We start from the raw sequence: 71942 nt of genomic DNA on the forward strand, positions 1-71942 counted from the left end.
TTGCTCAACAAGTGTCAGCAAGGGTCTCTGGCCCTGGAGGGGCTCTCACTGAGCTCCTGTGGGAGTGGGACATGTAGGAGCCCCAGTTCCTACACCTTCTCCTAAGGGGCTCCAGCTTGGCTTGGACCTCTTTCCTGGTGCACAGTATGACTGCTGATCGACACTCACTGAACACTTAGCAAGTTCCAGGCACTGTGCTATGCCAAGCCCTTCCCACACATCATCTTATTTAATCCTCACAACAACCCTTTCTATGAGTGACATGCTTGCATCGCATGGTAAGTGACAAAGCTCCAACTTGTTGCAGATCTTGTCTGGCTCTGAGGCCCAGATATGCTTCCAACAAAGGACTTGTGAGTTATCTTCACATTTTTAGAAATAAAGTTGGGGTCCAGGAAGCAGAGCCCCTGAAAGTCTCTCTTTTTTCTGCCAGCCTGTCGCAGCAAAGTACTTCCAACTAGATCTTTAGGTAGACAGGTCTGCAGGTTCTGCTTGTAGGAAAAACAGCAAGCAATTAGCACAACCCGCCTGGATGTGGGGCTCAGGGAACATGTCCTCCGTTGGCGTGCACGTACGCTGCCCTCTAGCGTTGAAATGCCAGCAGGCTGCTACCTCTGCTCAGCTTGCACAAGAGGTCAGCCCCTCGCCTTCCCATGGGGAGGAGAACAGAGTCCGGCATTTCCCACTCTGAAGAACGGGCTACTTCCCACTGAGTGGCTTCTCCTACACAAAGGGCAAGGGACCCCACATGAAAATGTCCCGAGAATTTTTGTGCTGCCTGGGGCAGCCGGCCACTTTCAGCAGGCTTCACTCTACAAGGAGCTTTTTCCTCTGAAAGTGACTTCTGTACACCAATTATTATGATCTGTCATCTCTGAAGCCATTTATTTCAATGGCTAGTGATAAGTATTGATACTTGACAGGATTTTCAACTTGGATTTCACAAACCTCAAGTATATTTTCTATTCTCTCCCATGTCACTATTCCTTTAGAAACCAAAACTACATCAAAAGAGATTCACCTGATTGCAGAGCTCAGTCTGTGAAGTGGGTGCCTCCCTGCCGCCCCGAGATTCCTAGATCTGCCATGAGGAAGGCATATCAAAGAGACCTGCCCTTTGATAACCACGTTTTGTTTTCACCAGAAGGCATCTTCTCTCCATTGTATAATATATGATTCCAGGGTCTATGCAATGGTTCTGTAACTTGAAACTTCTCGGGATGAATAGAAAAATGAAACCCTTTGTAGGCATCATTCATTGGAAGCACTCAAACTTAATAAAGATGATCTATTGTAAATGTAATACATTTTCTGCCGGGTTTAGCTTATTTTTCTTCATGGTACAGCCTTATATATGTGGGATGGATTTGAACCAGATATAATATGGGTACATTTATAACTCTGCAGGAAATCTCCTAAAAGTAACAGATCTTACCTTTATAATAAAGATAGTCATTTAAAATTTTTGGTATAAATCATGCAGCACAAGACTGGCATAATTCAAGCATAGTGTGCTGTCTAAGTTCACGCATGTGGCGTTTCCCACAGGCAGAAATAACTCTTCCGATGGCTTCTACTTGTCCTTCCATAGTTGAAGACAAAGAAGACAGGCTCTATGGCAAAATTATGTGGCCATCAAAATCAATGCTCCAAGCCCCACTCTTCATATTTCTTCTTTTCTCCATAGCAATTACAAGTTTTTCTTTTGTTTCCTAACCTTCTCAGGTTCAAGGTCAAACCTCCTAATAAGTTTTCTATTTCTGCAAAACAAATTGCTTCTACACACAGCAGGTTTTCTTTTGGGTTTTTCTTTCTCTTTTTTTTTTTTTTTTTTTTGAGACAGAGCCTGGCTCTGTCACCTAGGCTGGAGTGCAGTGTAGTGGCACCATCTCAGCTTCCCAAGTAGCTGGGATTACAGGCGCATACCACCATACCTGGCTAATGTTTATGTTTTTAGTAGACACAGGGTTTTGCAATGTTGCCCAGGCTGGTCTTGAAGTCCTGAGCTCAAGTGATTGCCCCCCTCAGCCTCCCAAAATGCTGCGTTACAGGTGTGAGCCACAGCACCCAGCCCACACTCAGCAGTTTAAAAGAATAATAAACAATTACTCTCTCACATTGTTTCCATGGGCTAGCACGGAGGAGTAGCTGAACTTGAGGGTTTGGAGGTCTCTCAGGAGGTTGCATTCAAAATGTCAGTGGCTGTCATTTGGAGGCTCCACTTGGGCTTGAAGATCCATGTCCATGGGTGATCATTCACAGGGCTGGCAAACTGGTGTTGGCTGTTGGCTGGAGGCCTCAATTCCTCACGAGGTGGGTCTCCCCACGGGAGTGCTGGAATTCCTTTACAACATGGCAGTTGGCTTCCCTAAGAGCACAGGTTGGAAGTGATAGTGTATTTTAAGATCTAGATTCAGAATTGGCACACCATAATTTTTGCAATATGCTAGGTGATTATAAAGTTCAGCCTTATTTATATATTTTTTTACTGTAAAATTTTTTTAACTTTTTAACTTTTTGAGTACATAGTAGTTATGTATACTTATGGAGTATATGAGACATTTTGATACAGGCATACAATGTGTAATAATCACATCAGGATAAAGGAAGTATCCATCACCTCAGCATTTATCTTTTTTTTTTTTTGAGATGGAGTCCTGCTCTGTTGCCCAGGCTGGAGTGCAGCGGTGTGATCTCACTGCAATCTCCACCTCCCAGGTTCAAGAGATTCTTGTGCCTCCGCCTCCCAAGTAGCTGGGACTACATGCATGAGCCACCATGCCTGGCTATTTTTTTGTTGTTGTATTTTTAGTAGAGAGGCGGTTTCACCGTGTTGGCCAGGCTGGTCACAAACTCCTGACCTCAACTGAACTACCCACTGTGGCCTCCCAAAGTGCTTGGATTACAGATATGAGCCACCTCGCCTGGCCCACATTTATCCTTTGTGTTATAAACAATCCAATTATACTCTTTTAGTTATTTTTAATTGCACAATTAAATTATTGTTGAATATAGTCACCTGGTTGTGCCATCAAATTCTAGCTCTTATTCATGCTTCCTATTTTTTGTACCCATTAACCATCCTCACTCCCCCCTCCCTTCTATCATCCCCAGCCTGTTAACCATCCTTCTACTCTCCATCTCCATGAGTTCAATCTTTATTTTTAGCTCCCAGAAATATGTGAGAACATGCCAAGTTTCTCTTTCTGTGCCTGGCTTATTTCACTTGACATAATGACCTCCAGTTCCATCCATGTTATTGCAAATGAAAAGATCTCTTTATTTTTTATGGCTGAATAGTATTCCATTGTGTATATGTACCATGTTTTCTTTATCCATTTGTCTACTGATGAATACTTAGATTGTTTCCAAATCTTGGCTAGTGTGAATAGTGCTGCAATAAACATGGGAGTGCAGATATCTCTTTGATACACTGATTTCCTTTCTTTTGGGTATATATCCAGTAGTGGGATTGCTGGATCAAATGGTAGCTCTATTTTTAGTTTTTTGAGGAACCCCCAAACTGTTCTCCGTAATGGTTGTACTAATTTACATTCCCACCAACAGTGTATGAGGATTCTCTTTCTCCACATCCTTGCCAGCATTTGTTACTGCCTATCTTTTGGATAAAAGCTGTTTTAACTGAGATGAGAATATCTCACTGTAGTTTTGATTTGCATTTCTCTAATGGTCAGTGACATTGAGCACCTTTTTATATACTTGTTTGCCATTCGTATGCCTTCTTTTGAGAAATGTCTGATCAGATCTTTTGCCCATTTTGAAATCAGCTCATTAGATTTTTTCCTATAGAGTTGTTTGAGCTCCTTATATAATCTGGTTATTAATCCCTTGTCAGATGGTTAGTTTGCAAATATTTTCTCCCATTCTGTGGGTTGCCTCCACTTTGTTGATTGTTTCCTTTGTTGTGCAGAGGCTTTTTAACTTGCTGTGATCCCACGTGTCCAATTTTTTTCATGCAATACTTTTTTTATAGTAAATACAGATAAGTAATCCATTCATACCTATATACCCATAACCCCAATTCCAGAAGTCATTATTGTTAACATTTTGGTGAAAACATATCCAGGTTTGTTCTAAACTTTTGTTGTACTATGGTGTGGACTTCCTGCTCTACCAAAATAAAATAGCGGACCTGGTGTACTCTGCCTCTCTGTTTTGTCTAATACCTGGACACAAATTTGCTTCAAAACAAATATTTATTGATAAGTCACGTTATTGATGTGTCCAGGAATTTTGTTAGCCCCTGTGGATTTGCGAGTCAGACACAGTCCAAACCCTCATGACACTGTTGCCTAGGAGGAGGGGACAGTGACATTTGATACTTTCAGCACTCTCCATTACAGTCTTTACAGTAGTATGAAGGGGAAGCCTAAACCAGAACCGCCTAACCTCACCTGGCCAGGTCAGGGGAGCTGCTGCCAAACGTGAGGCTGAAACAGACATGGCAGATGAATGGAAATTGACAGAAGAGAAGGCAAAGGCCAACCAGCACAAATGACTGGCACACACAGGCGCCAAGATAAAGGACCCAGAGAAGAGCTGGTGGATCGGTCTATTGTACTGTGTCTGAAGACACCTCAATTGGCTATGGGACCGCTAGCATTAAAATCATGTATGTACTAGTTAAAAATGAAGTGTTCTGGCCCGCATGCCGGATGCACTAAATCAGCATCTTTTTTCTCTTTTAATGCGTTCCAGGCACTGGGATACACGTTGAAGTTTGATAGCCAAAGCCCTAGAGTCTCCACTGCTTGTGTGTGATGGCCGGGGAGCTCTTGCAGTGCAAGTCTTACAGGGTCTTCCAGAACCAGCTCAGCAAGGGACTCCACGGGAGGCATGGGGGACAGGCATATTTGCCGAACCACAAAAAGCAAATGAATGAAGGTTAGTTACCATATTTCATCAACTGCATGGGCACTTTTTTTTTTCTCTCACATTTTAACTTCTCTGAAATTGGGATGCACTTATAATCAATGGCAAGTAGTAATTTCATCAATAGCCTTGTCTTCCTTTTTTGGAATGAAGCAAATAAAATGGCGTGTCTTCTGTATGTGATGAAATACAGCAGTTGTCTTCCCCCACAGTCTCCCAGGCTCTCCTTCCTTATCTAGAAGACCCACCGAGGGGATAGTCTACATCCTTCAGAATATTTGCTGCCATGTTAATTTGTATTGCATGAACTTTCTCCTTGGACACAATTTTGCCCCTGATATCTTTCATCACTTTCTTCTGGCACCTGTTTCATTTTTGCCTTTAGTCACAGAGTCTGATTTAAAAAAAAAATTGAAATCTGTTCCTGGGGTGCATCTTCTGGATTTACAGAGGTGTCTCTATAAATAAAAATCTCAATAGCCAGGAAAGTGAGTTCAGAATGCTTCCTCCGCAACTGAGACCAGCTGAAAGAATGAAACAGAAAGGCAGAGCATTCAGCAGTGAAACTTGATATCTGAACAGAGAGGTCTGTTCTGGAATTTCCAAGGCTGTGGGCTCCATCTCAGGCAGGAAGGCAGTGAAAAGGCCCTTCCTGGGGACTTTCTAGTAGGATGCAGGGGTCTGTGTGGTTCCATCCCTCTCTGTGTCATCTAGTCCTAACCCTTCCTCTTCCCCGGCCCCAGTCTCACCCACCAGCTGCCCCCGCCCCAGTTGCCCTGATGGTTTTCTCCTGAAGATGTTAGGACCCTCATGTACAGCCTCTGCCTCTGCAGAAAATGGGAAGAGCCTCCTCTGCAGAGCACACAATGATGGATGAGGTCTGCTATTCCTAGAACCCAGAAACTTGGCATCTAGACCCCTGTGTTTGCCATTCACCTCTTCTCAAGTATCCCTGTTATGAACAGCAAGGGCCACTGTCTGGGCAAAGTCATTTCCTCTATGGAAGGGGCATTTCCCAGGAATGTGAGAGTTTGCACTTGACAGACCCTGGAACTAAATTACACAGGCAACTGCTTACAGATAACCCTCTTGGCCTTGTGGTTGCTCCCTTGTTAAACTGAAGGCACTACTAACCCGCCCCCAATCTTTTTTTTTTTTTTTTTTTGAGACAAAGTCTCCCCGTTGCCCAGGCTGGAGTGCAGTGGCACGATATTGGCTCACTGCAGCCTCAAACTCTCGGCCTCAAGTGATCCTCCTTCCTGAGTCTCCCAAAGTGGGGGGATTAAAGATGTGAATCCCCCTTTTCTTTGGGGCAGCATGTTTCATTTTTTGGTGAGACAAAATCATCCGTGCTGCCTTTGAGGTTCCAGTCACATCAGTTAGTCACAGAGACACGGGACACACACAAGCTGCTTGGTATTGCAGTCTAGTGAGCTTCCATCTGCCCTGGGGCTAATGCTCAGCTCATTGGTGGTTTAACTGTGTCAGGGCTTGCCAGTTGCCAATCAATAACTACTGTAACTCTTTTTTAGCAACAGAACTTTGATTTTGTTTAGAACCACAGAGGCGCCTAGTTAAGTGGACTACATTTCCAAGACTCCCTTGAAGCTTGACTATGCGACTGAACTCTTGCAAATGGAATACAGTCCTCCTGGGATATGCAGGCAATTGGTTCCAGGTCCCTGAAGGACACCAAAATCCATGGATGCTTAAGTCCCTTATATAAAATGATGTAGTATTTGCATATAACATTTATATGTCCTTCTGTAAACTTTAAGTCATCTCTAGATTACTTATGATAGTTAATACAATGTAAATGCTATGTAGTTATTATACTGTAATAGTTGTATTCTTAAGTTGTTGTATTGTTATTTTGTTTCTTTTTCTTGATATTTTTGATCTGCAGTTGGTTGAATTTGTGGATGCAGAACCTGTGAATATAGAGGGCTGACTGTATATGCAGAAGTGTGTAGGACTTCCTGGAAGTCTCTTTAAAGGAAGCTAACTCATCTGAGAGGATAATTCTTCCTCTTGTCAGCTGCCTAGAAAGTGTCCAAGATAGCCGGCACTATAGCAGCCATCTTGGACCACGAGGTTACTTGCCTTCAGGATGGAAGCCATTGCAAGGATGCTGGAAAAGAAAGATACAAGGAGTCCGGATCCCTGATTGCCAAGGAGTTTCTGTGCTAGCCCTGGACTGCCTGTCTCTGGGCTCCTTTGAAGTGTGAGAGAGATAAGCTTCCACTTCACTTAAACCACTGCTATTTTCAATTTTCCAGCATAGGCAGCTTAACCCAATCCTAACAAATGCATTTAGTATTGTAAGAATGTTACCTTTGAATTTCATGACTAAATAGAGGATCATTCTGTCATCCTCCTAGGATATAACAAGCTAAAAGGAGCAGCATGGATGTTGGGGTTAACGTGAATAGGTCTGAATCCCTGCTTGGCTGCTAGCTGTGTGCTGCAGGCAATAATTCAGCCTCTCTGTACCTGTTTTGTCTCCCACAAAATGGTGTGCACTAAATTAATTAAGCATATAGTATGCAATGCCCACAGTAAGGAACCAACAATGTTAGTTTCATTGTCTTCCCCTCTTCCTCATGTTGTGCATTTTATTTTAAATACTTAAAAAATTCTAGGTATAGGTTGAGTATCCCTTATCCAAAATGTTTGGGACCAGAAAAGTTTTGGATTTTGGAGTTTTTTGGACTTTGGGATATCTGCATACACATAATGAGATATTTTGGAACACAAGTCTGAACAAAAAAAATTTTTTTTTTTTTTTTGAGATAGAGTCTCACTCCGTCATGCAGACTGGAGTGCAGTGGCCTAATCTTGGCTCACTGCAACCTCCACCTCCCATGTTCAAGCAGTTCTCCTGCCTCAGGCTCCTGAGTAGCTGGAATTACAGGTGTGCACCACCACACCCAGCTAATTGTTGTATTTTTAGTAGAGATGGGGGTTTCACCATGTTGGCCAGGCTGGTCTTGAACTCCTGATCTCAAGTGATCCGCCCACCTTGGCCTCCCAAGGTGTTGGGATTATAGGCATGAGCCACTGCAACCGGCCAAAATGTGAAATTCATCTATGTTTAATACACACCTTAGGTACGTAGCCTAAAGGGAATTTTATATAACATCTTAAATAATTTTGTGCACTCATCACATGTGGTCAGGTGTGAAATTTTCCACTTGTGGCATCATGGCATTCAAAAAGTTTTGGATTGGCCGGGCAAGGTGGCTCACGTCTGTAATCCCAGCACTTTGGGAGGCCAAGGCAGGCAGATCATGAGGTCAGGAGATCGAGGCCATCCTGGCTAACATGGCGAAACCCCATCTCTACTAAATATACAAAAAATTAGCCGGGTGAGGTGGTGGGCACCTGTAGTCCCAGATACTCGGGAGGCTGAGGCAGGAGAATGGCATGAACCTGGGAGGCGGAGCTTGCAGTGAGCCGAGATCACGCCACTGCACTCCAGCCTGGGCGACAGAGTGAGACTCTGTCCCAACAAAAAAAAAAAAAAAAAGTTTTGGATTCTGGAGCATATTGGATTGGGGTACTCAACCCATAAATGCAGATATGAGTTTATTTCCACACAAGCTGAGCCTGCTATCATAAGCTTAGAAATATGCCAGTGGGGCTGGGCACGGTGGTCATGCCTCTAATCCCAGCACTTTGGGAGGTTGAGGCAGATGGATCACTTGAGATCAGGAGTTCGAGACCAGCCTGACCAACATGGTGAAACCCTGTTTCTACTAAAAATACAAAATTAGCTGGGTGTGGTGGCGCATGCCTGTAATCCCAGCTACTTGGGAGACTGAGGCAGGAGAATCACTTAAACCTGGGAGGTGGAGATTGCAGTGAGCTGAGATTGTGCCATGGCACTCCAGCCTGGGCAACAGACTGAAGGTTCATCTCAAAAAAAAAAAAAAAAAAAAAAAAATATATATATATATATATATATATATACACACACACACTAGTGGAGTTAGGTTAGGTAGAAATACCCATGGTTGGCCGGTGTGGTGGCTCATGTCTGTAATTTCAGCACTTTGGGAGGCTGAGGCAGGCAGATCCCCTGAGCCCAGGGGTTTGAGACCAGCCTGGGAAACATGGCGAAACCCCATCTCTAAAATTAAAAAAATTAAAACAAACAAACAACCATGGTTAATGTACAGGACAGAGTGGGGAAGTCAAGAGAAGAAACAGTGACCGGGGTCTCCAGAATAAATCTCGTCTAACTCCAAGAAAAGCTGGGCTTTCCAGCAGAAACCAAACCAGAGGCATATGGGCTAGCACTCAGTTTCCCATGGAGTTTTGGTCCCCAAAATCCTTAGCAATGTAGGACTGGCAGCTTTTCCAGCCAGTCAATTGCAAGCTGACCACTTGGGGAAACACTGGTGTGTGGGTTAGAAGCAGAAAGGCGATTTAGCGGTGAGACACAAATATCTCCAAAACTAAGTGCATTTAAAAGGACCCCAGCAGCCAAATAGCGAGAAAAGCAGTCTATGTGGGTGACTGCAGATTAATGCCTTGGGCTGACTGCCCAGTTTATAAACACCCTAGTGCCCTGCCCTAACGTAAGAAAAATATGTCAGGAGAATTCAATATTGTCAGTCCCTTGGCTGGGCCATAGCGACGGTGATGGGGAGATGCATGATAAGTTACTGGAATGGGGGAAGTGGACCACCCTGGTGAGAGAAATAATGGCAGGACGCCCACCCTGGCCATGACCCAGTCCGCAGTCTCGTACAGTCGTAGTTTTCCAATTGTTTTACTCTTGAACCCTTCTGGCAGGACAAAAGACCCTATGGACTTTCAGGTTTGCCAGAAAATAGTTATATAAGCTTAGAGTTGGAAGAAACCAGCTAACTTAGCTCAATCCCCCTCTCCACTTACAGGATGAAGTGTTCCAGGGAAAGGGGGTCAATGTCACAGCTAGTTAATGGCAGAACCAGGCCCAGGATAAGTCCCCCAATTCCTGGGTTGTGTGTTTCATCTTCTAGCATTAATGTGGTCAAGGGATTTTTTTTCAGTTACATTTTAATATGTGGATTAAATTATCAATCAACTAGGGGATAGTCCTTACTTTAAAACCCACATCTTAATGTGATCTGAAATTTCAGACTACTTAGAGGGCCCTGGGATACTCAAGCTTTGGGGCTCTGCACATGTGGAGCCAAGGAAGAAATGAGGAAAACAGCTTACAAAAGCTTACAGGAGAGAGAGGAAGCCTACATTGGAAAGAAGGACCATGTTTTTAAAAACTCAGAAACAACAGCTTAGAGGTTTTTGGTCTGACGATAGAAACGATTGGAGAGTATGATGTTGCACTGAGTCTCCCTCTGCTTCCAGAACTGCCCTACAAGACAGAGGCCTGGATGGTAAAACCTACACTTCCAGGCAAGTATTTTCCCCAGAAGGCACTGCTCTAGCTTCATTCTCCATGCACTCAACACCCACAATGTGCTGGAGGATCTCTCTATATTGGATTCTTATGTTCTTTTGGTAGGAGAGGCTGGGGAGGACACGGAAGCCAGGGATGTGATGTGTACAATGTCACATGGTTATTGATAGAGTCAATATTCACACTCAGTCCCCAAATTAACTCTAGGCCTCTTTCCACAATGTCAGTAAGCCTTGGGGGAGATGTAAACAGGAGCTTTAACTCCCGAGAAATCCCGGTGCAGACCAAAGGTGCTGGAACCCCATAGGCTACCTGTCCCTGCATTACCCACACCATCTGAGCTGCTCCCCGTGCAGCCTGCTGCCCTTCAGGAACCAGCCTCTAGGGCAGCTCTTGCACCCACAGTAAAAGACAATGGACATAGGTACTTTCATGCAAAATCTTTATTTGGAACATGTATGTTACTGAGCAGGCCAGCCGCCATCCTGAAATAGCAAGGATATTTACATTGTGCAGAGAAATACAAGAGCTTCTTGAAGACATTCATCTGTGCTTTGCCGGCATTTTATCTGCTACTTTGTCCTGCTTCTCTCTTCCTTGTGCTCATTATTCTTCATGCACCCTCACCTCTCATCACCTTAAGACATCCTGTACCAGCCCGATCTGGGGGCGATGACTGCAGCCGGCAATCGGCCATTACCAATTGTGTCTTTCTGGGACCCTTTCTACCTGTCTTAGGTATTAATGGTGCCCAGAGAAAAAATGAAGAGATGAAAGTTTCTGTGGTTAGCTGGGCATGGTGGTGTGCACCTGTAGTCCCAGCTACTAAGGAGGCTGAGGTGGGGATAGTGCTTGAGCCCAGGAGCTCGAGGCTGCAGTGAGCCATGACTGCACCACTGCACTCCAGGCTGGGCAACAGAGCGAGACCCTGTTTCAAGGGGGGGGGGGGAAGTTTCTTTGGGGTTGTAAGGCCTTGTCTTCACTAAATTTTAGAAGTCCCCCCGAGATGTTTCTGCTTAACTTCTCTGACAGGCCTGACTGTGAGGGCTCAAATTTCAGCTGACCTAGGTGGAGAGTACTTCATTGATTTTTATAATCTGGAAATGACTGCTTTTCCCCTTGCTGGGACATATGGTTTTCATTTGTTTGCTGCCATATGCTTCTCAACTTGAACTTGCCTTTGTCTCCTTGCTCCGTGACAATGAATGTCTCACATCTCGGCTCTGCTGCGGGGCAGGGGTGAAGGGAGGTGGAAGAAAGAAGAGATGGTCCTTTGGCTTGGTTGTAAGCCCTAGTAGGGCCTGTCTTTCATACAGAAAGGGTTCCTCCTCACCCCTATCAAGGCATGGGGATGAACGGCCAGACAATCCGGGCTTGCCTTTGGATTTAAGTTTCAGTCACTAAACAGAGACCACAGAACAAGGACCTCCCTGTCCTCTGCCGTATTCATACACACAAGTATCGCAGAGGCTTTCCAAGGTTGATGCCAGGAATCTACAGGAGCCTTGGCTGCCTCCCCACACTGCTGATGAACCAAGGACTGTTTCGACAGGCAGGTTGCTAGCCCACATCAACCTTTTCAAGAGGCCTCAATCTGAATTTATGGTCTTAATGACTCCCTTTTTATTTCTTTCCAACAAAACCTGCAGGCTGGAGGCCATTCTTCCTTTAATGTTATTTTATCATCTCCCCCTTCTTAGTGTGCTGGGTCCCAGAGTGGACCAACCCACACTCCTGGAGAAGGACCTCCCACCATGCAGATTCTTAAAGGTCACTGGAATGTATCTCTTAAATCCTGTCCTGAGTAGCAACTCTCCTCCCACAGACAGATGTACAGAATCTTCAGTCAAAAACAAAACAGAAAGAAAATGCAAAAATCCCCCGGCCTGCAACAGCTTTGGCTTAAGAAACACACTCCCACCCCACATCCCGTCTTTTAAGCTTCATCTCCCCTGCACAAATGGGTCTGGTAGAACAATGCTCCCCAACGCTAAAGTAATTGCTTCTAAGAACTTAGGACATGGGAAATGTTTCTCTAAGCTCAAATATGGACAGAGAGACAATTCTGCTGCACTGGTCACTTTGCAAGAGATGCTATCCTGACATTTAATTGTGTATTATTTAATCATTTAAAACAAACAATAATAAAAAAACTCAGCCAGAACACGCAAACATGATCTTTGGGGGTCACAAGATGAAATGGTAGGTGAATGTTATCTTCCATCAGCCCCTTTTGCCTCCGAGTTGGGAAAGTAGTTGTTTCAATAGATCAGCTTCATCCTTTTTCTTCAGAAGCCCTAAACCGAGATGCTGTCAGAATAAGTCATTTTGCTGCTGCAAAAAGTGATCAGGGTCTGGTTTCTGAGTCATCTGAGTTTTAAAACGTAAACTTCCATTAACAACGGCCCTTCACCAACAGTAAAATGGGGCAGCAAAAGTTCTACTTAGAATTTCCACATGAATGAAACCCGCAACCTACAACTCTGCTAAGGAAACCACGATCTCAAAGAACAGATTCATGTTTTAAGGACTTTAAAAGAAGAAATCCAAGCAGTTATGCACATGGACATAATCCTGAAAACCCAGTCAGGGGCTGGGTGCACTGTCAGTGAGGAGTTTTTCTGTAGTTTGCAGAAACATGAGGTTGAAAGTGATAATATAGATATTTGGTTTTCAGTCATTCAGAAATTTTCTTCAAAGAAAGGCAATTTGAGTTAAATTACCATCATTTTCCCTTCTTTTGCAAATCAAGAAATACTAATCCATTGCATATGTAATCTCTCATATAATTTTTAGTCCAAATGGTCAAAATTACAACTTTTAATTTTATGAGCTCCAAATTATTAAACACCAACAGTAAATTGTGTGCATGAGAAGAACAAAGACAAATACAAAATATAGAAACTTTTTCTTCCAGCCACAACAACGAAGTTATGTATGTATGAGAAATGGAAACAATAACTGAACAATTAGTGTTAAATTCAAGACCTCTGGGAAAGCTGTTGTTGGTTATAGGCTATTATTTACCTTAGAATACGAAAGTTTAAAGGTCAAATTTTCAAGTTAAACTTTTCAAGTTACCTTTCCCCCAAAAAAGATTTACATGTAGGCTTAAATTTAGAACAGTTAAAGTATAAATGTTGAAAATTTCAACTTAATTCAGAATGGTTTCAGAAAGATATGATACAACAATTTAAGATAACAAAACAGAAGCGCATCACATTTTGGTTTGAGAATCACAGAAGGTACAACAGTTTTTTTTCCTTGGGGATCCTTCTCTTTCTCTTGAGGAATGAGCTAAAATTATTTTGATTCAAAGAGGTATTTAGACGGTATCAACAAAATTTCAGAGGAAATCAGAACAGAGTTCATATACATGTATGGGTATGTGTGCATACATGTACGTGTATACATGTGCACGTATATAAATGTATATACACCTATACCTTCTTACGTTTGCATTGAAAGAGGGAAGTAAGACCCCACAAAGACCTCCAGGCGCCTCAGCCCTTATTTGGTACTACCAGGTGACTTCAATGATTCACCAGCTACAACAGTGTCTGAACTCTTCCCCACTCAATTTTTCCTGGGAAGAGGAACTTTTTGTTTCCCCCACTTATTGCTGCTGTGAAAACTGGAGTGCACTCTAACTTTTCATAAGAGCTGAATTCTGGACTGCAGATAAGTGTTTTGAAAAGACTTGGAAAGATTTTTTGGGGCGACTTAGATCCTGTTTTGTTTGTTACAGTCCAAATACATAAAGTTATTATGAAATAAAATCATACGGTGCAGATGAGAACAGGCCGGGAGAGCCCAGCCAGCCGTTTTAGGGCCAAAGGACAGATCACCCAACGGTTCACATTTTAGGAATTCGAAATGTCTAAAAATAGATAAGGTGGTTTCTCTAAAAGAAAATAAAATGAAAGAGAAGGGGAAAAAATAAAAGGGAAAAGGAGGACAGGGTGAAGGAAGGAGGGCAAGAGGTAGCAAGGGAGGGAGGGAGGACAGAAGGAAGGAAGAAAGGAAGGAAGGAAGGGAGGGAGGGAGGCGAAATGATTTAGGGAATGTTAGCTATCAAGAATACCTTACTTAGAAAGAAGGAAAAAAATGCATTAAAAAATGCATAAACTTTGTGCAGGTTAATGCAGTATTAAACACAGTAGAATACATAGGCCTCATAATACTTTTGTAATGGCATATATATAACGTCCCCAAGCACTTTCTAAAAATATGCAGAGACTAATTCAAGATCATTCTAGATAAAAATACATATTTCTTTAAAGGGGTGGGGTGGTGGGGTGGGAAGAAAAGCATAGTCTCAGGGCAGATCCCCACACACATACAAAGATAAAACTATGTTTTTTGGTAATTCTAGTTGATATGGCAGCAAAACTTGTCATGACAATGTTGGCTGGTTTTGAGAGGGTTATTTTCAAATATAACCTGATAGCTACACTTGTACAAAAATCTTTGTGAAAAGTTTCTTTTATTAACCCTGTGATATGTCTATATTGACATTTTCTAAGATAAAATAAAAGTAGCAGAGTTGTCAATGGGTAAGGGACAGAGCTTTAAAGCAAAGGTGAACCCTCTTTGGGTTCCTCTCACACAAAGGGATACAGACTCTTAAATAAAATAATACTTCCTTAAAAATCTGCCGCCTAACAATTGTTTACATCATAGAAAAATAGCATTTTCGTAAAAAGAAATATAGACACTTTGTTAAAATGGTCTATTTTAAACCAGCAATTATTTTTCATATAAAGAATTTCTAAATACCCATACAGAAAATAAAAATAGATAATACTGAGTGCAAAGCAGACAATAGCATGTTTGCAAATGATCAAAATATTTCACTGCCAGATAAATAATACTCTTAGTATATTACAGTACAAGTTTTAATTTTTCAGGAACTTAAAAGATATTGCTTTTATTCTCTGATGGCAAGTTACTTATAAGTAAAGTTACTTCCAGCAGCAGAAGGCCAAATTGATTAGAAATGGATCATACCTATTGATTCATATTTCCCCTAAACTGAAAGTGCTGAAACACCGGGCAACAGCCAGTGTCCCAAACTCCTTCACAAGAGCATGGACTGCAGGCCATGGAGACACAGAGGGGAGCACACCATTCACAGGCCTTTCCAAAGCATTTACTAGATCTTCCACATTGAAATCTTCACCCAGAATGAGAGCAACACCAAACTATTTACCAGCTTGGTCAAATCTGTCATGAGGGAGGGTTTCTGTGAAAACTCCTTCCTAATTATAGGCATTAAATCTTCATGCTATAAAAACAGATGGTTTCAACGGACGATCACTTTATCGCCACAAAGCAATTCTGAGAGGATGGCAAGTTTCCTAGTGGCAGTGGTAAAGAATGTTATCAGGATGCTAAAAACTCAGCAGCTTCCAGCTTCTACATGGGGAAGTAAGGCTGATAGACTAAATCTATCAGCTACTTGAGAATACTCAATTCGCAACGGAATGCAAGCTCCACCGGCATTTCATCACACCCTCTCCACTCTGCTAGGGTCATAGGAATCTGTAAAATAAGAAAAGAAAAGAAAATTAGTGGTATATTCAACTGCTCTATCTTCTGTTTAATCCTTAGACCACAAATTTGTCTAGGGAACAAAATCTACAAGTGTATAAAGGTTAATTTTTAGACATTTTAACAATCATGTTTTCACTAAGGAGTAAAAAACTATTTGTCAAAAAGGCTGTTTTCAAGGAATGTGCATAGTCATTACCCAAACACAGATGGGAAAATATGAACTGCTGAATACTTCGGCGGCTCCTTCCTGTTCACCGTGGAATATACTTCACTTTAAACGCAATGTTTCCAAACTGGCAGTGATGTGTTTGGCTGATATTAAGGTAGATGTCTTCTCTTTCTTCTTCTTCCTCTTCTTTTTTTTTTTTTTTTTTTGGTAAATTACAGCTCAAAAGAAAGCTTGCCTTAGAATACACATCTCTGTGATCAAACGCTGTCCCTTGAAGGCGTGAGGATCCTCAAATCCTGATTGCTTGGCTGGCAGAGAGAGGCTTTCTGTGTCTCATCACCACTGACCAGTAGGCAGCCCCAGGGCTGGATGCTCACCTGTCAGCGCAAGGCTTCTAGAGCCTTCTAACACAGGTGTGTAAGAGTCTGGGCCCTCATGCACTGATCCATTCTACTGCCGTCAATGGAAAAATCCCAATCTGTGCCCAGATGACCTGGATTTCTAAAACGGGACACCATACAAAAGAGCAATCATCCTAAACTGCCACTACTGCTGCTGCTGGGTGCTGCCAAGTCCCACAACCTCCAATTCACAGATGTCTGTCTGGAATCCAGACAAACCTAAGGCTCACGCGTGCGCCTCCTGTGGTAAGATTTTCCTGCCATAGCAGCTCAAAGGCTTCTTAATTTTTAAAGAGAAAATGTTTAAGCAATCTGGAAGGAGTACAGCCATTATGGAAACATTATGGAAGTTCCTCAAAAAAATTAAAAATAGAACTACCATATGATCCAGCAATCCCATGACTGGGTATGTATCCAAAGGAAAGGACATCAGTATGGAAGAGACATCTGCACTGCAGCATTATTTACAATGGCCAAGATAGGAAACTACCTAATCATCGAGGTTTTCATCACTGGATGTATGGATAAAGAAATTGTATAGCCTGGCACAGTGGCTCACGCCTCTAATCCCAGCACTTTGGGAGGCCGAGGCAGGCAGATCACCTGAGGTTGGGAGTTCAAGACCAGCCTGACCAACATGCAAAAACCCCATCTATACTAAAAACACAAAAAATTAACCAGGCATGGTAGTACATGCCTGTAATCCCAGCTACTCGGGAGGCTGAGGCAAGAGAATCGCTTGAATCCAGGAGGCAGAGGTTGCTGTGAGCCGAGATGGCGCCATTGCACTCTAGCCTGGGCAACAAGAGCGAAACTCTGTCTCAAAAATAAAAAAAAAAAGGAAGAAAAGAAAAAAAGAAATTGTATATACACACACAATGGGATATTATTCGGCCCTAAAAGATAAGCAAATCCTGCCATTTTACAACAACGTGGATGAAACTTAAGGACATTATGGTAGTCAAAAAAGCCAGACACAGAAAGGCAAATACTGCATGATCTCACCTATATGTGGAATCATTTAAAAAAAAAAACCAAAGTTGAAATCACAGTAACAGAGAGTAGAAGGCTGGTTGCCAGGGCCTGGGGTGAAGGAAAAGGGGAAATACTGGCCAACGGGTACAAACTCTAAGCTATAAGATGAGTAAGTACTGGAGACTGAGTGCATAGGATGGTGACTTTAGTTACCAATGCCATCATGTCCACTTGGAATTTGCTAATAGAGTACATCTCAAATGTTCTCAGCACACACTCAAAAAACTGGCAACTATGAGAGAAGATGACTATGTTAACTGCCTTGACTGGGGTACTCATTTCACAATCTATAGATGAATCAAAACACCGTGTTCTATACCTTAAATATATGCAATTTTTGTCAATCATGCTTCAATAAAGCTGGGAAAAAAAGAAAAAGGAAAAAAAATAGCAAGTCTCAGCATGGTCAAAAAAGGTGATTCCTTTAAAAAAAAAAAAAAGGAAATCTGGAAGTATCTGAAAAGTTAGAAAAACAATCTTTTGGCTAGGCAAGGTGGCTCATGCCTGTAATCCCAACACCTTGGGAGGCCGAGACAGGTGAATCACCTGAGGTTGAGTTGGAGACCAGCCAACATGGTGGTGAAACCCCATCTCTATTAAAAATACAAAAATTAGCCAGGTGTGGTGGTACATGCCTGTAGTTCTAGCTACTCGGGAGGCTGAGGCAAGAGAATCATTTGAACCTGGAAGGTGGAGGTGGCAGTGAGCTGAGATCGCACCACTGCACTCCAGCTTGGGCAACAGAGTGAGACTCGGTCTCAAAAAAAAAAAAAGAAAAGAAAAGAAAAAAAGAAAAGTGAAAAACAATCTTTTCTGAAATCCATCTGGACAATTGTGCATCAAAACAGCCATAGACATTCCAATTTCTCCAGCAGCAAAATGTCTTACACATCCTCCTCACTCCTTTTCAACCTGGCTGAGATAGATGTATGATACAACAGGTATCATGACCGTGATGACTGAGACAGCGTTCAGAGTACTTTAAGCCCTACATTACTAACCAGATGGGACAGTGTCTGCATTTAGGAAAAGAAGTTTGCTCAAACATCATCAGCTGCACGCAGGGATAATCTGGCTAAAAGGAAGGGGAGTTCACATAAGTTCTTTCTGACTGTTGATGCTTAACAACATCCATGAAACAATATAAGACATTAATAGCTGGGTGCTTCATTTCTGTGCTCAATCAGCCTCAGAGTGTTCACATTCTGAGAGGGTCCTCCTGTGAGCAAAGGTGTCTTTTTCTCCATTGAGAATAAGGTGTGCAGTCATGAAATTATGAGATCATGTGGAAGTCACACTTCCGGCTAATGGGAGCACCTGTTATTAAGATGCTTAGTTTCTTCCAGGCTAAGCCTCACATTACATAACACTAGGCACTGAACAGGCCATGCCATGTCTGTCTGTACCACCCCACCCAACACACACACCCTTCAAGACCCTTATTATCTGTGCTGTGTTGTACCTACCATCAAGTGTCTTTAGATTACAGATGGTCATTTCAGCTCACATCTTTTTAGTGGTCTTTTGTGCCAGGCACACTAGAGACACCTCCACAGGACACACCTGCTGCCCACAGTCCCCTGGGCTCTTTCTTCAGCTCATGGACTATCCAGGTCCAGTAAAATTATAATGTGGGCCACAAAACATTACTTTATTTTTTAGAGACAGGGTCTCACTCTGTCACCCAAGCTAGAGTGCAGTGGCACAATCACAGCTCACTGCAGCCTCAAACTCCTGGACTCAAGTGATCCTCCTTCCTCAGCCTCCCAAGTAGTTGGGACTACAGACATGCACTACCAAGCCTAATTTTGTTTTTCAGTTTTTGTAGAGATGGGGGTCTCGCTATGTTGCCCAGGCTGGTTTTGGGCTCAGATGATCCTCCCACCTCTGCCTCCCAAAGTACTGAGATTACAATCATAAGCCGCCATGCCCAACCATCAGTATTTTAAATTTTCTAGTAGCTATGTTGAAACACATAAAAATAAACAGGTGAAATTAATTTTAATACTGTATTTACCAAATATATTCAAAATATCATTTCAATATGTAACCAATATAAAAATTATTGAGACATTTTAGATTCTTTTTTTGTACTAAGTCTTTGGAATCTGGTGTGTGTCTTACACTTACAGCACATCTCAATTTGCATGAGCCATATTTCAAGTGCCCAGTAGCCGTATGTGATGAGCAGCTACAATATTGGACAGCACAGGTCTAGAGGGTAGGGTGGTTACCTGGAGAATTTAGAATCCTGTTTCCTGTGGGCTCCATTTCGGCTGAGGACAACTCACTGAGGACTGCCCTGGTGGGTATTTCACACATTAACGCTCTCAGAGATGTGCTAACATCCAGCCTTCTCATGGCGTGATCTGGTATCACGAAGCCTTCACCAATTTCCCTCATTCTGGGCCTCACACAGATATCTCTTCTCATTCTTCCCCTGGACTCATATTAACAGGGTTTGCAACAGAGGATGATGGAACCAGGAGGTTCTGTGTACGATCAATGCCTGGGATGACACTTCCGAATTGGAGCATCAGTCATCCAGCAAAGATGGGAGTCTGTGACTCGAATTGGTTTTGGGCCGCTGATTTCTTAACCAGAGGCACGAAAGACCACGAAAGACATGTGAGCTGAAATGACCAACTTTAATGTCAAGACACTTGATGATACGACAGGCACGGCACAAGGGTGTGTGTGTAGGGTGGGGTGGTGCGGATAGACATGGCATGGCCTTGTGTTACAGTGCCAGAACAGACGCTTGAATTTAAGTGGGCTACAAATTTAGGAGCAATGAAGCAGTTCTAGCATGCTGGGGTCATGGGGGCAGCAGTGCGGTGGGGAAGAGATGAGGATTCTTATGCTTAAAATGATTAAATACATCAAAAGGAAAGCAAAGTCCAAGCGCTTCTCAGTGACGTAACAACAAGGCTTTACTCTAACTTGTGAAGCAACAGTGAGCAGAAAAGTGGACTTATGTCAAAAGTATTACTACCTCCATCATATGACCTCAGTTGCTCTCAAAACGAGGGGTTTTGAATATTGAGGCCTGGTGACCATCACATGAAAGGCCCATAGGGGGCCACCTGAGCAAAACAAATGTAAGAAATCATCCCTAATAGTGCTCTCCCCTCCAATTATGGTCATGCGCCACAGAACAACATTTTGGTCAATGACAGGCCACATAGATGACAGTGGTCCCATAAGATAATAATGAAGCTGAAACATTCCTGTCATCTAGTGACATCACGTCATAGTGCAAGCAATTTTTAAACAAATGTGGTGTAGCCTAAGTGTACAGGGTTTATGAAGTCTACAGTAGTGTAGAGGAATTTTCTAGGCCTTCACAGTCAGTCACCACTCACTCACTGACTTGCCCAGAGCAACTTCCAGTCCTGCAAGCTCCATTCATGGTAAGTGCCCTACAAAAGTGGTCCTTTCTTTTTTTTATTTTATGCCATATTTTTACTGTGCCTTTTCTTTTTTTTTTTTTTTTTTTTGAGATGGAGTTTCACTCTTGTTGCTGAGGCTGGAGTGCAATGGCGCGATCTCAGCTCACTGTAACCTCTGCCTCCCGGGTTTAAGCAATTCTCCTGCCTCAGCATCCCAAGTAATTGGGATTACAGGTGCCCACCATTACGCCCGGCTAATTTTTGTATTTTTAGTAGAGACAGGTTTTCACCATGTTGGCCACGCCAGTCTTGAACTCCTGACCTCAAGTGATCCACCCACCTCAGCCTCCCAAAGTGCTGGGATTACAGGCATGAGCCACCATGCTTGGCCTGTACCTTTTCTTTAGATATGTTTAGATACACAAATGCTTACCATTGCGTTACAATTGCCTGCAGTATTCCACACAGTAACAGGCTGTACAGGTTTGCAGCCTGGGACCAATAGGCTCTACCATGAAGACTAGGTGTGTAGTAGATTCTACCATCTAGGTTTGTGGAAGTGCACTCTCTATGGTGTTCACACAACAACAAAACTACTAATGATGCATTTCTCAGAGTGCAGCCCCATTAAGCGATGCATGACTGTACTTGAAAATGCCCGAGGAAGCTGTCAACATGAGTGGCTCTCTGCCTGCAGATCTTTGGCCATTTTATTGTATATTAGCAAATGCATCAGATGGAGAGGAGAAAAACATAATTAAATTTTCTGCTTGTTAGTAGAGGTGGTTAAAAAAAAACCCAAAAAGGTCACGAGGGAGGTGTTGTTAATAACTGGCTAAAATTAAAATTTGCTTTACCTGGGTGTTTTTAGATACCTACTGGACCTTCTCACGCTAAATAGTCAAGTTAAAAATTGAAAGAGTGCTTTTCTGAACTGGAAATTTTGTGTTATCAAATACTCCCTGGACTGGGCACCATAACTGAGGCAGAAGGATTGCTTGAGGCCAAGAATTCAAGACCAGCCTGAGCAATGTAGCAAGACCTCATCTCTACAAATAACTAAAAAAAATAGCTGAGTGTGATGGTGCATGCCTGTAGTCCCAGCTACTTGGGAGGCTGAGGCAGGACAATCACTTGAGCCTAGGAGTTCAAGCTACAGGGAGCTACAATCATGCCACTGCACTCCAGCCTGGGCAACAGAGTGAGACTCTGTCTCAAACAAAACAAAACAAAAAACCTCCCTGAAATAGGTGTCCATGAACTGAGACACAGAAATATTTACCAACTGGTATTGTATTATAACAGGATTTATTTGTCTTATTTTAAACCTCTTACAATTTTCAGGAAGATGTAGGACTGAGAAAATCATCCTGATTTTATAGATGAAGAAAACTTGCTTTAGAAGTCTATGACAAGTTTTAACTAGACTTAAAATCTAGGGGGCATATTTTTTGAGGAGGAAGGGGGACTGCAGAGGAATTACGCTGAAGGCTACAATAAATCCCGACAGCTCAAAAAATCGGCAGGTAACCCTTTTTCCACCATAATGGCAAAGCCTTCACATTCTCAGTATTCCCTACCACTGCAAAGGCCCAACTTGTCCAACTAGAGGATCCAATGGGGCCCCGACGAAGGATTATTTCAATCATGTGTTTTGCATAAGGAGCAGAGAAGCAACACTGGCTAACACCCCCAAGAATCCCACTGTATTTGGGGGAAACTTGAGAGTGCCCATGTACTTTTTTTTGTTCAATAGAAATCTCTGACTACTTCCAACTGAAACAATGGCTCTTTTCTATCTGCTTCAAAATTCTTGGGTTTCAAAACAGAAAATAGAAAAGGGTGGGAGGAGCGGAACCACCTGTTGGAGACTGGGTAGGAAGAGGGAAGGGCCCAGCTCAGGAGAGGGCATTCCTCTAACTCAACTCGTGGGGGCCAAGTTTTTCTTTTCCCCTTACTGTAAAAAGGCTTGGACTGGGCTGGGCTCAGTGGTTCACGCCTGTAATCCCGGCACTTTGGGAGGCCAAGGCGGGCGGATCACCTGAGGTCAGGAGTTCAAGACCAGCTTGGCCAATATGGCGAAACCCCATCTCTACTAAAAATACAAAAATAAACTGGGCCTGGTGACATGCGCCTGTAGTCCCAGCTACTCAGGAGTCTAAAGTAAGAGAATCGCTTGCACCCAGGAGGCGGAGGTTGCAGTGAGCCGAGATCGTGCCACTGTACTCCAGCCTGGGGAACAGAGTGAGACTCTGTCTCAAAAAGAAAAAAATGGGAAGGGGAGAGGAGGGGAGGGGAGGGAGAAAAGGCTTAGACTAAATGACAGAAGGTCCCTTCCAATCCATGGCTTATGATGTGGATCTTTTGACATTTATCTCAACTCTTCTTCTGATCACCTGAGCTCAGGAGTTCGAGACCAGCCTGAGTAACATAGTGGGATCTTGTCTCTACAAAAAAGTTAAAAAATTAGCTGGAAATGGTGGCGCATGCCTGTGGCCCCAGCTACTCAGGAGGCTGAGGTGGGAGGATCGCTTGAGCCCAGGAAGCAGCGGAGGTTGCAGGGAGCAGAGATTGCACAACTACACTCCAGCCAGGCGACAGAGTGAGATACTATCTCAAAAAAATAAAATATACTGCAAGATCTTGAATTTTAAAGATGGCTTCTGGATAATTCTTCGAAAATGAGGAATCTTTTGATAAAACAATTCCCAGGGTCAACTTGATCTTTTCTGAATATGCAGATTTACATTATCCACCAACCTGGTATTTTGTACTGACTAAAAACTCCAAATGTATACCGAGCACCTGCCTGTCTGCCTGATTCCTCACCTGGGCACCAGAAGTCTTGATCCATGCTCTTCTCCTTTTGTGCTGCTGGATGCTCCTTCTCTTCCCTGGAGATGCTGTCCTTGGAGACAGAGAGTGAGTGGCCCAATCTCCGGGCCCGGTCCCCACTGCCAGGAGACACAAGGCCTCCCGGGAGCCCGGCCTGGCCCCTCGTGGTGGCCTTCAAGTCCTCGGCCTCCTCCTGGGAGTCAGCATTCCTGAAGCTCAGGAATCTCATCCGTGACACTGAGCTCACCTCCTTCATTCTCATCAGGCGGTCAGGGTCTGCTCTCCTAGGCGGGGAGGCCAGTTTCTCTTGTAAACTTTCAATCACTTTGGAAGGGCTTCTGAGTCTCTTTTCAGAGCCTGCCACACTTGGGGTTCTTTCTACAAAATGGAACAAAGTGGACCTGAAGGGTGGTTTTGTTTCCACATCCTTTTGTTCGAAGAACTTGGACTCCAAGGGGCTAGGCTCAGGCTCAGGGACAGGGTCTGTGCTGGTGACAACCCCATCCACATCTGAGTGCTCAAAAGCCTGAGAAGCCCGCCTGGCACTGTCCCTGTCCCCTACAAAGAGAGGGCTCTTGGTCCAGCCGCACTTCCTCCTGCCATAAAAGGCATCAGTGGACACCCTGGGGACATCTGCCGGTGCTGGGCGAGATGGCAACTCTTCCTGGGGGGACTCTGGGGTGCAGGTACTTGCATCTGGCTCAGCAGGCTGGTTCTGTCCTGCTCTCCGGGTGCCCGGCAGGAGGGACTCCACCGCCACCTCAATGCCCAGGATCCTTGCAGCCCTGGCTTGCAAGGACTCACCTGGGGGGATTTCTACTGTGCTCGCTTCACCCAAAGATCCCTCTAGCTCACTGGCACCCTGCTCTTGCCCAGGGGTGAGCCCCACAGACCGTAAGTCTGGAGCTGAGAGCCCTCGGTTCTTGTTAGACAGGGACAGTGGGAGCCCTGCGCCCCTCTCTCCACCACTGTCAAACTTCCGAGGGACCGCTTCACTTGGTTTCACAGAGCTGAAAGCACTGGTGATTTTCTGACTTTCCTGGGGCTCCCTAGGTTCAGCTGGATGGGACGCGGGCAGTGGTTTTGCGTCACTTGATCTTGAAGACATTCTCGTCACAGGAAATGGGCTACCTGCCAGCTCGTCCATTCCATTGCTAACCTCCAGGTGTTTCTTCTCTGCACTCGTGCTTCCATCTGCTGAGCAGAAAGGTGCACCGCCACCTTCTTCCACGCGAAAGCGGCCCGGGGATGGAGGCCAGGCACGTGGGTGGCCAGGCTGCAGCTCCTCACTCCAGCTCTCAGACTTACTCTCACCTCTTCCCGACCTACACACAGGGCTCTCCGGCACCCACATCCTCGGCTGTGGCTCAACCCTCATTTCCGGGCTGTTTCCGCGGAAGCCCACATCCTCCTGTCTGCAGTGAGCACGGTTCTCCTGCTGCGGCTCCGCCTCACTCTCCTCACTGCTGCTGCTGCTGCTGCTGCTACTGCTGCTTTCTTCCTCTTCCTGGAGCTCCTTGTTAAAACTTTCTAACTGACTGATCAAATCCCAGGGACGACGGCTGACCGGTTTCAGGAGAAACTGTCCAAAGAGTTGTTTACTGTTGCACGGGCCTGTGGGCTCCCCCTTCACCACCTCCCGCTTAGGCCCAGGGTGGGCTCCAAGCCCGTGGACATCCACGCAGGGCTGACTTCGGCCTGCTTTTGGCGTCGGTGCCTGATCCACGGACAAGGAAGCCCTTGAGAACGCACTGTTGCTGGATGGGCTGAGGGACCTGTGACCTTTCAGGTTACGGGCACTTGGCCTCTGTTTGTGATCACCGGAAGGGAATGCTGTGTGTGTCTGAGCCTCGGAGGCATCAGGGTCTGAACATTTTGGACTCAATGCTGCACGACTCGGCCCTCCCAGCTTTGCACCAGGGAGCAGCTGCGAACTTTGAGGCTCCTCGGAGAAACTGGTTTGTGTTTGCTGATCTCTGTACCGGTGCCCTGGCCAAGAGCCAGAATGCTTGAGTTCTCTGTGCTTTGTAAGGTGGATGAAACTGAGGTCATTTGTTTGTCTGTCTTCTTCTGGTTCCCCTAGATCTTGTTTTTGGAACTCCATTCTCCCACCCATGCTTCCTGTGAGGGCCTGCAGCTCCAGGTCGGTGGAAGACATGCTCAGCAGACTCTGTTCTTGCAGAGCCGGGGTCTTATCAGACCCATTCTTTTGATCAGCACTGGGCTTTAAGTCATTGTTGTCCATATCTCTATCTGGCAGATGTGATTCTGATTTCACTGGGATAGAAACCAAGCAAAATATAGTCTCGTTCATTTTTTTCTTTGAACTTTTCTTGGTCCGAGTCCCAGTTTGGAACTTTTTGAGCTTGGTTTGAGTTTCGCAGGTGCTGTCACCCTGTGAGTATGGGGAGGGAACTTGTCTTCCAGTGTGCCCGTGCTGGCTGCCTCTCACATCAGGCCACTGTCCCCTCGGCACACAGCGGTCTTTCTGGTCAGGGAGGCCACTGTTTTCCCCATCCCCGGGGGGCTGGCCCCACAGCCACCGGGGGCTGGAATCGGCCAAGACCGGGCCTCTCTCATCCCCCGATGGGGGTATTAAGCTCTGTGGATTCCAAATGGCACCATCAGGCTGCATTCCTCCATGAGCCGGCTCTTGGGCAGTGACAGGACTGGAGTTATATGATTTATCGTCAAGCTTTATGTCTTCACAGAAACCCTGGGGCTGAGCTAGTTTAAAATGTCGTAACCGTGGATCATCAAAGGGAATGTACTGAACGAAGCCGTCGTAGGCAGTGACGGGTCGGGGGTGTGCAGGAAGCCCCTGAGGCAAGCGGGGGCTCACACCATACTCATTCCCAGTTCCAGGGGGGCCTGAAGGAGGCTGACCGCTGGCCCCAGCCTTCTCGGTCGGAGACTGCTGTTGACTGTGACCGCCACACACATTTATGGGCACCGTGTCTTCCAAGTAGGGGTTTGGGATGTTCTGCGGGGGCGATCTGTACGAGGGCGGAGGCACGTACACTGGAGGTTCCAATCCAGGGTCTGACAGGCAGAGCTCATGCCTGGGGACATAGGCGTCCATCTGCTGATTGTCCTGAGAGTCACTGCTGTCCGCTCCTCCCTTAGACTGCTGGTGCGAGCTGTAAGATGGGGGCTTGAGAGGCCTCCCAAACTTAGGCCGGGGAAATGGGGCTGAGCAGCCACTCTTCTCAGAATTCCTCGTGGAGTCCAAATTTGGTGCGCAAGTGGGAGGATACAGTGGCATTTTAGGTGAATGTCTTTCATTTAATGGAATGGGAATTTCCGTGCAACTCAGGCTCTCGGGGGAAAGAACTCTAGGCAGTGAGCGAGACTTCCCTTTGTTTTGAGAATTCAGCACATGTTCTCCTTGAATGAATGGGTACAGGTCTTGAAACAGTCTCTCCCCATCCCCATCAGACATCTGCCTCCCTAATTTCCTTGGCTGGTTCCAGCTTTCCAGGCTGACGTTCTGCCACTTGGCAGGACCTGACATTCTCAATTCCTCTTCCCAAACCGGCTTCTTCATCACATGCTCTGACCTTCCTCCAACTTCCCATGGACCCTCCCTCATGTGGACAGGCAGGCTGTGGGCTTGGGCCATTCCTCTGGCCTCCAGGTTTTCGTGCTCCCTCGGCTTCTGGCTCCTGGCTTCTTGCCGTCCTCTTCTCCGGTAGGCTTGGTCATTACCAGTCGGGGGATGAGAGGACCATGCTGAGGTGGGTTGATTATAAAACCTACAAAACAAAGAGTCACAGACTTTAGGCACAGAAGAAACATGTCTTCATCTGCTTCTGTGACTGGCGTTTGAAGTCAAACTCAGGTCAGCAACTTTGAAAACTTGGTTCCCAGCCACAGTACTTGCCAGCTTGAAAGAAAACATATCCCATTAATTATGGTTGGAAGACAGCCACGTGTTTTGGCATCAAGGACCAAGAAGGGGCAGCAGTGGGCAGCCCACAAGAATACAGGGGTATTGGGTGTACTCCAGAGATGTCAAGGTCCTTATAAACATTAAAATGTCTGGTGGAAGGCCGGGCACCGTGGCTCATGCCTGTAATCCCAACACTTTGGGAGGCCAAGGTGGGAGAACCTCTTGAGGCCAGGAGTTTGAGACCAGCCTGTGCAACATAGTAAGACCCTGTCTCTACACAAAATTTAAAAATCAGCCAGGCATGGTAGTGCCCACCTGTCTCAGCAACTCCAGAGGATGAGGTAGAAGAATTGCTTGAGCCCAGGAGTTCGAGGCTGCAGTGAGCTGTGATTGCGCCACTGCACTCCAGCCCTGGCAGCGGTGAGACCCTGCCTCATAAGAAGAAAACAAAAAAATGCCCAAGGGAACAAGGGTTAACTGTTCAGTAGTATTTCTCAAGGTGTGGTCTTGGACCACTTGCAGCATATTGCCGGCTCAGTCCAGACCTCCTGTGCAATCTCTGGGAGGGAATCTGGGAACCTACTTTTAAAAACACTGCTTTTAAGCAAGAGTTCTGAAACTTTAGTGAGAATCAGAATCACTGAGTCCTGGAATTGCTAAGACACAGATTGCTGGGTCCCATCCCCAGCTTCTCATCTGGTGGGTCTGGAGAGGGGCTCTATAATCTGCAAGTTCCCAGATGATGCTGATGCTGCTGGTCCCAGGGCCTTACTTTGAGAACCATCATTGCTGGTGGTTGTTCACCCTGACCGCACATTAGAATCCAGACTTCAAAAATCCAGATGCCAGGCAGTATCCTAGACACATTACATTACAATCTTAAGACGTGTGGGTGGTAAATGGAGGGTGAGGCAATCAGGCTTCCGAGATTCTCCAAGTGTCCCCGGAGATTCCCAGTGTGCAGCCAAGATTGAGAAAGATGTCTCTAGCAGAGTCCCCTCATCTCTCTGATGGTAAGCATCACCCAGTGGGCTTGTAAAACATACACATTACCAAGTCTCTCCCTCTGAAAGTTCAGACTTGGTAGGTCTGGGTTAGGGCCCAGGCATTTGTATTTATATTTTTATTTATATATTTATTTTTGAGACAGGGTCTCACTCTATCACCCAAGCTAGGTGCAGTGGTGTAATCATGGCTCACTGCAGCCTCAAACTCCTGGGCTCAAGCAATCCTTCCACTTCAGCCTCCCAAGTAGCTGGGACTGACTACAGGCACTCCACCATGCCTTGCTAACTTTTAAGATGTTTTTGTAGAGATGGCGTTTTGCTGCGTTGCCCAGTCTGGACTTGATCTCCTGGCCTCAAGAAATCCTCCCACCTCAGCCTCCTCATGTGTTGGGATTACAGACATGAAGCACCATGCCTGGCCCATCTGTACTTTTTTTTTTTTTTTTTTTTTTTTTTTTTTTTTTTTTTAAGACTGAGTCTCGCTTTCGCCCAGGCTGGAGTGCAGTGGCACAATCTTGGCTCACTGCAACCTCCGCCTCCTGGGTGCAAGCAATTCTTGTGCCTCAGCCTCCCGAGTAGCTGGGATTACAGGCACCTGCCACCACACCTGGCTAATTTTTGTATTTTTAGTAGAGACGAGGTTTCACCATGCTGGCCAGGCTGGTCTCCAACTCCTGACCTCAAGTCTTCCGCCCACCTCGGCCTCCCAAAGTGCTGGGATTAGAGGAGTGAGCCACCGTGCCCAGCCCCATCTGTATTTTTAACAAGCACTTCAGAGGATTCTTATCCTCAATTTTAGGAAACACTGCTAGGGCTTACACTGAGATTGACTAGAGGAAGAGGGGAGCCCTGTTCATGGGGTAAAACTCTCTGCAAGGCAGGAAATGGTAGTGTCAAATGCAGGGTGTTGTTCACTACTGGGCCACACATTAGGATTTCCTTGTGAGCCTTTAAAAAATACCAAAGCTCAGGGCCCATCTCCAAATATTTGGATTTAATTGGTCTAATGAGGAGCCAGTATATTTCAAAATCTCCCAAATGACTCTAGCATGCGTGGAGAATTCAGAATCACAGTTCTAATGCAACCAAAGGAAAGTATCTGAAGAACATAATGTGCAGAAATATTAAGCTACTACCCATGAATGATCAGAGACTAGGGCCATGTAATAGGGAAAAACCATTAACTGGAAGGAAGTTCAGGGGACTCAACAGTTTTGATTAACCATGGGCTGGGTGGACATTGAAAAATGGTTCAAGTCTAGGATAGCTGTTTGCTTTTTAAATTATTACAGTAATGGATTCATTGTTGAAAATGAATGTTGGAAGAATATTAAAAAAGTACAAAAAACAAAATCTGCTTATACTGTTTCTATTCAGAGATGGTTACTTTGATACATATCTTCTCACCTGTGTGTGTGTGTGTGAGGATGTGAATTTTTGAACAGCCTGAGTATTCTACTAGGTATCTGGTATTATGTGAACATTTCTTGACACTTGTAGCACAAACAGCAGCAGCTGCTTACACGGTGGTTGCTGTGTGCTAGGTCCAAGCCACGTGCTTTCTGCAAACTAACTCATTTAAGCTTTACCAACATCCTTCTGAGGTAGAAGCTACTGTCATTACCATTCTACAGAGGAGGAAACTGAGGCACAGGTGTTAAGTAACTTGCTTAATACTAACATCTACTGGGCACCCATGCCGTACCATGCATGGTGCTAAGCATGCCAAGTGAATTATCTCATTTCAACGTTATAATTACCACTATTTCCCGCTTCTACAGGTAAGAAAACTGAGGCACAGGTAGGTTAAATGATTTCCCCAAGTTACACAGCTTGCAAGGATTTGGGAAAGAGCTCTAAGCCAAGAAATGTGAACCTAAAGTGCTCAATTAACCCTGCATTTTACTTCTTCCAGTGTAATGAAAACCCCCTCAGGTGCTTAATGTTCATGGATGAATTGTATTCCCTCACAAACACGGGATTTACTTAACCCTTTACCAGTGTTGGACATTGATGTGGATTCTATTCTAAAACACCTTGAAAAACACTATTGTTCACAAACACGTGATGTAGGTCTCAGATCATTTAGAGTAAGTCCTTAGAAAAGAAGTGAGTAGATCATGGGGTGTTGTGCGATGCATGTTGTCAAACTGACCTTAGATAAACTATCCAGTTTATAGTCCCTCCTGTCGTGCAGAGGAGAGCCGGTCTTACTGAACCTTTTCATCCCTAGTTATTACAACTGTTTTTCCCCGTAACTTCTCACTACTTTAATTTGCATTTCTTTGATTACTAGTGAGGTCGATTTCTTTTTCCCCATGTGCTTAGGTGTTATTATACATTTTGTGGTTTCAAATGATTCCAGCAACCCAGTCTGCTTTTCAGCTGGTAGCACAGCAGAGTGAACACAACATGAAACCGGGAGGTGCAAGTCCACCAGTTCTATGCAGCAACAGTGCGTGAAGCCTGGGAAGAGTCCCTGCTGGGTCTGGGCTGCAGGAGAGCCCTTCCAATCACAGAGGCAGAAGGCTGTGGGCAGGAGCCCTGGTAAAAACTTCTATTTTTATTGCTACTATTCTTATTTTGGAATTACCTCTTTGCCTTAAAAGGTAAGGATAGCCCCTTAAACTCCGTATCCAAGGCCGAGCGCAGTGGCTCATGCCTGTTATCCCAGCGCTTTGGAGGCTGAGATGAGTGGATCACTTGAGGTCAGAAGTATGAGACCAGCCTGGCCAACATAGTGAAACCCTGTCTCTACTAAAAATATAAAAATCAGCCAGGTGTGGTGGCGGGCATCTGTAATCCTAGCTACCCGGGAGGCTGAGGTGGGAGAATCGCTTGAACCCGGGAGGAGGAGGTTGCAGTGAGCTGAGACCGTGCCACTGCACTCCAGCCTGGGCGACAGAGCAAGACTCCATCTCAATAATAATAATAATAATAATAATGATAATGACAATAATTCTGTATCTACTTTTACCCCCTGATAACTTGTTAGGCAGTCATTTACAGCAAAGCTTAGTTATGGGCTGGAAAACCAGAAAATATCCAAAATCAATCTGAGGTAAGACATTTGCCACTGAGCAGCCTCAATGCTTCTGTGTTAACGACCTGTACGTGGTATAAGCTGTCTTAACACCGGGCACAGTAGGAAGTCACAATTTCTGTGTTGCTTTTGTTGTCATTGAAATTATGTTTTGAGCATTTGGGTTTTGAACGCTGAGAAGAGGGCTTCCTGGTCAGGTTCTATACAGATTAGTCATTTTGAAAGCCATCGCCACTGGCCCCCCTGCATAGCCCCTTTCCTCCCTCCCTCCCCACTTTAGCTGAGCCAGGCTTGCAGCTCCAGAAGCCACAGTGTCCTCCCCTGGGGACTCCTGTGTGACTGCCCATCAGTAGCCTAAGAAACGCTGTAGAACATGAACCACTGAAAAGTCTTCAGCACCTACTGTCTATAGGCTCTCAGACTCTGTAGAAAATCCAAGGGCAAGACTTAAAAACTACCATGTAATAAGGCATTACAATTGTTACACCCCACTGTGAAAGGCTAAAGGAAATCACTAGGAAGTATGTGGTTGGTGCTTTGCATCAGAAACAATCTACCCTCTTACCTCTGCTCTTAGGCTGATGGTGAGTAGGCTTTTATGAAGCACCGTTCTCATTCCTGACCGTCCTGTGAACGCTTTCCTGGATTGCATGACTTTAGGTAGGAAACCGTACTGTGTGGCTTTGACGCGTTTTCTCAATTGATATTCGGGTTTCACAGTGTGCTTAGAGAAGGGGCTAAAATCCTAAGGTGCTACTTGTGCAAGTACACGCCACGAGCATAATCAGAAGACAGATAAAAAATGACAGAAATAGGACAAGAATACAAACAGCCTGTCACTTCCTACAGAGGGAGCGTGGTTGGTTTTCTTCTCCACCCAAAAATGTTACACTATCACTTTAACTGTGTCAAAACTGCCATATATAACAAACCAAAATAACTAAGAATTTTGGGTTAAACTTCCTTCTGTTTGCACAAGGTGCCAAAATTCCAATTTAATAAAAATACAGGTCATCCGGGAAATTGTAAATTATCTACTTTGCAACGCAGTCCACATGACATAGAAAACTATAAACCATTTAATTAATAAACATCTATTTTGTACCTAGCAAGGGCCGGGCTCTGACAGGTGCAAGTGGACTCCCCATGGGGGTCACTCTGGTAGATTTCTCCTTCAGACAAGTTAGCAAGAATGGCTCTTCTAGTAGCTTCGCTATAGGATGCCCATTACCAGCTAAAATGTGTACTGCTGCATATGGTTTCAAAGCCAAAAATATATTTTCTGATATATTTAAGGAAATGAGATCAAATTTTTCTTTTTAGAAAAATGAAACTAATTATCTTACATTTTAAAAGACATTAACAATGGCACTTTTAAGAAAACATGCTGAACACATTAACACAGGGTGGGAAAAAGATAAGGAAAGCAAAGTGGAATGTGATCGCACAGACAAATTGTGTCCATGAGTTCAATGGGACAAGCAGGGTCTTTACACAGAATTCCCGGGTGAACGGGACAGAGATGAAACAGAAGTTACACTTGCCAACAGCCCCATCTCTCATCTCAGGAGAGATGAGGCCAGCGAAACAACTACTAGCAACTGCTTGGGAAACATCTGAAATATGAGCATGTGAAAAACAACATGTTTAACAGAAAATGAGCAAGTCTATTCACTGCATATGCAGCAGCTAATTATGAGAAAAATTAGGAGACAGTTCTGTTCATTCACATGAGTCCTTCTCAACCACAATGGAAAATGATACCCTTCTTTTAAAAAGTGATTCTCCTTAGAATAGCAACATTTGGGCTGGGCACAGCGGCTCACGCCTATAATCCCAGCACTTTGGGAGGCTGAGGCGGACGGATCACCTGAGGTCAGTAGTTCGAGACCAGCCTGACCAACATGGTGAATGAAACCTCGTCTCTACTAAAAATACAAAAAATTAGCCAGGCGTGGTAGTGGGTGCCTGTAATCCCAGCTACTTGGGAAACTGAGGCAGGAGAATGGCTTGAACCCAGGAGGTGGAGGTTGCAGTGAGCTGAGATTGCACCACTGCACTCCAGCCTGGGCAGTACAGAGCAGGACTCTGTCTCAAAAAAAAAAAAAACAAAAAAAATAGCAACATTTGGAATGCCTGTAACCACTGGCTCACATTCCCCATCTTCTCAGTGGCCTCCAAGGTCCTCATGAGCCACACTGACTTGTTATCACCCAGGCAGCTGCAGCCTGGCACTGGGCCTGATACCCAGGGGCACAGGATAGATGTGTGGATTAACTTAAGAAATCAGCCAGAGGCTTGCTGCCTGCCTAATGAACTGGGGGTTCTGTGGGAAGTGAGACAGACAGTTGTTACCCTTCCCTTCTCCATGAACAAAATCCTGAGCCCGGTGCCCCCGTGGGGACCCTCATAGTCCAGTCAGCTGTGCTTTGCTGTGGTTGTTGGGGTGGGGCTGGGGAGGCCCAATTAAAGCCATGCCTTTATCCAGTGATCCCTTCCTGGTTCCCAGATCTGCAGTCTAGCAGATGCCTGCTGCTTTCCCTTGCTTTCCAACCCTAGTGTCATGTTCTGGACCAGTGGATGGTCATGACACATTGGCCTAGCCTGTTCCTTCAAAAGCCACTCCCCTTCCGGAGGCGTCTGTATCTAGGCATTGGTATCTAGATACAGAAACTGAGCTCCAAGGCTGTGGGTCTCACTGAAAGAGCCAGGAGCAGCGTTTTCCTCTGGTTGGCAGAAGGGGCTTTGGACATCTCTTTAGAGTGACTCACATTCACCAACCCCGCTGTCAGGTGCCTAACGTGCTTCTGTGATGGCCTCGGCCACGTTCCACTCCAGAATTTGCTCTGAAAGCTCTCTGGGCCTGGAAGCCTGCAATTTCTTTTTTCAGCATGATTTGGTCTATTCAGTATACCACCCTGTGCAAATATCCCTCTGACACAGGGTAACGAATGGGCTAATTTTGGAAAGGGGAAATCTGGGGTCTGGAGAAGATGAAGACTGAAGTATAGAGGTTAGCATAAAATTAAAGGTCAGTCAGAAAAGAGAAAACTGCTCTGAAAACATAATGGATGAATATCACTCTCCGGCAAAGTTCAATTTGAACAAGAATTGTAGGTTGCGCTGGCAGAATTGTAACTAGAAAATCCACAAATGCCCAGTCAGACTGCTAATGCATTGTCAGGCCTGCTTTTTATGATGTCACAATGAATGACTCTAGATGACAGACAGTGCAGATTCAGTTAAAACATAAAGTACCTGGCGGACTATTTCCGGAGGTTACAGTTTTGTTATTAAAAAAAAAAAAATACACAAATAATGGGTCTGGAAGAGGAAGCATAATAAATTTGAGGACTTAGAAGTGATGCTAAATTTGGACATTTGAAGAAGGGGCACAGGAAAGCAATTCAAAGGCACTTGAGTTATCAACGTGCACAGAGGAAATTAAGTAGGAGGCATTTTGGAAAGGCACCCACTGATATCGACCTGGATGGAAGCCCTTGAAGTTACAGTTCCTCCACAGCATGGGCTTTGAACTCCTGCGCTTGGGTCTGGCTTCCACAAAGATGAGCTCAGAATGGAAAAATTAAAAAAAAAAAAAAAAAAAGTTGGAAGCCATTGCCACTACAGTGCCAACCTGGCCAGCCACAAGACCATAATATTTTTTAAACTCTGACGGCTAGGAATGGACACAAATTGCTCTTTTGTGGTTGCCAGCAGGTTTCTGAATCATCTTTGGGTTAGGGCTTCAGTAGACTTTTGATTTTGCAAGGTCTAGTAAAGAACTTTTATACACACAAGGTAAGTCGGAGGCCACGGTCCATGGGCCCCGCCCCTGGGACTGGGTTTTGGGGTTGTTGCTTCCTTTTCATAAATTAGTAAATTCACAACTGGCGCTGATGTGAAGGATGGCGCCAGCTTGGAAACTGTCATGGTAATTCTAGTAGTGTTTAATGCACGTAACAAAATCAGGGGCTGGGAGACCACTCATGCAAGGGGGCACCTCATTGATATGGACCACTGACCAACCTACAGGTAGAGAAGACAAAGAGAGACCCGGCACGGAGGTTCATGCCTGTAATCCCAGCACTTTGAGAGGCTGAGGTAGGAGGATCGCTTGAGCCCAGGAGTTAGAGACCAGCCTGGGAAACATAAGGAGACCTAGTCTCTACAAAAAATTTAAAAAGAAAAATTAGCTAGATGTGGTGGTGAGTGCCTGTGGTCCTAGCTACTCGAGATAAGGCGGGAGGATTGCTTGAGCCTGGCAGGTCAAGGCTGCAGCAAGCTGAGATCGCACCACTGCACTCCAGCCTGGGTGACAGAGAGAGACCCTGTCCCAAAAAAAAAAAAAAAAAAGAAAGAAAAAAGAAAAAGAGAAAGAGAAAGGGAGAAGAGAAGAGAGAAGAGAGAAGCAGGATGGAGCAAAGGGAAGGAAGAAGGGCATAGGTCCACGTGGAAGGAGACGGCAAACAATAACCTGGAGAAAAGGTAGGTGGAGCTGGTGAGGGCTCCTGGGGCAGCCGCCAGCTGCGTGTACTAATGTGTCCCCGATGAAGGTGCTAAAACCTCTCACTGGGAGTCAGGGCATCTCTGAACAACATCCTTCCTACAACTGCACTTCTGAGGGAAGAAAGCTGGGTCACAATCCCTTAACCTCTGACTCACACCAGCTATTTAAATGAGCCCACTCCTTTTACTGATTAACATGGCAAGGACACACTGACGCCTTCTAATGAATGTAAAGACAAAAAGCCACACTGGGTGGCCCTTACTCGGAGGCAAACTCCCTACAGGGCCATATGCTGACGCTCCTCCCATGCTGAGATCCCACTGATAGAGGATCCTGTCCCTCCACATCAATGATCATCCCAGGAGCATCCCAGGGCCTACAGGAAGCCACCCCTGAGGGTGTCACAGGCAGGGACAGGAAGCACTAGAGAAATGGTTCCCCACCCGAGTGACTAGAAGTCCTGGTCACTGCACGCAGGGCAGACACTGTTCCCTCCCACAACGTGAGGTCCTTCCCACCTGACGGCTGGGCAGCCAGACCGGCCTCGGCTTCTGATGCCTCATCTGTACTGCAGGGACAGAAGCCTTCCTTTTGAGTTTTCTGGGAGGGATGAAATGAGATAATACCTTCAAAGTGTTATTCATCACTTTCTTGTGGATTCCTAACTTGAGGAAGAAAAGGTACAGATGGAGAAAAATAGACTGAGAGGACAATGTCTGTGGCCGGTCCTTGGGCAGCCAGATGAACCTGCAGTTGACACCCAAAGACGGCTGCCCGGGGTCAACAGAACAGTCCAGGCTCGGGGCACCTGCAGAGGGGTGGTCTCTGGCTTCTCACCACACCAACAGGGAGCAGTGTTGGAACATTGCCAGGAGAGTGGTGAGCAGCTGCCCTGGGCACTGGAGGGGCGGTGCGGGTTTAAAGGCCAACACCACGGCTGTCCAGTGGAACGCTGTCGGCAGCGTCCTTAACTGCCCCTGCCTCTGATGCCTCATCTGTACTGCATGGACGGACTAAGCCTTCCTTTTTGTATCCTGGGAGGAATTAAATGAGATGATACATTGAGAGTGTTTAGCACAGTGCCTGACACATAAGAAGCCCTTGTTTCATTTGGTATTAACTCAGTTAAAATACATTTTCAATGGAGTAGGTTATCTTGAAGCTCTGTTTGCTTGATCGCCTGGGGAAGGGGGTGCGGATGGCACACAAGAAAGGGTGAACAACTGAGTGTCTGTCTGAAGGTGATGATTATTTCAGATCGGCATTGTCTTTGTCTAAGTTGTAATCAACAGGCCTTCACAATGCCAGGAAAGAGTGACGTAGCTGACTGTCATCACAAGATGCTGCTCCTCCTGGGGATGGCTGGTCTCTGACGAAGAAGCTACACCCATTTCCACAATATGGATGTAGAACAAACCAGTATTTCATTTATTAAAACAAGGCAGGAAGAGAAGCTCTAATCCATTCTCTGTCATGCGTATCTAATAGGTAAGGCAGATTATTTCAGTATTTTCATATTTTCTCTTTAATAAGGGCATGTCAGATTTTTACCATGTTAAACTGCCTTCACCAGTGTGAACCACAGAGTGCCATGATAGACACAGAGAAAGACCAGCCTCGTTTCTCATTTGCCTTTTTCTAGCACCACTCTCGTTTTCATTTACTTATTCATTTATTCAACGAATATTTATGGAGTATTCGCGGTGCCTCTGACCCACGGTTCTTCAGAAGCCAAGATGAGGACTGTGAGGAGCAGAAAAGGTGGTCACTAGTCATGGGTTTCTGAGAGCCTGAAGGACCCTGCAACTGGGTCTCTGATGACGACACCCTGGGGAGGCCCCCTAAAGGCCCCAGGCCCCATAGCTGCACAGCGGCCCACCAGTGACACCCCCAGTCCACACCCTGTCCTTTGTCGAGAACACAGAGGCACAGCCATCTTTGAGGCAAAGCGGCTGGACCGGAAGACCCACTCAGGTCTCTTTTGGACCCCCATCTCACATTCCTACCCTGGGTGTCTCTCTGTGGGGCATTTCCTAGCTCTCAGACTCATCCAGTTCTCTAGCTGAAGGCAGAGTTCCACATGAACAACTCTCCTCTTGGGGATGGCATAACCACCAAGATGCATGAGGCCCTCGGCGGTGCTGCCGCTAGATCTTCCTTGTCACTCCAGAAGCCTGCACCTCCACACCACTGCACCTCCATAAGCCTCATGTTCAAAGGACACAACCTGCTTCTTAGTGGGGAAACTGGTGCAGGTAAAAGCTACATGGAGCAGACGCAGGAGAGAAGACCAGCTTCCAGGCCCTTCTGGAAGTTTCCACACTTACGAACGAGACCAAGGAGAAGGGCATACAGAAGACAGTGGGGGAAGAGGTGGCCTGCGTCTTCCTGGTGTTCATAGCATGCCAGCCCTCAAGAAAGACAGGCTTTGCCTCATAACAAGGTCAAAATACCAACAGCTAATGCTTAGGATGGAAACAAGCACTGAAAAGGCAAATCGTGTTTGTGGATTTATAAGTTTGTAAAAGAAAGAGGAACATAGAAACAGATGTTAAACTTGAAGCATTCTCTGTTTTTGGAAAACCCTTATAAGCAGGATATGATTTAAGAGAAGCTTTAAAAGACCCTGAAAATGAACTGTTTACCACATCCAGTAGCACTATCTAGAATGGATGTTTACTGATCAAATAGAAACCTCCCAAGATGAGGGCCCCAGACCACCACATCAGAGACTCTCCCTAGGTTGCTAAGTCTCTCATTAGTTACAACGGCCGCTGATGACAGGAGATAATTACAAGTTATTCTCATGGGTAACTAACAAAAAATCTTACCAGAATTCCTGGGGCTATGCAGAGAAGAGCCAATTATGGTATAACTTTCAGCTTCAAACCTCTGCTATGTTAAGTGTATTTTACAGCTTCCTCTGATTATAATATTTCAAAGGAAACACATTAAGGAAACCCTGAGTGCCTGATAACAGCCTTTTACATATTTTAATGGTCGTTAAGTATTATTTAGTTTTGGCTACTTGTATTTTAAGCATGCAGTTTCCTCCATGTGCAGATAACACAGTTTTTCCTCTTTGCCCACTTCCTCTTAATCTGTGTGTGTGTGTTTGTGTGTGTGTGTGTGTGCTTCAGCAGGCAAGCTTTGGACATGGCCTGTGAGTCTTTTCCTGGACCACGTAAGTGACTTTCATGCAAAGCCTACAGCCAGTTTCATGACTACAATCTGTTAACTGAGACCATTTAGGAGCGGGCTAGCATCTAGATGAGCTCTCTGTGGAGTCAATGACTTAAAAGGGGGAAAATGCCAAGTCTTTAGTGTTATTTGTCAAATGGTCTGTGAAGAGAACATGTTTTGGGGTACACAGGCAGTCCCTGTGGCCTGGAAACTGTCCTCACCCGCAGCCCCTGCAGTGGGGAAAGCTCAGGCACCCATGCCTGGTCATTCCCTCCTCCCCATCCAACCTCCCTCTCCCTTGTCCAGCCCCTCCCCTCTGATCGGAGCAGGGAGACACCCTAACCCAGACTCAAGCATCCACCGGCTGTCTGAAACTCAGTTTTTTCAAAAGTTTCAACTAAGAGCTGTGGGCAGTTGTCAGCAATGGGTTCTGAAGCTAAGCCATCAAGGGGAGCAAGGGCGGAGTCTAAGTCTCTGCCAGCCAGAGGTACAGGGAAGCAGAAGCTGTCAGGGAAGGGAAGAGGAGCAAAACAAATACCCGGAGATGCAGAGATGGGTGGCAATGGGGGACAGAGATGAATGAGTCCCCAGGGGAATAACCCACAATCCAGGGGGACACCTTCTCATTCCATGTCTAATGAGGCCAGCCAGTCTTTCTCCATTTCCTATGAATGGTCCGTGAATCTCTCCATGAATCCTTACAACGACCCCTCCCTTTCCTTTCAGGTAGGTTCCACTTACTGCCTCCCAAAGGATCTATGAAGGAGGGAAACTTTACTGCTAGGAAGTCTTCAGCCCGGGGGCAAGGAGGGCCCCTGAGCCAGGGGTCCCACAGTCAGGCTTCACAGTCCATCTGCTGTGCTTTAAACGCTGGTAAAGTTACCAGTCATACAAACGATGGCCCAACACATTAACGTGTAGCTTCCAAATACAATTACTGTCTACTAATCAACTTAGATAAACTATGTACGAAGGAGAAACAACTCTTGGTCCTTCTCCACTACTTGCACCTAAGAGATTTTTAGCAAGTTCACATGCTCCTTTGCCTTTCTTCACAACAGAATTGCCATTCTTCTCCTGTCCTAGATGCTCAGTGCTACTTGATCTGCTAATAGTGAAAGCTCAAAGCAACAGCCCCCTCAGCACATTAGGAAACAAGTATCCTGCATGCTCGAAAATCTCATCAAAGCTTCATATTTGTGTTTTTTTTTTTTTTTTAAGTTTTACTGGAAGTCCCTCGAGTAAGAAAGGGAAAAAGAAAAAAAAAGTAAAAAAGGTTTACTAGATAGAGCTGGTCTTTAAATCAGAAACTCTGTTCTAAACTGATACTAATCATTACAGGGTAAGGAACAGTCCTGACCATTCTCACCAGACAATGCTGATATTCCAGCTAAGCCCCAGATGATGGATAATCCTGCCTTCCATGTATGCTCCCTTTACAACGTCCACAGAAGAGCAGTGTTATGTGCATTATCTCGTGTAGACAGGTCAGGATGCAGTCTTTATAGGCCTCTCCAGACAGGAAAGGGACACAGCTGGGCTCTGAGAGCTGTCACACGTCCATGCATGCCAGGGGGAGGGTGGAGGACAAGGGACTGAGAAAAGACCATCCAGCGATGGTAACCCCAGGAGCTCACAGAATCAAGTGCTCCTTTCAAACGAAAACAGGCCTCACCTGGGGAGAGCTCAGCCAGGCCCAGTGCTGCTGCAGGGTGGCAGCCCCAAAGCATCTGGCAGCCCGGGGGGTGGGGGAGTTGTGGCCCAAGCTGGGCTCCCTCCATTGCTGCACTGAGCAGCCACTGATGGCCAGTGACATCCTCTGGGCTTTGTGTTGGCTATGGTTTAAATGTTTATTCCGTCTAAAACTCCTGTTGAAATTTAATTGCCATTGTAACAGTATTAAGAGGTGGGACCTTTAAGAGGTGATGAGGTCATGAGGGTTCCACCCTCCTAGGTGGGATTGGTGCCCTTATAAAAGGATGAGTTCAGCCCTCTCTTGTTTGATCTCACTCTCTCACCTTCTACCATGAGATGACACAGCAAGAAGGTCCTCATGAGATACCAGCACCTTGACCCTGGATTTCCCAGCCTCTAGAACTGTGAACTGAAAAATTTCCATTCATCATAAATTACCCAGCCTGTTACAGCAGCACACATTGGATGAATGCAATGTTCTTCATTTCTAAGATAATAATATTGCCAACATGCCAAGGTCTCCACTAACCTGTCAGAATAAAACAAACAAATTTTCATTCAGCCCCTGTGGCCTTCCAAATGACCTTGATCTCCATCTTTCCCAGGACATCAGTGGGGTGTTGAGGACTGGCTCAAAGTGTGAGGACACATTTTAAGGCAGCCCTCAACCAAGAAACTGCAGAAGAGGAACCCTCGTGACCCTTCCCAATCACGCTGATGGCTTCAAGTTGGACAGGGCTATCCTGGGCCCCAGGTAACCCCTAGACCGGGAGGCCAGCCCAGCAGAGGTCACTGTGTGGGATGGAGGAGGCAGCAAGACCACACCTGTGCTTTTGAGTAACCAAAGACTGGGATCTGACAGCACCATTTATTCATCAGATTCAGAATTCACATAAGCCATAGTAGTATTGGCTTTTTTTTTTTTTAATTTAAGCTGTTAACTATTGACACCTATTTACTTTTTCCCAAAGCACTTTGTTTCTGATGGGGAAAAACAATTCTCCTTCATGCCTACCTTTCTGTTTCCCTCCAATTTTCAGTTCTCTATTGGGCACCTAAAAAAAAAAAGTCTTTCATTTCAACCCAGGGAACCTTGCAGCCAGTCTCTGAAGCTTGGGGCACTGGCAGGGATGTCTGCAAACATGTATGCATTTGCTGTTTCTACCCTAGGAGCCAACCTTCAATCCAAAAGCCACTCTACACCATCTAAGTGAATCGGCCAATCTCAACAACATGGACAAGAGGCCAGATCTGTCGAGAACTCTGTCATCTGTATGAAAACATCCCAGGGCTACACAAAGCCACTTATCTGAGCCCTTCACTCAGGATGGAAAGAAAGGCAGCTTGCAGATCTGATTATGCCATAGTCCTCAGGAACCTGTTACCACACAAGGGGCTAGAAAGTCCTGAGTGAGTTGTGGATGAGGTTGGCGGCCACACTGCCCACACAGAATTCTAAAGGGGATTCTCCTGCCTCCCACCGTGAGACTCAACTCTGATCCAGCCCCTCAAATTTGAGGGAGACCCCACGTAACCTACATGGTCCATCTGCAGGGATTCCATAGCCCTGTCTTTACTTCATTAGAAACTGACCGTTCTGCTTTTCAATAGTTGCTACAATTGGGGAAAGAATAAATTGAACACATGAGCATGTATTAAATAACTATGTATGCCCTGTACTGTAAGACTCTGTACAAGAAACAAAAGAAATAGGAGACAAGGTACAATCTCAGTACCTTGATATCCAAGTTGGAAGGTATAGATATACTCAGCAGAAAACTAAATGAAAAAAAAAAAAAAAACAAGCACCCGTTTGTGTGGTAGTCATTAAGGTTATCTGAACCCTCAGCCAGCTCACCCATAAGACCCCTTTTCCAGCTCCATGCTGGAAAATGGCAGCCAAGAAAGTGAAGGCCTTGACAGTAGGCGACAGAAGTGTGAGTTCTGAAGCACAAGGTGAAAGAGAAACAGCTTCCAGCCCCTTCTTCATTGTGATTTCCCCCCTGAGCCTGGCGCCATCAGTGCTAACTCCTCTTGCTCCTCGCTGGAGAAGCATCTGACTTGGCAACCTAAACCTGCTTTTACTACACTGGGCAAAAACGAGGGCTCTCACCTTTGCTTTTCTCTAATAACGTGTTAAGTGCTCTGACTCTAAAAACAAAATCCTTCCCATTTTTGCCTGAAAACTGTCAACCAACAAGGAAGGTCCTTTCTCTGCAAGGGTGACCTCTAACCATAGGAGGCGAGTTCATTCCCATCAGACTTGCCTGTTTTGTGTTTGTTTGTTTTTCTTAAAGAAAGTTCCCTGATTCCGTCTGTGTCCTTTGTCCATATCTAATTGCTGACATGCAGTTACATAACACGCTCTGTAGACTCAGAGCTCTTCCTCCCGAATCTGTGCCTGGTCCCAGTGCAGCACTAAAGGCAAACACAGTGTTAGGAAGGGATGACAAAGGTTTCCTCCAGGTGGAAACCGCCTGGGAGAGGGTTTCAGGGCTCCTCTCCCAGCCTGGCTCTGTGGCAAGCTGCCGAAATTCTCTCCTTTTTCACCATCCTGTTCCCCTAGCTAACCCGCCCTCTCTTTTTGTTGTAAGGAAACACCCACAGATGCAGCTGTATTCAGATAGGATGCCCACATTAGGGCCAGTGTGTGTGCAAGGAAAAGATAGGTCAGAAGCCAATGGAATGATACGAATATACCAGAAGAAACGTTTTGTTTTACAAATGGAGGGGAATACAGAGCCCTTTTCACTCTCTGTAACCTGCAAAATATTGAATTGTGTTAATAAGAAAGCCAAATATACTGTGAATGGGTGCGTGGTTATGAAATAGCTTTTACAAAGTTCTAAAATGACTCCTATCTGAGGCAAGATGAAGAGATTACAAGGGAACCAAGAAGCAGAGTCCTAACACATGGCATTTAGCATGACAGAATGTGTTTACTCACTGCTATTTATTGAAGGCCCATTATGGCCAAGCCCTGTGCTAAGTGCTGCTGGAACACCCTGAATATCACAGTGGAAACAAGTGATCTTGGGCTGGGTGTGGTGGCTCATGCCTCTAATCTCAGTGCTCTGGGAGGCTGAGGTGGGAGGACTGCATGAGGCCAGGAGTTAGAGATCAGCCTGGGCAACACAGCGAGACTCTGCCTCTACAAAAAATAAAAATTAGCCAGGTGTGGTTGTGTGCACCTGGCCCAGCTATTCGAGAGGCTGAGGTGGGAGAATCACTTGAACCCAGGTCAAGGCTGCAGTGAGCTATGACTGCACCACTGCACTCCAGCCTGGGCAACACAGTGAGACCTTGTCTCTTAAAAAGGTGGCCGGGTGCAGTGGCTCACTAATCCCAGCACTTTGGGAGGCCGAGGCGGGCAGATCACGAGGTCAGGAGTTCGAGACCAGCCTGACTAACATGGTGAAACCCCGTCTCTACTAAAAATACAAAAATTAGCCAGGTGTGGTAGCACATGCCTGTAATCCCAGCTACTCAGAAGGCTGAGGCAGGAGAATCGCTTGAACCCTGGAGGCGGTTGCAGTGAGCCGAGATTGCACAATTGCACTCCAGCCTGGACGACAGAGCGAGACTCCGTCTCAAAAACAAAACAAAACAAAAAACAAAAAAAGTGTTATTGTGTCTAATACCATTTCTCCCTCCTCGACCCTGGCCAAATACAGAGTTGAAAGCGTTTACCCACACATCACCCACTGCCAAACTCCTGAGTCAAAAGAAAACGGTGGGTTCACGGTGAAACTTACCCGGCCTCCGAGGTTCTGGAAGCAGAAGTGATCTGGGGCTCCCCGTGGCCTCTCGGTGTGCTGCGGCGGCTTTCGGAGTCACTCACATGTCCTTTCCCTGCGGACGTCTTACGATGTGCGAGGGCCGCAGGGCCATCCTCATGCCCGTTCTGCAGGCCCTGGCCTGCTCGTGTCCCAGTCCTCGCTGCCTGGCGCCCCTTGGGGTTATCCTCACGTGATGCCGGGGGGTCTCTTGACAGTTTGTATCCATGAGAGATCAGGAGGTCTTCTACACTGTACATGATGCCCGGGCTTCAGCAAAGCTCAACCACTGGAACCATGGTGGTGGCAGGACCCAGCACTGCAGGACAACAGAGAGCTCTATTTGTGACTAGGTCTCCCTGAAGGTCAGTCTGACACCTCCTCCTCCCGTGGTCCCCCCACCAAACCAGACCATGGCGATGGACACAGCACAGAACCTGCACAGAAAGAGGGGGCACAGGGATGGCTCTGCCTGAAATTACTCTCCATTCTATTCACCTAGAAAGTGGGTGTAGCTCTGGCTCTAGAGGATGTGGTGGAACCCTGAGGACCTCACCGTTGGATGGCTGCCTCTGGTAGAAGAGCATGTGGCACGGTGCTTAAGCAGTGACATGATTAACACTGTCCACCTTCCCCTTGTCCCACTCACCTACAAACAGCAGGCGGAAGGAGTGCGGACAAAAAAAATACAGACCTGGGAGCTGCAATGACTGCTTCATGTTTCTAAAAAGAGAAACCACCAATATCCAGCTTAATCTTAGGACACGCCCCTGCTTTCATCTTGCAGACATACCTTTTGCTGTAGGAGAGAGTGAGATCTTTAATCAACACAGTCATGATACAATTCAGCGGAAGCGATCGAAACAGCAACTGCCAGGGCAGCCACCCCGGGGCAGTTAACTAGCAACCAAAAATAGATTTTAACTCTTTGGGTTCATGACGAGAAAACAACACACTGATCAATCACGCACACCCAACTCACTACACAAGCCCAGAGTTCTCTTTTCCTTATGAAAGTCTTTTTTTTTTTTTTTTTTTTTGAGATAGAGTTTTGCTCTTGTTGCCCAGGCCGGAGTGCAGTGGCACGATCTCGACTCCCTGCAACCTCCACCTCCTGGGTTCAAGTGATTCTCCTGCCTCAGCCTCTTGAGTTGCTGTGAATACAGGCATGTGCCACCACGCCTGGCTAATTTTTTGTAGAGACAGGGTTTCACCATGTTGGCCAGGCTGGTCTCGAACTCCTAAACTCAGGTAATCCACCCGCCTCTGCCTTCCAAAGTGCTGGGATTACAGGCATGAGCCACCACACCCGGCCTCCTTATGAAACTTTTATGAATCAATTTTCTTCCCAGTAGATCTTGGGGAAAAGTTTTTGCATCTCTCAGCCAAGGATGTCCACACCCAAATCCTGCTATAGTACCTGAATCAACAGCAGCAACTTCCTCCAGTGTAAGCTGCACAAAACAAGAGTACCCACAAAGAAGAATGAAAATGGGCAGAAACCTACCTACGAGCAAAAGAGGTAGAGCCGCCCTGTTTATTCCTACATGAGAACATCTCTCTTCCTAAGTCTTCCCTTTGATGATAAGGCGTAAGACAGATTGGTCAGACGGATACACCCACCACTGCTTCCACGGGGGCTGATGGTAATGCTGGCCTGGGTGAGAGACACACAAAAGCCACAAAAGCCAGCTCCATCAAAAAGCTCAGCCAGCTCCAGCCCCACTTCGCTGGTGGACGGAAATAGAGCCGCTGCAGCCATGGCGAACAATGGCCAGGAAACGCCTGCTGGCCCGTGTGCAGGTGAAAGGAAGATGCCTGCGGCATGTGCTTCCTGTCACTGGGAGCTCTTACTCAGTCTGTCGCACAATTCTGCTTGCCTGTCTTCACTCTTCGTCACCTGCTAGATTACAGTAGGGAAAGTCTCGCCTGTCAGAATGGAGAGTATCAAACTTTGGAAGTTGATAATTTTCCATTTGTCCCTACATTTTGTGGAAGCTGACAAGCTCTGGCAGCTACTGTACTAATAGAAAAATCTCCATAGCAACTCTGCCACTCCTGACACTCCTACTGCATGTCTTTCAAGGAGTTGTACAACTTGGGTCATTTGCTTCAACAGACAAGGAAGGACCAGAGAAGCAAGGGTTTGTTCTTTAATTCAACAAAGTAAGTTCCACCATGCGAGGGATTACAGAGGAATGAGATCCCATCACAAGCAAAGGGCTTTAGGAACACAGAGTCAGGCTTTAGGGCAGGGTCTTTGGTTTGTTTGATGCTTCATCCCCAGCAACTTGCACACAGTATGCACTCAATAAATACTTGTTGAAAAAATGCACAAATGAGAGACAGAAGTGTTTGAGCTAGGTTTTGAAGAATGGTTAGGAGTTCATTAGGCAAAGAGCATGCGTTTGTGTATGAGAAGGGGAACTGGCATTTACAATAGATTATGAGTAGAATTATCCCAAGGGTAAAGAAATGGGGCCAGGCATGGTGGCTCATGCCTATAATCCTAGCACTTTAGGAGGCTAGGTGGGTGAATCACTTGAGGCCAGGAGTTTGAGACAAGCTTGGCCAACATGGTGAGAGCCTGTCTCTACTAAAAACACAAAAATTAGCCAGGCATGATGGCAAACACCGGTAATCCCAGTTACTCAAGAGCCTGAAGGAGGACAATCGCTTGAACCCGGGAGGCGGAGGTGGCCATGAGCCGAAATCATGCCATTGCACTCCAGCCTGAGTGACACAGCAGGACCCTGTCTCAAAAAAAAAAAAAAGAAAAGAAAAGAAAGAAAGAAAAGAAATTAATGGCTTAGTAACAGAATCCTGGCAGCCTAGAACAAAGTCCCCAGGCTCACTGGTTCAACATCACACATAGGGTCAGCATCACAGTTAAAGTTAGCATTAGGTCTCACGACACTCAGTTTCTCTCTCTTACTATGCCAGGCTCTTTAAAATAAAAGCAAATTGCATTGTACTCCAAGTGGCCACCGAATACACTGAGGAACAGGCATGTGCAGCACACAGCTGGTTGTGCTACAGTCCATTTGTCAGAATGGCAGAGAAGACATAACCCTCACAAAATACAGATGTGGGCCATTTTCTTCCTGGGGCTGGATAGGTTGGTCCAATATGGCTATGTGTTTGCATGGTAATTATATTTAGCAAGAATATCTTTCAATCGTAGTTAACTGATTCATCCCTCCCCCCCAGCCCAATAAACTCTTCCTCTACAAACTCCAAGGAAAAACCTGAACTATAAACCCAGCATTGCAGCACACATGAAATCTAATAACATCAACTATTCATGGCCATCTGTAATGTGCTAGGTTCTGTACTGGCACACTTTCATTCATTCTCTGCTTCCAGCAAAATTCTCGATGTAGACAGGAATGTCTCCATTTTCACAAGAAAACTGAGGCTGACAGTCCAAGGTTACACAGCTTGTGTTAGATCCATGGTTTGAACTAGGTCTGTCTAGCTTCAAAGTTCAGGCTACTAATTTAGGTTCACTCATCTATATTTTCTTCCTTAACATCAAAAAAGTTTCCTAGTTTACCAAATAATCCATACACATAAATAAGGAAAGAGAGAAGGCATGGTGGCATTAAAATTAAAAACCATATATTTAAAAGGAAAAAAATTCTCCTTTATTCTCTAGGAGCAGGATGGCTCTTCTAGATGACTCTTCTCACACACCACACACACACACACACATACACGCACACACACACACGAGTTGATGCCTCACTTGACTATAATGTCTTGATAGCAACGCTGGTGTTAATGTTTAAATGCTCAGTAATATGATTCATTCTCGAATACACCATGCAATTGCCTTGTGACCTTAACAGACCTCTTTCATCATGTGGAGTTTTGAGCTTTTCATAAATAACATGGGGCTATCATAAAGCCTGCTGTATGAAACTGAAATGCATACAAACGACATCTACAATAAGTGGGAGATGAGTAACTTTAAAAAAATAAATTCTTAAAGAAAAAAAAAAGTCCTACATAGAAATAGCCATTCTTATCTGCAACATCAATAGAATTTGGACTTAATTTGAATAGACAACAGCAAACCACAAATGGGTTTGGGCAAGGGAAATCTGGCAGAAAAGCAGGGGACTAAAGTGGACAGAGCGAGAACAGATGGGGGACCTGTAGTTACAAGTCCTTTCTATTGTAACATGCACAGGGGGCTGGCAGAGGGGATAAGAAAAAAAAGGAATAATAAGAGTAATTTTCAGGAGAAGAAGTACAATGGATTTTAGCCTCAGTGACGAGGATAATGATCATTCCATTAATAGAATATAGAAACTGGAAATAATTGTTGGTTTGAGAAGATGACAGCTCATTTTATTTTGATTTAACCAACCTAGTCTCACAAAATTCTCTTTTCCCCAAATCATCATCAAATGGATTTTCATCAAAGATTAATGATTTGTCCTTCCAAAGAACCTGAATAAGATCACTTGCAGTGATCTTATTGCATGGCACCTTTTCAAAGTTCTTTAAATATTAGCTCTATGGTGTCTATTCAAATGGAAGGGATTGTAGAATTAGGAAGTTGCTGTTAACGATCCACTGACATTGGGCATGGGGCTGGGTTACCTCCCGCTTCGCTGTTGGGATGAGTGTCTGTTTCTCCATGGTGCACAGTATTTATCTGTGAGCTGAATCAAGCCTGAGTCACTGCACAGGAGGAAAGGAGAGAACCCTTTGGGTCTCAGTCTTCTCCTGAAAGAGTAAAACGAGAAGGCTGAACCAGAGGTTCTTTAGAGTCCGTCTATCTCTAGGAAGCAGCCCCCTTTCTCTAGCCTATTCTTGCCTGTGATGAGCAGCAGGCATCAAAGTCAGCTGCCCCTGGAAAAAGAGTACAGCTTGTGGCCACGACACAGAACAGGGCTAAATAGGTCATATGAAGACAGAACCTCTGACCTTGGCCTTATTAGCACCCATGCAGGGGCCACCCAAGAGAGTAGAGATAAATGGCCACCCACTGAGGAAAGGAGTGGGCTAGGGAAGGCAGGCCAGGAGCAAAACATCCAGCAATTCGCCATCCCAGAGTGCAGGCACTGCACACTTACGCCAATGTAAATTCATCAGGGCACTTGTTTTACGTTGGAAGTGCCAGGCACTGGGCTGAAGAATATGAAGACAAATAAGATCCCATCAGCACCCTCCCTTGCGATGCTATGGTCTAGGTGGTATTATTTCAATTATGGATCTTCTCATCACTAAAGGTTAGGACTGGCAAATGAATGCCATTTAATAGGTGCCATCTTCTCCTCCCTTTCCATTTATAAAAATAAGCATTTTAATTCTCATATTTACAGTTATAATGCTCAAGACAGTGAAAGGAAACAAAACATTAACGAACTCATTAAATCAACCAGAACTTTTTTCCTTTTTAAAATTGGCCTAGAACACAAACTAAAAATTAACTTTAAAAAGAGAGACAAATATGTTATTAAAAAGATGAAAAGTATGGTCACCCTCACCTGTAATCAAAGAAATGCAAATTAAACCAAAATGCCGTTATTCACTTTTGAGATGATTACAGCTTTTAAAAAGCAATGCTTGTTGTTGGTAAGGGCATGAGGAGCTACAAGGGTTCTCCTGTTTGTGTGTGTATAAATGGTGGGGGGTGGGGGGTGCAGGCTATATGTAAATGAAAATTACTATTTCCCTTCTTAAAAGTGATTAGCCAGGTTCGCTGGCTCACACCTTTGATCCCAGCATTTTGGGAGGCCAAGGCAGGCATATCACTTGAGGTCAGGAGTTTGAGACCAGCCTGGCCAACATGGTGAAACCCCATCTCTACTAAAAATACAAAAATTAGCCAGGCGTGGTGGCGCTTACCTGTAGTCCTAGCTACCTAGTAGGCTGAGGTGGGAGGATCCTTTGAACCCGAGGTGGAAATTGCAGTGAGTGGAGATTGTGCCACTACACTCCAGCCTGGGTGACAGAGCGGATACTCTGTCTCAAAAAAAAAAAAAAAAAAAAAGAAAAGAATTATTAATATGTAACAAAATCTTTAAACATCTGAAACCCTATGGAATAATCTCACTTCTTAGGATCCATCCTAATGAAATAATCAGAGATATACACTGTTTTATATAAGGATATTTATCCAAGTTTTAATTACGATAATAACAAAATTAGACTAAATGTCTAATTTAGTAAAAAAAAAAAAAAAAAAAAAAAAAAAAAAATCTGGGCCGGGTGCAGTGAGTGGCTCACACTTGTAATCCCAGCACTTCGGGAGGCTAAGGTGGGCAGATCACCCGAGGCTAGGAGTTCGAGACCAGCCTGATCAACGCAGTTAAACCCTGTTTCTACTAAAAATACAAGAAAAATTAGGTGTAGTGGCGTGCACCTGTAGTCCCAGCTACTCAGGAGGCTAAGATGGGAGAATCGCTTGAACTTGGGAGGCGAAGGTTGCAGTGAGCCGAGATCGTGCCATTGCACCTCACCCTGAGCGAGAATGATATTCCATCTCAAAAAAAAAAAAAAAAAGAAAAAAAATTCTGGTGCATCCATATAGTGGACTATAATATGTATACACATACATAAAATTATGTTTTCAGATATACAACAGCACAGGGAAATGCTCGTGATACCATGCTAAATAATAAAGACAGGATACAGAACCCTAGATTCAATGTCATACCAAATTTGTTTATATACATATGTACTTGAAAGGTGAAAAAACACTGAAAGGAAACATACTAAAATGTCAGCAGAGGTGATGGACTCTGAGTTTTTGAAAAATTTCCTTATTTATACTTTACTGAATCTTATGATATTCTGTCATGAAATGTATTAGGTCCAATCATATGAAATTGTCATTTTGCAGGTCAAAAATAGTCAAATATTGGCAATTTCATATACTTACTATACTTAACTTCATATACTTAATATTAAGTATATATAACAACATATATAATATACACATTATTATTATATAAATAATATAACAATATTGTTTCATCACCAATCATCATTATTCATAACTTAATATATTAACATGTTACATAACTTAATTAAGTTATATATAACTATTTCATCATCAGAGAAAAACTTTCAAAAATGAAATGCTGCTTACGTTAGATTAGGAAAAGGCATCTTTAAAAATAGGTTAGGTATTTGGAAGCCTCAATGACAATAAAAGAAACATTGAAGAAAAGAATAAATGAATAGTAAATCACATAAGGCTCTAGTATATGGTACATGGGCCTTATCTGCCAGAGGGACTCTTAATCTGTTTTCAGGAAGCCAAAATCACATGTGCTGCTGAAGAAATCTAATACAAGGTTACAACCAGCATTCTAAAAAGGTCTTAATTAGACATTGTTACTCCTCTGAAAGACCTAAAACTTTTCAGTTGTATTCACTGACATTCCATGCTTAAGATGTAATTGGTCCCTCAAATTGTTGGCAGTTCAGTGTAAATATCTCTTCAACTGACAACATTTAGGTCTAATGCTATGATTAATATATAACAAAGTACTTTCTTTAAACAAGAGGTAAATCGCCAAGACATAAAACAAACCAGAATGGAGTATGTTGCTAACTGACACGTAGGTTTTTAATGCTTTCCACAGATCTTTTCCTAAGGGTAGAATTGTGTATTTTACTATGAACAATAGAATTGCTATTTCCCTTTCCAGTCTTAATTATTAAATAACGCAACAGTTCCAGTTGAAGTCCTGGGACACCAAGTTCTCACAGACTGCTGTTACGATACCACACGTGTGATGACCAACTCCGCCAAGGCACTCAAGTTGTTAAAATCTCACAAGATGTAAAAAATCATACTTAATCTGTGAAGTAATCATTTTAGGAGGACATCCTTAGGTTTCTTTAAGGTGACAAAAAACAAATGAGTTGGAAAACTTGGGTCTAAGATCAAAAGGATCTTGGAACATTAATCTTGCTGGGGTGGATTGGTATTAAGGCATTTGTTCAAAAAAAGAGAAAGAAAAAGAAAAAAGTCCCCAACATTATGCACTGAATTTTTTTCCTAAGTATTATCTCTTCTGACTCCTCTTTTTTTCTTTCCACAACTAATGTGAACACACACACATGCACTTACAAACACACACTCTTTCTCCTGTCTTCTCTTTCACCTCCAAATTCTGTGTCACACAATTATTGCTTTGGCTAGCAATATTTTTATGAGACCTTAAGTACCTCATTAACATTTCTGAAAGATTAGAAGTCATTAAGAAAGGACTCAAACTGGATAAGATTTTTAAATCTTTTGGAATTTTTGGCTATTTGCAAAAATAGCTGTAAAACATCATCATAGGTTAGAATTTTATTCCCTTATCATCATATATATCAAGCTCCATATGTAAAGATACCTTAAATATTCCATTAAACTTATCCTTCTTTTGGTTTTGTTTTTAAATGTCTTCAGAATAAAAAAAAGCCAAGTCTTTATCAAAGTGTTTGACTTAAATTATTTCATATAATCTTTACATTTTTATTTATTTCCTAAGTACAAAAGTCATGTAAAGTGATTTCAAAAGTAAACACTGCAAAACTCAGTGCTTAAGTAAAAAGGAAAAGTTCCTAGTAACCCCACTGTGCCAAGAGATAACCAGTAGCAACAATCTGGTTTCTGTTTCTCTAACTATTCTTCCTACACAGACAAGTTGCTTGCTTTTTTTTTTTTTTTCTTTCCTTCTTTGGAATGTATCTTGGTGCTTCTTCCTAATAGTATCTAAATTCTTTCATTTACATACAGAAAAAACAAGCTTTACAGGTAAACTATAAAGACAACCAATAAGCCCAAAACTATAAGGATACTTCACGATCTGATAACAAATCTGCCAGCCTATTGATTTAACCAGGCTATTCCCAAGCACATCTATAGAAAGTTTTTGGGAAAGATATTTAGTTATAGATAATCCAAATTTTTAACAAGACACCTTCAATTCAAATCAAGATAATTGAGGTTTTAGTATCTGGGGGAGGGGTTCCTATATTTTTCTAAACACCATTTAGTGTTTAAAGCATATATCAAAGCCCGACACCTCCCCTCCCTGGGCTGCTGGCGTTTGCAAGTCAGTGGACCTCAACATTCCTTCCTTCCATCAGCAGGCCCTTGAAACAAAGCACAAGAGCAAGGTTTTAATGAGAGAGATAACCCTTCTCATCCAAAGGAGGAAAAACAACATCTGTTAAAAACCCAAGTAAACTGCAGTAATGGGTTCAGCAATAGGCCCAGAGGACTTCAGAGAGATAGTCTTTGCTTATCAAAATAAAAACCACAATAGAACAATTGTTTCACTCCAACGCTCTGTGTTCTAAACTCTCTCCAGATTAATTATTATGGAGTTTCGCCAAGCTCATTAAAAGAAAAACTAAGGACTCCTAAGGATGACTGGTGTTTACTGTCCTCCCAAACTGGCCAGTGAGAACTTGAGGGAGCCACAGACTTCTGGGCTTTCTGTACTGATAACATTTCTAGGATTTATTTTTAAATTTCATGTTAAAAATTAGACTACAAGAATCTTTTCATATTTACTTTTTTTAAGTGAAAAAATTGGTCCTTATTTATTTTCCTTGTGTACCTCCAACCCCGTTACATTTTATAGCTGGCGAACAATAGACCACAGGCTTCTGGAATCTGTGGCCACTCGATGAGCTATTTGATAACCCTGATGACTTTGTCAAGTCGTCCAGAGCATGTAGACACTCAGGCCAAACTTCTTTTTTCCCGAAACAGGCTTTCTCCACCCAGCCAAATCCCCTAATTCTCCTGGGCCTGCCAAGGGCCTGACCTTCCAGTCTCTGCAGCAAAGGGTGAAGTTTTACAGGAGGAAGGCCCAGCAGATTAAAGGCCTCTGTTCAACAAATATTTGCTCGCCCACTCCAGGCGGAGTAACAGTTTCTTACATGCTGCATGCCCACAGTGACACTTAGAGACTTCAGGAAGCTTGTTAAGCTGGTGACTAAGAATTAGACACCTAATGTCAAGGTAAATAATTAAGTCCCAATCCACAGACGTTATGGAAAAGCAAACCACTTTAACAAACTCCCAATTTCACATGAAAACCAACACAAGTCCCATGAAATAGAATCTGCATATGATTTCCAAAAAAGCCTGTATGCATTCTTGCTTTGCTGGGTGGTCTTAAAATTCTAAAATGAACTGACATTCCCAAAGTTTTACCTGTACAGCCCATGACCCTCAGTCTACACCATGCAGACTGCCTTTTTTTTGACAGAGCATTTCTGACTGCCTGAATCCTACCCATCAGTCCCCTTCCCCCAAATCCCTGTATTTTGCAACCCTAGCCCTCAATCTCTGGGATATCTATTCCTTGTAAATCTGAAAAGACAAAAGACCGGAGAAGGAAAACAAGTTGTGGGAGAAACATCACATTAAACTGTCAGGACAGGAAACCCTGGGAGTTGTGTGGTCTGCACCGCCCCACCCCTCTCCCCAAGACTAAGACCAAGCTACTAGATTTGGGGAGGGAATGAGGACACGGGAGGCGGGTGGAGTGCGTGCGGGAGTGGGAGAGTGGGTGTGGGTGTGGGGAGGTGATGTGCCCAAGCTAATTCCCCCAAGGCCTCTCTACTCCTGAAGCGCGTGGATGACCAAACACCAGGGCATGCCCAGGTAGCGCTGGCCCAAAGTTCTCGTTTTTATTTTTTTCTTCAGTAGTGAAATCACAGCTTCTTTACAAACGCCCAGAAGAATCCCAGGCGCTCTGCTTCTTGACGGGAAGCGAGAGGGGCGCTTTTAGCTGCTAGTGCTGGGCCCCACTGTGGCCAGGGCATCGAGGCAAACCCTGGCATTTTGGGGGTGAACGGACCCCGACTGGAGATGGGGGAAGCAGAGGGTGCCCGCGGAGATCTGAGCGCAGAGACCCTGGGTGGGCGGGTTCCAGATCCCATAAATGAGCTGATTAACGGGATTTACAGCACTCCTAGGCGGGGCTCCTGCCCTTCTCCCACCCCACGCGCAGCCAGGAGCCGGGCGGCCCCGGGCACTCGCTGGGAAGCAGCCGCGATTAGCGCCCTAATCCCCAGCGCAGACCGCGCAGAGACCGGAGCGGGAGCGGGGCCGCGGCGGGAGCCCCCACCGTCCCGGGCGGTCCAGACGGCCGGGGCAGCGTGGGAACTGGGACCTCGGGGACCCAGCGCGGCGGCTGTCAGCTCTGGGGTGAGTTCCGCGAGGTCTTGGCGCGAGGGCGCGGGAGGGGTTGGTGGACACAGGCTGGGGAGGGCGACTTCGAGAGGGGAGTGAGTGACCCCGGCCCCCTAGGCCCTCCGCGCGCCGAGGGGCGACGCGAGCGCTAACGCCAGCCGCGGCCCGCGGTGCCCGCCCCGGGACCCCCGCGCCCCAAGCAGGGCACCTGAGGGGAGGGGACGCCCCTACCGGGATGGCAGGCGCCCTCCACCCCGAGGCTGCCGGGCCAGGCACCGCGCGGGGGGCCCAGGCGGGGCTGCGACTAGGGGTGCAGACATCCCCCACCGCCGGGGTGGCTGGGACCGGAGCGACGTCCCAGCTGGAGAAGTTGGGGGGAGTGCGGGAGGCTGCGGGTGACGCCCGCGAAGCGCCGTGGGAGCGGCCCTAATGACGGTGGGAGCCAGGAGGGTTAGACGCCGGGACTTACCGAGCGGCTCCCTCATGCCGCCTCGCGCCGCCGCCGCCGCCGCTCCGGCCGGCCGGGTACCAGCGCGACCCGCCCCGCCTGCAGCCGCTGAGGCCGAGCATGCCCGGAGAACCGCCGTCCGCCCCGCCCACCGCCCGGGCCCGCCCCGCCCACCGCCCGGGCCCGCCCCGCCCACCGCCCGGGCCCGCCCCGCCCACCGCCCGGGCCCGCCCCGCCCACCGCCCGGGCCCGCCCCGCCCACCGCCCGGGCCCGCCCCGCCCACCGCCCGGGCCCGCCCCGCCCACCGCCCGGGGGTGCCTCCTCTGCGCTGAGGGCGGTATCCAGGCCACGAGCTTCCTAGGCTTTTGGGGTCCGCCTGCGTGGGTCGCGCAGAAGGTACAAGTGGGCTAACCACCATTCCCTCTTTTCTTGTCACTTGGGTTTGGGCCACGTCAACCCTGTGGAAATGTCCAAAGACACACACACTCTCACAGATACACACAAGGCAAACATATTCATATCACACAAACACACAAAGATGTATGCAAACACACTCACATACACCCACACACAGATGCACACAAACACACTCACATACAGGAAACAGGCGCACACAAACACATATACAGGACACACAGGTGCACACACACAGTCACAGACAAGTGCACACACACTCAAATACAGTCACACGCAGGTGCAGACAAACACACCCATATACAGTCATGCACAGATGCAGCCAAACACACTGACACATATACACACATACACGGGAACACAGTATGGCTATACACACACACACACACACACACACACACACACACACACGCACCCACGTAACACATCGATATTATGAAAAGCAGAAAACAGTGATGGTGACAACAGCTTGGGATTTACTTCTTTAAAAAAAAAGTCTGAAGGAGTCTGGAAGCCACCTTCAGATCAGCTGGCCCATCCTCTCCTGTGGCAGAGGAGGAAACTGATGCCAGGAGTAGGATTTGCCTCCAGGGCAGGGGTAGGAGGGGAGATAGGAGGAGGTCAGTGGGAGAGTTCAGACCAGAATGAACATTTAGGGTCATTTGGGTGACCCCAAACCCACTCCATATTTCTCTTACAGTGGGAAGGGGCAGAAAGATTAGACTGCTGCCTGGGTCTGTTCAGGGCGAACGTTTTCATAATTTTGGAAGGCAGACAGAAGACAAAAAATGTGAAATATTGCTGATGCATTGGGGAGAGACAGGGAATGTTAGTTAAGTCCACCCAGACAAAACATGCATGGCACAGCAGACTGGTGACCTTGCCAAATGAGTTTTCAGAAAACTACTTAGCCACATCATGATTTTAGGACTGTATTTGCTGTCAAAACACCAATAACTAACTTTTTTTGCTCTATCACCACGTCTGAGCCCTTCCTATTATTTCTTTTAATCCTCATCACAGTTTGACAATATGGGCACCACTTTACAGATGAGGATGGGCTCAGGGAAGGGCACAGATGGCAAGCTGCAGAATCTAGCCCAAGACCCTTGCTCTGAACCACCAGAGCAAGGTCGTTTCTTTGTTCTCTTGAATCGTGTGTCTCATGGTTAGTAGCAACGTATAATCTAACACAGCATAAAAGCTAAACACACTATTGCTGGAAAAGAACGAACAATGTAATTGAGTGTTGTATTGTGCATTATCAGGGGTGCGTGGGAGGAAACCAGATGGCGGCGATGGGAGCAGGCAGCATGATCAGGGGCTCAAGAACCAGGTAGCTCAGGTCCTGGGCTTGGCTTCTCTGCCACTTTCTAGATGTGGTACTTTACTTCTGTTAACCTCACTTTCCTCTCTAACAAAGTGGGGGTAATGATGGTTTGCATCTCATAGGAGAGTCATGAGAATTCAATGAGATGATGCCTTCTTATCACTTAGTTCAGGTACATGTAATAGTGAAGAAAATGGTGGCCGGGCGTGGTGGCTCATGCCTGTAATCCCAGCACTTTGGGAGGACAAGGCAGGCGGATCACCAGAGGTCAGGAGTTCGAGACCAGGCTGGGTAAGATGGTGAAACCCCATCTCTACTAAAAATACAGAATTAGCCGGGCGTGGTGGCAGGTGCCTGTAATCCCAGCTACTCAGGATGCCGAGGCAGGAGAATCACATGAACCTGGGAGGTGGAGGTTGCAGTGAGCCAGGATCATGCCACTGCACTCCAGCCTGGGCAATAGAGTGAGACTCTGTCTCAAGAAAAAAAAAAAGAAACAAAAGAAAATAGTAGCTACTACCGTTAACACTTGCACAGCTACTGCTGTTTGACTTGGAGCCACCAGGGAAGACTTTGAAGGACAAGTGGATTGTGGCTAGGGAGAGACACAAAGGCTGGGGAAATAGGATTCGACAAAATTTAAAAGATAGAAAAGGAAATGCAGAAGTTTTTTTTTTTTTTTTTTCTGGGGAGTCACAGTTATTAACAGCAGTGATATTACTTCTTGTCAAAAAAGCATCATTCAATGACGGATTGCTTCAATGACTTATAGAATTCCTGTTTCTCCTCAATTTGCCAACTCAATGAAATAACTTTGCCTGGGGTGGAGCACGTCTATGTGCCCAGCATGGTGCAGACACCTAGGGAGCCAAGTATTCCTGCTAGAACATTTATCAGCCAGTGAATTGAGATTAGGATGTGTTTCCCCACAGAACAATGTCATATTGTTGGGTTTCTAGGTCAACCCCATGGAAGTTTTATAATGTACCTAAGTGCTGTAGAGTTGCAAAAAAACAGAGTAGAGTTGCAGTAAATCAGAAAACAACACTGATTCAATGCTAGGAGCTAAGCTAAACCAAACCAAATCAAGTTTAATAAGAAATTGTATTTTAGCAGAAAGGCTGGCAAAGGCAGATTCAATTAGGGGAATGTAATGGGATTGAAATACTGGAGATTCTAGAGAAGATGACTTCACAATTTCAAGACGCTTGTGGTTTCTTGACCCTGGCTCTTTATCCTAACATCCTCATTTCAAAATGTTTGGCTTCCGTCTTTCCTCAGTACTGATGTATCCCTAGCCCTGCTCTAATGTTTTCCTGGCATGACTAAGGCCATTTCAAACAAAGAAGCAGAATGAAAAGATGGGGAGAGAAGATGGTGGTGAGGCTGTGGATGTGGGGAGAGGGGCAAGCAGAAAGGTGGAAAGCTTTTCTAAAGATCTGGGAATAGAATTAACAAAGAGGAAAGAGGGTGTATTATTCTGTTCCCAAGCTGCTAATGAAGACATACCCAAGACTGGGTAATTTATTAAGGAAAGAGGTTTAATGGACTCACAGTTCCACATGGCTGGGGAGGCATCACAATCACGGTGGAAGGCAAAGGAGAAGCAAAGGCACATCTTACGTGGCAGCAGGCAAGAGGGCATGTGCAGGAGAACTACCCTTTATAAAACCACCAGATCTCATGAGACTTATTCACTATCACAAGAACAGCATGGGAAAAACCGGCGTCCATGATTCAATTACCTCCCACTGGGTCCCTCCCACAACACGTAAGGACTATTACAACCCAAGGTGAGATTTGGGTGGGGACACAGAGCCAAACCATATCAGAGAGTAAGGTTGAAAAGATGCATGAGTATGAGCATGTGATTAATCATAAATGTAGGAAGATAATAAAGATAAAAGGTAGTGAGGAAAATCCACTGGGCCAGTTTCCACACCGGTCACCAGTACATGGACAAGGGATGGTGGGCAAGACGTGAGAGAAACCAGCCTAACCTCCTAATCCCCTTATCCCTACCCACTCCCACTTTCCTGCAATTTGGGTCTCTTGCTTCCACCTACTTGATCTTGGGAGATGTAAACACAGGAAAAAAAAAACTATCGCTTATGTGATGTAAAATATAAACTATGATTGAAAACAGCATTTAACATGAAGCTGTTAGAAGTCTGGCACAGCCCTGGGAGCATGTGCCAGGATCCAGCCCCGGATGCCCAATGTCCCCGCCTTTCTTGAGTCCTGGAGAAGGGATTTCACAGACTCAGGAAGGAACTTGGATTATTGAGTCATTGGGCAGATGTGCAGTAACCAGAGAAATAATGCTTAACTGCCTGCTTAAAGAAAGAAAAAAAATAAAAGCCAAGATCTTGTTTCTCTAACTTACTGCCTGTTCAAGGACCTAGAGCAACCCTCCTCCCTCCCTGCTTTAGGGCCCTTCTCTGTAGACTATAAGGTTTCCTTTAGCTGATTTAGATATTGATTTTGTTTTTCTTAGTCTGTAAAGACACTACCAGTTCTCATTTTTTAAAAGATTAATGCTCTTTTAAAAAAAAAAATTTGTTGTCTTCATTGACACATAATAATTGTACATATTTATGGGGTACAGTGTGATGTTTTGATGCTTGTATACATTCTGTAATAGTTAAATCAGGGTGTTTAGCATATCCATCTGCTATAGTTTGAATATTTGTTTCCTCCAAAACTCATGTTGAAACTTAATCCCCAATGTGGCAGTGTTGAGAGATGGGATCTTTTTTTTTTTTTTCAAGATGGAGTCTTGCTCTGTTGCCCAGCCTGGAGTGCAGTGTCGCGATCTCGGCTTACTGCAACCTCCGAGTCAGGGTTCATGCAATTCTCCTGCCTCAGCTTCCTGAATAGCTGGGATTATAGGCAAGTGCCATCGCGCCCAGAAAATTTTTGCATTTTTAGTAGAGATGGGTTTTCACCATGTTGGCCAGGCTGGTCTCGAACTCCTGACCTTGTGATCTGCCTGCCTCAGCCCCCCAAAGTGGTGGGATTACAGGCGAAAGCCATTGCGCCCGGCCCGAGAGATGGGATCTTTAAGAGATCATTGGATCCTGAAGGTTCTGCCCTCATGAATGGATTAATCTATTCATGGATTAATAGATTAATGGGTTAATGGATTAATGGGTTATCATTGTGGGGAACAGGTGGCTTTATAAGAAGAAGAAGAGAGACATGAGCTAGCATGTGAGCATGCTCAGCCCCTCACCATGTGATGCCCTATACCACCTTAGGTTGACTCTGCAGAGTCCCCACCTGCAAGAAAGCTCTTACCTGATGCAGCCCCTTGACCTTGGACTTCTCAGCTATAAGAAATAAATTTCTATAACTGTAAAAAGTAAATTTCTTTTCTCTATAAATGACCCACCTGCAGGTATTCTGTTATAAGCAATGGAAGGACTAATACGCTATCACCTTATACATTTACCATTTCTTTGCATTGAGAACATTCAAAATCCTCTCTTCTAGCAATTTTGAAATATACAATACACTTGTTAGCTGCAGTTACCCTTCTGTGAGATAGAACACCAGAACTTATTCCTCCTAAATGAAACTTTGTACCCATTGACCAAAAAAAACCCCATGTTCTCTTTTTTTTTTTCTTTTGAGACGGAGTCTCGCTCTATCGCCCAGGCTGGAGTGCAGTGGTGTAATTTCGGCTCACTGCAACCTCCACCTCCCGGGTTCAAGCAGTTCTCCTGCCTCAGCCTCCTGAGTAGCTGGGATTACAGGCGCGTGCCACCACGCCCGGTTAATTTTTGTATTTTTAGTAGAGAAGGGGTTTCACCATGTTGGTCAGGCTGGTCTCGAACTCCTGACCTCGTGATCCACCCGCCTTGGCCTCCCAAAGTGCTTGGGCGTGAGCACTTTCAGAGGATTTCAGGCGTGAGCCACTGTGCCCGGCCAAAACCCCACATTCTCGATAAAACCTTGAGGTCTCTCTTGTTGGCTTGTTTTAGAAAGTCAGGCAATAGTGGTTACACGGAAACTGGCAAGGATCTCGTGAGGATAGAGGGTAGATTGGTGGGTACCAGAGGCCGGGAAGGGTGGGTTTGTATAAAAAGAAGCTGATTAATACATACAATACACACTTAGAAGAAATAAGACCCGGCATTTGATACATCAGTAGGGTGTCTGTAGTTAACATTAACCAATTGTTCATTTCAAAATAGCTGGAAGAGAATACTTTGAATGTCCATAGCATAAAGAAAAGATAAATATTCAAGGTGATGGATGTCCCTATTACCCTGATTTGATTATATGAATTTATCAAGTTATTACATGGATCCTGAAAATATCTACATCTAATATGTATTAAATAAATAAATAAAAAGATGCCAAATTGAAAAAAATCTAGAAAGGATTTTATGCCAACAAGTGCTAATAAAACTTGTTTTTAGTTATTGCTATGCTTTGTATTAATTCACAGACTATATTGCATAATTTTTTTTTTTTTTGACATGAACTCTCACTCTGTCATTGAGGCTGGAGGACAGTGGTGTGATCACAGCTCACTGCAGCCTTGACCTCCTGGGCTCAAGCCATCTTCCTCCCTCAGCCTCCTAAGTAACTGGACTACAGACACACACAACCATGCCCAGCTAATTTTTGTATCTTCTGTAGAGACGGGCTCTCCCTTTGTTGCCCAGTCTGGTCTTAAACTCCTGGGCTCAAGCAAAGTTCCCACCTTGGCCTCCCAAAGTGGTGGGATTAGAGGCATGAGCCACCATGCCCAGCCCTGCATAATTATTTTTAACCAGGAACTAGAAATCTGTTTCTCAAAGTCTGCTCCATGGACCACCTACACCAGGATCAACTTGGGGAAGGAGAGTTAACTAAAGGCCAAATTCCTGGGCCTCATCAAACCGATGCAATCAGAATTTCTAAGTTCTACCTTTGAGATCCTGGAATGTGTACTTTAAGGAAATGCCCAGGTGATTCTCACATACAGTAAAGTGTGAGAAGCAGGGATGGAGCACAATAAATAGAAATGATGTGTGTCAAGAGAGGAATGGATTGATTGACACATAGCATACAGTACAAAGACAGTAGCCGTGAACATCATTGTATGATGATGGAGAGTCACATAGCAATGTCCTTCACTAATCAAGTGCATTAGATGTTTACTGTTGGCTTAGAAGATTTGACGCTAACTGAAACAAAACTTACAATGCTGGGGACCAAGAAGAGAGTGACAAACAGTTTTTCAATCCTATACCTCCACTGTGAGGAGATTGAATCTGCATAGTTACTGCATAAGAAAAATCATTTCGAATTGTTGGCTCTCCTCGTGTCAGCTTGTTCTCACATAAAGCCACATATTAATGGAAAACAACTCTGTTAACGCTCACCGTAGCAAAGAGCTGCTGTTTACTGGTGGTGGACAGACATTCCAAGCTTCTCCCTGCCTGCAGTTTATAAAATTCTTTGCCAAATACATAAGGAGACCTCTTGAGCGGTGGTGCCCTCCAGGGAATGGCAGTGGCTGTCAGGGATCCCGCTGGTACTGGGGGGATGCCAATGTGGCTTCAAGCAGACAGGGGTGTGGCAAGCACCAGAGTGGTCCAGACGTTGGCACCCCTTGGGCTGCCTCTCCCACCATTCCACACCAGCGAATCCAGAATGAATCAAAATTAACTCAAGCATTTTTTAACCCCATATGACTTTTGGTTTTTAAAATGGAAAATAGCCTGGACTCCGTGGCTCACACCTGTAATCCCAGCACTTTGAGAGACTGAGGCAGGCAGATCACTTGAGGTCAGGAGTTTGAGACCAGCCTGGCCAACATGGTGAAATCCCTGCTCTACTAAAAAATATGTGCTTGTAGTCCCAGCTACTCAGGAGGTTGAGGTGCAAGAATCACTTGAACGCAGGGGGCAGAGGTTGCAGTAAGCCAAGATGGCATCCAGCCTGGGCAGCTGGAGTGAGATCCTGTTTCCAAAAAACTAAAAAATAACAATAAATGGCCAGGTATAGTGGTACATGCCTATGGTTCCAGTTACTCAGGAGGCTGAGGTGGGAGGATTGCTTAAGCCTGAGTTCAAGGCTACAGTGAGCCATGATCATGCCACTGCACTCCAACCTGGGAAACACAGCAAGACCCTGTCTCAAAAAAAAAAAAGAACTATGCGAATAACTATGAACTACATTAATTGTAAAAAGAATGCCTCCATTTGGGAAGAGAATGGTGTATCAGGCTTTTATTAAGTCAGTGATGCCTAGCAATATAAAAATGACATCAAGGTGAGAGGGAGAGATGAGAACTATCTTTTTTTTTCTTTTTTTTTCTTTTTTTTTTTTTGAGACAGGGACTTGCTCTGTTGCCCAGGCTGGAGTGCAGTGGCACGATCTCAGCTCACTGAAACCTCTGCCTCCCAGGATCAAGCAATCCTCCTGCCTCAGCCTCCCTAGTAGCTGGGACTCCAGGCGTGTGCCACCACGCCCAGCTAATTTTTTGTATTTTTAGTAGAGACAGGGCTTCACCATTTTGGCCAGGCTGGTCTCGAACTCCTGACCTCAGGTGATCCACCCACTTTGGCCTCCCAAAGTGCTGGGATTACAGGCGTGAGCCACCACAACTGGCCGAGAACTATCTTTGTTTTAATGTTTCTTATGTGCCAGGCACTGGGCTAGGCCTTGACTTATGTCCTTCCATGTACAAAAGGGTAGCACTTACTAGCAGGATTGTATGGTTTTGAAGTACAGTCATGCATCACTTAATGATGAGAATACGTTCTGAGAATTGTGTTGTTAGGTGATTTCATTGTTGTGCAAACATCCTAGAGTGCATTTACACAAACCAAGGTGGTGTAGCCTACTACACACTAGCTAGGCTACATGCTATAGCCTATTACTCCTAGGCCGCAAACCATGCAGCAAGTGACTCTACTCAATACTGCAGGCAATTATAACACAGTGTTATTTGTGTACCTAAACATAGATACAGTATTATAATCTTATGAGACCACCATCATAGATGTGGTCCATGTTTGGCTGAAGTATTGTGCAGTGCATGACAGTGGTCTTCTAGTTAAGTGTAAAAGGATGTACGGCCGGGCGTGGTGGCTCAGGCCTGTAATCCTAGCACTTCGGGAGGCCGAGGCAGGTGGATCACCTGAGGTCAGGAGTTCGAGACCAGCCTGGCCAACATGGCAAAACCCCATCTCTACTGAAAATACAAAAAATTAGCCAGGCATGGTGGCAGGTGCCTATAATCCCAGCTACTTGGGAGGCTGAGGCAGGAGAATCTCTTGAACCCAGGAAGTGGAGGTTGCAGTGAGCCAAGATTGTGCCACTTCACTCCAGCCTGGGTGAAAGAGCAAAACTCTGTCTCAAGAAAAAAAAAAAAAAAAAAGAGGATGTAAATCTCCCATGAAAGAAAACTTTCCATTTCATTAGTCACCTGCCTCCCTCAAACTCCCATCACAGATGGAAGCTGCTGGTTCAGTACTGCCTTTATCAGGGTATATCTTGGATTTGCTTACATGATACTTGGTTCAGCTACTGGATTCCGAATACCTGGTAGAAGACACTGTTCATCCCTGCCCTAACTGTGTTTTCTTAGTTTGGACTTAGTTTGTTTATTTGGCCTTCATTAATCACAGGGCCAAACTAACAGCCAAGGTTACTCACACCTCCCCTGTGATCCAGAGCCTGCTCTCTCAACCACCTCCTTATCTGACTCTTTCACAGCAAGCCAATATTTTCCCAGCCCTGAATCAACCCAGGGCTAGGTCCCAGACAACTAGGGATAACTGTGTCCCAGAGCCACTGGAATTATTCCAACTGGCCAGTCCTAGGCTCTTTCCCTTGTCTCTCCTTGCCTTTCCTGTGAAAATCCCAGTAATGGCTGTGACCAAGGCCTTCTCACTCCTTTCTGCCTCCTGATCAGCACTGGTGCTTACCCCAGGCTTTGCATGGCCTGAGGTGCCTCTTGTTTATAGGCCAACTGTGAGTAACTTTAATCTTTGTTTTCAATAGCATCGGCCTCTCAGATGTCACTTAGTCACCTTTATAAATTATGACCCAGGCACAAATCAGTTTCTCTGTTGACCACAGCCTAGCACCACACCTTTGGACGGGTAGATGAAACATGTCTATTGAATAGAATTTTTGAATAACTCTGAAGTGGAAATTGTTGCTTTGGTTCACATTGTGGAAATCCTGAGTGGGGAATCTTCACCATAGGAGTGGGGGCCAAAGCATTAGCTGAGGACTGGGGCTGACCAAAGGAGTGAGGCAAAATGACCAGAATGGCCAGGCACAGTGGCTCATACCTGTAATCCCAACATTTTGGGAGGATGAGGCAGGAGGATTGCTTGAGCCCAGGAGTTCGAGACCAGTCTGGGCAACATAGCAAGACCCCCATCTCTACAGAAAATTTACAAAAAAAAAAAAAAAAAAAATTAGCCACTGCTAATTTTGAAGCAGGAGAATGGTTTCAACCTGGGAGGCAGAGGTTGCAGTGAGCTGAGATCATGCCACTGCACTCCAGCCTGGGCGACAGAGCGAGACTCCGTCTCAAATAAACAACAACAACAAAAACCCCCAAAAAACAGTGTATTAATTCTTTAATATATAAAATCCACCACAACCCCATATTTAGATGTGCCTGCAAGTGTGGTGGCATGCACCTGTAGTCTCAGCTACTCAAGAGTCCAAGGCAGGAGGATCACTTGAGCCCGGGAAGTCAAGGTTGCAGTGAACTGTGATTGCACCAATGCACTCCAGCCTGGGCAACAGGGTGAGACCCTGTCTGAAGAAAAACAAAATGTCCAGAAAATGTTAGAAAATATCTAGGCTTTCTTGAATTCTTTGTCAATTTGTTTTAAATCAGTTGGGAGTTTTATTTTTGCTTTTTCTGTGTTCTAACTTAAACCCAGCTAACCACCCCAGAACTCATTGGTTAGCCTCTTATGGACCTGAATGACATGTATATCAAGCAGATGGCATGCTATTTGTGTTTTGTTTAATCCCAAAAAAATCAAAACTTCTAAAGCAAGTCAATCAAATCGTGCAAATAAGAGCGACTACAGAGGATAATTAGTGGTTTGTAGGAAGGCCACCCATAAACATGAAATATAAGTCCGAGAAAAGAAAATAAATCAAATGAAAGTCAGCTTATCAGCCACAGTTGAAAAATAACTGTGAAAATCCAAAGCCAGTGTCTTATCTAGCTGGAACAATTGGTCAGTGTCTCTGGGGCCCTGGTAACTGTTGCAATGTTTCCTTTCTCTGACCCCCTCCCTCCCTGCCCTGATAATTTAGTGCATTTTTCCCAGTCAGTGCTGATGAGATCCAGCAGGATGTCCTGTGTCATCTGCACATACCATCCCTCGAGGCTCTATCCTTGCGTGGGTACCCACGGCAACTTCCTTGTAAAAGAATGATTTGAGCACTGTTTTCAAGTCAGCAGGGAACTACGTGCACTTTTTAGTTTTCGCAAATTAGTGGATGTATGAATTATTTGTCCGCATCTTTTTACAGTCTTCCATATAGTTCTGGATGCCTGGAATGTGTATTAGAACTTTTGCTGAAACCACCAAATACCTGGAGGTTACTATAACTAACTGGTCACAGATGTAGCATTAAATCCACCCCAACTTTTTTCCCTCCAGCTACAGCATATGCCAGAGCCATAGTTTTATACATCTTGGAACAAACGCTATTCAGAAACAAAACCAATACCTTTTTAAAAGCAGTACTACCTTATTTGGGGTCAGGGGCTACCTATTTATTTTCCAGGGGCCTGTTTATCAGTAGGCACATCTAAATATGGGGTTACGGTGGATTTTATATATTAAAGTATTAATACAGTGTTGTTGTTGTTTTTTGTTGTTGTTGTTTGTTTTGAGACGGAGTCTCACTTTATCGCCCAGGTTGAAGTGCAGTGGTGTGATCTCAGATCACTGCAACCTCCCCCTCCTGAGTTCAAGCAATTATCCTGCTCAGCCTCCCGAGTAGCTGGGATTACAGGCATGCGCCACCACGTCTGGCTAATTTTTGTGTTTTTAGTAGAGATGGGGTTTCACCATATTGGCCAGGCTAGTCTTGAACTCCTGGCCTCAAGTGATCCATCCGCCTCGGCCTTCCAAAGTGCTGGGATTACAGGCATGAGCCACCACGCCCCAGCCTAAAGTAGTAATAAAAATGTAGAAAAACATTTCCTAGTTCTTCTAATTCTTTGCTGTGGCTTCACATGACAAATTGTCCTAATATCATCATTATTGTTGTTTTTACTTTTCCCAGCTCTCCTTCCCAGTGAAGTGTAGTATCGAAGAGGCACTAGCATGTGGGAAACCTTTGGAAATGGTGACAGACTAAGGACTGTGAGGACAAAAATCTTCTAATGTTGAAGCCATTGCAGGATGGTAAATCTGATTTCAAGCCACGTGATGTACAATTTTAAGGGCTTAATAACTATGTTTAAGAAAATATATTTAAAAGTTAAGGCCGAGTGCAGTGGCTCACGGCTGTAATCCCAGCACTTTTGGAGGCCGAGGTGGGCAGATAAGCTAAGGTCAGGAGTTCACGACCAGCCTGAACAACATGGTAAAATCCTGTCTCTACTAAAAATACAAAAATTAGCCGAGCTACTCTGGAGGCTGAGGCAGGAGAATTGCTTGAACATGGGCGGCGGAGGTTGCAGTGACCCAAGATCGCGCCACTGAACTCCAGCCTGGGAGACAGAATGAGGCTCTGTCTCAAAACTAAATAAATAAAAGTTAAAAGACAAGTTTTTTACATGTAGATTTGAAACACTAACTACATTTATATGAACAAAATAAAAAGGAATTCTGACACTAATACATTATTGCTTTGGGAAAATAAAATATGCTCCTCTTCCTCATAAAGGCAAGTGAACAGAGGTTAATATTATAAACTCCACTCACTCGATACTCTGTTCACCTGAGATTATAATATTAACCTCAGGAAGTCTTGATGGAACACTTTATGGTATTTCAATAGTTTTAAGTCTAAATGCTTTTTTAAAAAACCTGAAAAGGCACGTGCTATTTGCAATACTATTCTGGAAGGAAGGAAAGAAGGAAGGGGAGGGCAGGGCAGGGAAGGGAATGGAAGAAGGGAGGAGGGAGGGAGGGAGAATGGGAGGGGAGAGGGATGTAAATTAGAAGCATGTAAATTAGAAGCCATCTGAAGCTAAGAAATGAAAGAAAAAAATTAGAGGCCATGAAACTCCTTTAGTTCATAATTAACTCTCTATGCTCCTCAGTAATGTGTATTTAGGTAACATCCCCATTTTCCAGATTACATGATTTATCTTATGTTCTATGCTATATTAGGCACTACATCTACTCTGTCTCAATGTAAGTCTATGCCTTCCTGCAGCATTTGTATATCCATAAAGATCTCATTCATCACACCAGATTGCAGGTTCTTAATAGCAAGACATCTGATGACAACAGTCACTCACAAAATAAACTATTAAGACTGGAAATGTCATAGTCTGAATCTATGAAATTATAAATCAGTAAATTTATGGATCATTTGAAAAGAAAAAGAAGTAGTGGTTGGCTATTATTGGTTAGGAAGCTAGAGGTAGGGCCCAGAAATCTTAAACAATTTCTTTTTTTCTTTTTTTTTTTTTTTTTTGAGACAGAGTCTCACTCTGCCGACCAGGCTGGAGTGCAGTGGTGCAATCTAAGCTCACTGCAACCTTCACCTCCTGGGTTCAAGAGATTCTCCTGCCTCAGCCTCCGAGTAGATGTGATTACAGGTGCCTGCCACCACGCCTGGCTAGTTTTTGTATTTTTAGTAGAGACAGAGTTTCACTATGTTGGCCAGGCTGATTTCAAACTCCTGTGCCACCTCGGTCTCCTGAAGTGCTGGGATTACAGGTGTGAACCACTGCACCCAGCCACAATTTCTTTGATTCTAATGTGCACCAAAGTTTGAGAGCCATGGGGCATGACCAGTCCTAACATTCACTTTACAGGGACAGGCTCTCTTAGGAACACCTGGTCACTCGCCCTGTAGATCTCATGAACTACAAAGTGATTGATGGCCCCATTTGGGGAGCTGAATGTATTCACAGTAAAGTGCTTCCCAATTTCCCTGTTTATCAGGAGGTAACATAACCCAGAAGAGGAAGAAGTACGCAGGCTTTGGGGTCAGACAGATTTGGGTTGGATCTCAATGCTGCCATTCATTGTGTGTCTTCAGGCAAATGACCTCATGTCTCTGAGCCTCAGTTCCTTCTAAAATTTCTTATGATAATGATCCACAGTCTGGTTATGAGAATGAGATATTTGGTGAAACCATTTAGTACAGAGCCAACATTCTATGAGCATTAGCTCTTCTTATGCTGCACACTCCACGAAGTTTGTGTGAGAATGAATAAGAGAAATGCAAAGCACCTAGAACATCATGGCACTCTACAAATGGGAGGTGGCTTCCATTTCTGGGGACTAAATAGAACTAATGAGCTCATTTGCTGAGAACATGGAAGGATACTATTTCTATATTCATTTAGTTTTTGTGGGAAAAATATTACAGAGATGGAAGGTGACTAAGAAATTTTAGAAGGACCATTCCATTTAGCATTTACAATGGACAGGATAGCAAGATTGTCCGTCCGTCCTTCCTTCCTTCCTTCCCTCCCTTTCTCCCTCCCTTCCTTCCTGAATAGTACTGCAAATAGTATGTGCATTTTCAGGTTGAAACAAAGCATTTAGACTTCTTAAAACTATTGAAACACACGAAGTGTTTAGTCAAGATTTCCTAAAAGGCAGAATATTTAGAGATACTTCCATTCTGCCAGGGAACCCAGATAGCACAAGACTGCGAGATAACACTTTAATGAGAAGATTCTTATGTAATGGGAAATGTGAGCTTAATCTGAGCATATGGCTGTGAGTGTGCGTGCGTGCATATGTGCATGTGTGTGTGACACCTGTGTGTGAAGAGGGCAGTAAAAGCTGGCTTTTACAGTGTAGAAGAGTAGTCTTGGTGTTGGAAATCTTGGCAAAAATGCTATGGACAAAATATCCCTCTGATAGTAAATTCGGAGTATTCTTTGAGGCATACAGGATACATTTACATCTCCTCCATCGGATATTGACACACATTGTACCTGTGGCTAAGACATTACTTCACTTCCTTTCACCACTTCTTCCAAGTTTAATTGGAGGATGCCAAGAAGGCAACTGGCCAAGCAGAGAGGAATGGGATCATATTATAAACTCACTGAAAGGTTCAGTGATTTCAAGTACTCTCTGTGTACCTTGAGCCAAATCCTCAGCCAACCTGGCTATCTGGGCCTGGCTTCCATATGTTCCCAAGCTGATAATATCCCCCTCACAGATCGGGGGTCATGAGGGTTGGTGCTGATGTGCTCTGCACCCACCTAAACACACAATGACGACTTCCAGGCAGAGACAACAGGACCTGCAGCTGTGCTCACCTCCAGCTGCCAGCGATCCCCTCATGGGAGGAGAATTCAGAGGAGATTGAGTGCTTTCAGTGTGGTAGGGCTATAGATGAAAGGAGAATTCAAAAAGGGTCTGGAAGACGTGGTTACAATCCTCAGAGGTGGGTAGTGGTAAAGGAGACCATGAGGCCTATGTTTCCTATGGCATGGCCACCATGCCATACACAACTGCTTTCTGATATAGGAAGGAATAACTCCTTTACATCCCCCAAATTATACTACTGTTTTTTTTTTTGGTTTTTTTTTGATAAGAGACAAGATCTCCCTCTGTCACCCAGGCTGGACTGCCATGGCACCATCTTAGC

At 44.9% G+C, this 71942-nt stretch overlaps 1 protein-coding gene and 1 long non-coding RNA gene across 9 annotated transcripts; one reads left to right on the top strand and one right to left on the bottom strand.

Annotated features, from left to right (window-relative positions):
* Positions 1 to 10728: 10728 nt before the first annotated feature.
* JCAD (junctional cadherin 5 associated) lies at positions 10729 to 56565 on the bottom strand. 7 transcript variants are annotated; one of them, XM_063727528.1, is made up of 6 exons: positions 56437 to 56536; positions 49409 to 49534; positions 45296 to 45520; positions 44777 to 45116; positions 23686 to 27446; positions 10729 to 15847 (listed from the first exon to the last, which is right to left on the bottom strand). In XM_063727528.1, exons 4-6 carry the CDS (start codon positions 45055 to 45057, stop codon positions 15813 to 15815), a joined length of 4077 nt encoding a protein of 1358 aa, XP_063583598.1. In that variant the 5' UTR covers positions 45058 to 45116; positions 45296 to 45520; positions 49409 to 49534; positions 56437 to 56536; the 3' UTR covers positions 10729 to 15812. The 7 variants fall into 7 exon arrangements, with proteins under 7 accessions (XP_063583598.1, XP_063583597.1, XP_063583595.1 ...); XM_063727527.1 differs by having other exon boundaries at positions 45296 to 45596; positions 56437 to 56533; XM_063727525.1 differs by lacking the exon at positions 45296 to 45520 and adding an exon at positions 50660 to 50776 and having other exon boundaries at positions 56437 to 56528.
* On the top strand, positions 33245 to 43297 carry LOC129048198 (uncharacterized). 2 transcript variants are annotated; one of them, XR_008510363.2, is made up of 4 exons: positions 33245 to 35434; positions 40668 to 40813; positions 41627 to 41775; positions 42192 to 43297. It is a non-coding gene; the product is annotated as an uncharacterized LOC129048198 (long non-coding RNA). The 2 variants fall into 2 exon arrangements; XR_008510364.2 differs by lacking the exon at positions 40668 to 40813.
* Positions 56566 to 71942: the final 15377 nt, after the last annotated feature.

Source organism: Pongo abelii, chromosome 8 (genome assembly GCF_028885655.2).
Source record: "Pongo abelii isolate AG06213 chromosome 8, NHGRI_mPonAbe1-v2.0_pri, whole genome shotgun sequence".
Lineage (NCBI taxonomy): Eukaryota > Metazoa > Chordata > Mammalia > Primates > Hominidae > Pongo > Pongo abelii.

Coding starts and splice junctions, on each gene's coding strand:
- JCAD (XM_024253854.3), bottom strand. CDS start 45,057: ATGTACAGTGTAGAAGACCTCCTGATCTCTCATGGATACAAACTGTCA. Junction 27,447..44,776: donor TCCAGAACCTCGGAGGCCGG/GTAAGTTTCACC, acceptor TTTGTTTTGTAG/GTTTTATAATCAACCCACCT. Junction 15,848..23,685: donor TCAAGACTTCTGGTGCCCAG/GTGAGGAATCAG, acceptor CTTATTTTACAG/ATTCCTATGACCCTAGCAGA.